Source organism: Stegodyphus dumicola, chromosome 10 (assembly GCF_044657685.1).
Source record: "Stegodyphus dumicola isolate Sdum_Otavi_A_Nest chromosome 10, ASM4465768v1".
Classification (NCBI taxonomy): domain Eukaryota; kingdom Metazoa; phylum Arthropoda; class Arachnida; order Araneae; family Eresidae; genus Stegodyphus; species Stegodyphus dumicola.
Window position 1 is genome coordinate 32,744,652 of NC_140777.1, and position 60,948 is coordinate 32,805,599.

A 60,948-nucleotide genomic window follows, 5' to 3' on the forward strand; every position below is an offset into this window, starting at 1 on the left:
CTTTGGCTATAGAAAGTCTTACTGAGAGATATGGCCGTAAAGAACTTTTAATTGATTTTTATGTTCGAGAGTTAATAAAACTTGTTTTGGATAACGCAGTGAAAAAGATTCTTTGAGTAGTTTGTATAACAAACTTTCAACACAACTTAGAGCCCTGAGCAGTCCTGGTGTAACGACTGATCAGTGGGGAACAATTTTATATCCTCTTGTGGAAAGTGCTACTCCTATTCACGTATTGCGATCGTTTGAAAGACAACGAAAAATTACTGAATCTGAACGAAACATTTCGAGTCTTGATGCAATTGTAGTGTCGCTTCAGTTCCGTCAAGTTTCTAATTAAATTTAGTTAAAGCGGAATGGCAACACCTTCTAGTCTCCGCGAAGAACGAAGTAAACAAACTTCGGGTTTCTGTCACGCGATTCTACGTGCATGTAAAATGTAAATAAATTTTATGAATAAGAATCTATAACTTTGTAAGGAATAAAATATTGGTTCCATTGGAGTCAGAGAAGTGTTATTTTCTTATATTTGCATACCAGACACTTCACTACTAATAGATATAATGCTACGCATATTAACGGGTAAACGTTGTAGCCACAATGTTTTTAGGAAAGTATCTGTTACTTTATCGCCAGCCAAATTACGCATCTCACACAGCAATTGAGATGGCCTTTTTGTCCCCCAGTTCTAATTCACTCAGTAATTTTTGGGTTTTTGAGTCTCTGAATCAGCATATAATGAAATCAGTCTATTTTTAATTGCCTCATATTTATTATCTTGTGGTGGACTTAGCAAAATATCAGATACCTGTGACAAAATATCGGGTTCAATGGAACTTATAACATAATCATATTTTGTTTGATCTGCACTAATTTTTGCATTTCTAAATTGTGTCTAGTTGAATAAACCATATTTTAGGATCTGGCTTCCAAAAAGGAGGAATTTTAAAGCTTAAGCCATGTTTCTTAGTGCAAGATTCTGATATTCTTTTCAAAACTCCCATTCCAAGAAAGCGGAACTTGGGGAAACACCTGCACTCAAGAACACTGAAGAAAATTCAGAAACTCATCATAAAACCAAGACTACTAGAACCGGCAGACATGTGAAGTTCCCCAGTCACTTTAAAGACTATCTTCCGTAATCGCTGTCACTAGGAAGGGGGTGTGTAGTGTCGCTTCAGTTCCGTCAAGTTTCTAATTAAATTTAGTTAAAGCGGAATGGCAACACCTTCTAGTCTCCGCGAAGAAGTAAACAAACTTCGGGTTTCTGTCACGCGATTCTACGTGCATGTAAAATGTAAATAAATCTTATGAATAAGAATCTATAACTTTGTAAGGAATAAAATATTGGTTCCATTGGAGTCAGAGAAGTGTTATTTTCTTATATTTGCATACCAGACACTTCACAATAATTGAATTTCTGAAAAGCGAAGTTCAGTCAGAAGAAAAAATAAAATTAAGCAGAGCGGATATTTTTTCTGTTTCTGATTGTAAGCACTTGGCAACTAGCCAAAATATTCTTTCCGCGTCGGATTTGATGAATCATGAAGCAATACCTTCTTGTTCGTTTTGTTTAAAAGATCAAGAAACGCGTAACTGTAAAAAGGCGTTTTATATTCCGTTAGATGAAAAAATGTCTGCGGTAAAAAAGAAAGGTTTATGCAGAATATGCTTGGTTAAAGGTCACCTCAGTAACCAGTGTCGATCAAATGTTAAGTGCCAGATCTGTTCAAAAAGACATTCGAATTTTTTTTGTCCTAGTCTTGAATGTAATAAGTCTAGTGAAATGCATAAACAGGAAAATGATGAGAAAAAAGAGAAAACAATCGATTCTTTGCATTCGCGTGCTACTAATGAAGTTTTCCTTCAGACCCTAGTTGTAAACTTTGAGGGTAAGAATAAAAGGCGTAAAGGCGTAAAGTTAAATTAATGATTGATACGGGAAGCTCAAAAAGTTATGTTTTAAAGTCTACCGCAGAAGAAATGGGTTTTGACTTGCAATGGGAGGAAGAATTTAGTCACTCTTTATTTGGTGGAACGAAAACTGAAATTTATAAGCATAAATGTTACAAGATTTATTTGAGTAGCCTTGATGGTAAATATTCGTGTAAATTAGATGCTGTAGACCATGATGTTATTTGTAATGATATTTCAAGCATAAGATACGGTTCTTGGATTCGTGAATTAGGAAATAAAGGAATACGCTTAACTGATATTCAAGGGAATCCAGGCCCTATTGAAGTATTGTTAGGGGCAGACGTTGCAAGGAAGTTATTTACTGGCAAACGAGAAGAACTAAGAACAGGTTTAGTGGCTATAGAAACAAAATTGGGTTGGACTTTGATGGGTAAAGTACCTCAATCCGAATATCAGCACAATGTAAATATGACTATAGTTTCTATGTTATCTCAAGAAGACCTGCCTATTTCATCGTTGTGGGACTTAGAATTATTGGGTATCCGAGATCCTGTTGAACAAAAAACTAAAGAAGAGTCGAGAAGAGCTGTTAAGGTTCATTTTCAAGAAACAGTTCGTCAATTAGAAAATGGTAGATACGAGGTTGATATGCTTTGGAAGATTGACATGCAGTCTTACCTGACAATTATGACCTATCTTTGAAAAGACTCGAATATACTACGAAGAAGTTGGAAAAAATCGGATATCGTGAAAAGTATCATGAAGTGTTTAATGAATGGCTGCAGGAAGGAGTTATTGAAGAAGTTCCCCGAAAGGAGTTGTCTTTACCCGTTGTTCATTACCTCCCACATCGTCCAGTCATTAAGGAAACGTCCTCACTATCTTCCATGAAAATTAGACCCGTTTTTGATGCTTCGCCAAAGCTTCCTAATCAGCCATCTCTAAATGATTGCTTAGAGACTGGAATTAATTTGATTGAAACTATTCCCTCTATTCTAGCAAGATTTCGCTTACATGAAATTGGTGTGATTTCAGACATCAGAAGAGCTTTTTTACAGATATTTCTAAACGAAAGAGATCGAGATTTTTTACGATTTCTTTGGTATGGTGATGATGGTAGAGTGAAGACATTTCGTCATATACGTGTGGTATTTGGCATTACTTGTAGTCAATTTTTGCTGATGGCGGTTATTCACCATCATTTATCCAAAGAATCGTGGAAAGAAAAATATTCTGAACTTCTTAAAAAATTACAAGATAGTTTTTATGTCGATAATTGCGTAACTAGTGTACAAAATAATGCCGAACTAGAAATATTCTAGTTCGGCATATATACTAATGTAATGAAAGAAGAAATGTTTGATCTCAGAAGATGGGAAAGTTCTGGCATTCCTGCATTTTCAGAAAGTAAAACATCATTGGTATTAGGACTGGTTTGGGACAAAGATTTAGATACCTTAGAAATAGACACCGAATTTTTGAAATTTGATGAAAGAGAAAAGGTAACTAAAAGGAAAATACTTTCACTAGTTAGTCGAGTATTTGATCCCATAGGTTTCCTTGCACCTGTTATGATTCAGCCTAAGATTTTGCTGTAGGCCGCTTGGAAGAGCAAAGAATCATGGGATGATGAAGTGAATGATGAAATAAAGAAGAATTTTTTAAATGGGGAAAACAACTGAAATACCTCAAAAATATAAAAATTCCAAGATGGTTAGGTGTGATGAAGGAATCCAATTTAAGTATCCATACTTTTGTCGATGCCAGTAAGACAGCTTATGCGGCGTGCATTTTCTTAAGAAATGAATCCAGTATGGGTTCAGTGGCTGTTCAATTACTTCAAGCCAAATCACGAATAACTCCAACGAAGACTATTACTATACCACGTCTTGAATTAATGGCCGCTACCATAGGTGCTAGGCTGTTTAGTTCTGTGAAGCAAGCTCTGAAACTTCCCAACATCAAGACTTACTTTTGGACAGATTCTTCCACAGTTCTTGTGTGGATAACTCGTCGAGAACAGTGGTCGGTATTCGTTACAAACAGAATAAGTGAAATTAGAAAGTTGACAACTTCGGAAGATTGGTTTCATATTTCAACTGACCAGAATCCAGCAGACATTTTATTGAGAGGTTGTGGACCTAGGCAACTTCAGAAACTCAAGTGGTGGCAAGGGCCAGCCTGGTTGAAGAATTCGAAGGAGCAGTGGCCAAAGTCAGCTGTAAATATTAACGAGAAAAAATAGAGATGGAGAAACGAAAGTCAGTAATCTCTGCTAGTAACACAGAGCTCGAGTCAATTCCATTACAGTTAGCCAGAAGATTCTCTAGCTTTTCAAAGATGATTAGGGTTATGGCTTGGATACTGCGTTTTCAACCAAAGGCCAAAGATTTAAGAAAATGTACGGAACTTAAAAATGAAGAATTGTTAAATGCACAAAAGATTATTTTCCGTGTAATACAAAAGGAATGTTACTCTAATGAAGAAACACGAAAAAATTTGAAAGGTCTTCTAATATTTGAAGATGAAGAAGGAATTTTACGATTGAAGCCCAGATTGATAAATGAGGAAGAATAGAAAGATTTTATTTCTCCAATAATTCTACCATCGAAACACCTGGCAGTGAGAAGATTTATAGCCTAAGAACATATTGATAACAAGCATGCTGGGACATTAACTCTACTTACTATTTTACGAGAAAGATTTTGGATAGTGAAAGGGAAAAGAACTGTCCGGATTGTTATCAAAGAATGCTTAATATGTAAAAGGCAAAAGGTAAAACATCTTGAGGTACCTTTTCCGCCTCTTCCAAAAGACCGAACAGAAGTAGCAGCAGTTTTTCAAGTATCAGGTGTAGATATAGCTGGACCTCTGTTGACTAAATCTAAACAAAAGGTGTGGATAGTACTTTTTACTTGCGCCGTATTTAGAGCCGTCCATCTTGAGCTAATACCTTCACTGAGTACCAATGACTTCATCCAAGCTATGCGTAGGTTTATAGCCAGAAGAGGACGAATTTCTGTGATGTATTCAGACAATGGTACTAATTTTACAGGACTAAACAACGCTCTGAAACAATTAGATCGGACTACAATTGAAAGTGAATTTAGAGTCAACGAAATTCGTTGGAAGTTTAACCCACCCTCCTCTCCATGGTGGGGAGGCTTCTGGGAACGCTTGATTGGGATTTTGAAAGATCTTTTAAGAAAAATTCTTGGACGCTCCTGTTTGTCTTACGAGGAATTGCAGACTCTCGTCTGTGAATGCGAATCTATCATGAACAGCAGACCATTAACTTACATATTCGAGGAACAAGATCTGAAGACCTTGACCCCCTCAATGTTTCTTCAGGACATTCCATTAAATGATGTTCCTGACTGGATCAAATTGAAAAGACTAATATTGTTTTGAGATGGAGACATATTCAAAATGTTCGTGAAAATCTAAAACGAAGGTTTAAAAGGGAGTATCTGGGTTTCCTTCGTTCTTCAGTTAACAAAAGAGAAGATAAAATACATGTAGGTGACATAGTGTTAATTGGTACAGATGATAAAAAAAGGCTCCATTGGCTGCTAGGGAGAGTACTGGAACTCTTTCCAGGAAAAGATGGAATCATCAGACTTGTGAAACTGCGAACTGAAAAGGGAAACATATTAAGACCAATCCAACGACTGTACCCTTTGGAATTGACACCAAATTACGAGCAAGTCGTATCGGAATCTCAGAAGGTTCCGTGGTAGCTGGTTCCGTGGTACCGAAGTGGTAGCTGAAAAACCTGAGCTTAATACTGACTCTAATGAAACTGTTCGTATGTCTCGCTCAGGACGAAAAATAAAACCAGTTAAAAGACTGGATTTATAAACTTCTAAACAAACTTTTGAACTTTCTGTGTTTGAACTCTAAAATATTGATTTCAATTTGCATTCTAATATTTTGAAATATTTCTATTATTATTTGTACGTTACTGTTATCTGAAATTGTATGTATGTATTATCATGATGTTATTGTTTTGAGTTTGTATCCCTAAACTCAAGGTGGGGAGAATGTCGCGCCACGATCAAACTGCATGAGAGGTAAGTTTCTCTGTTACGGGATGGCAACGAGAGAGATTGTTATTTAAAAACATGGATGATCGAACTGCGTTGTAACGATCATTTTTGTGGATGTTGCGTAATGTAAAATGAACCTATTACACTGTGCTAAATAGTATTAAAATGCTATATATTAAAAGATCTTTCATCTGATCTAAATTTTAACAAACCGCTCATTATTTTCTCTTAAACTCACAATGTTCACGACAGAAACTGTAATAATGATTTCTGATCTTTCTTTCCAGAGAGAATATAATTCTTATTGTGTACGCAGATCCAGACTGGCTGGCGCTGCGATCACGAAAGCTGGAGTCAGTGTCTAAACATAGCTCCGAAATTTTTAATTTAAGTGTTTCAGTAAATGTTTTCAACTCTCTAAAAAGTTTAATGCACCTTTCCTATGCAATGTCTCATTCATCAAATTGAAAAAGGAAACTTCGCTTCTTCGAAACTCCAAAACATCTTGTTCGCTGTTTACTATCAAAACGAGAAATCCAAAAGAAACCCTGACACGGAATATTTAGATAAGTAACATTCTGTTCTCTATACAATATCTTATTCTCTATCACTAAAGTGCCATTAAATTTCTTTATTTATTATTTTCATAAGATTCTAACATTATACAATAGTTAGTAATAGCAGCAAGTCATGTGGTTCTTTTCTTCGTAACTATTCCCTAGAGACGCCACATTCCTTATCAGTAGTCCGTTCTTATCAGCAATTCACACCCTTCGAAGGCCCCCTCTTCGTGCTTAGGAATTTCTTGAGAGAAAAAATGGGGAATCTCTTGACCATCGATGAGTATAGATTGTGATTTTGTAACTAAGTTCCCCGACTTTTTTTTTAGGTATCAAACTTAGAATTATGAGCAAATATAAATACAGTGTGACGGAATTTGTTAAACTTGTACTGTAATAAATACAACGGTTAAATTAATAAATTAATTTTATATTTAACTAATATTTAAGAAAAATAAACTGTATAATTTTTTTTTTGCTGATATGCTCTCACACTGTGTATGGATTTATGATTTTGTCAATTACTGTTTTTCTGAAATATACATGAATTTTTTTGGGAACGGTAATAGTTAATGTTACTTTAGTTAAAATATTATGTACATCTCTGTGATGATATATGTCTTTTCTAATTAGATAAGGGCATACACATTACCATGTAGGAATTCATTTTTTTTTTTTTTTTAACATAGCGAAAGTTTGCTTCTTAAAGACACTAATTTTTGCAAATGAACTCCTTTTAACTACACTCATGGACACAATTGTATTTTAGGATATTTTCTATTTCTTTTCCTTTTCTTTCTATAGGCCCTTTTTTTCCCCCCTCTATTATTTTTTGGGCCATTCATTTTAAATTTTATTTTGTCCCATCTTTTCTTTTGAACTCGTACAAAATGTACGAAGTTCCTTTTACTCTCCTCAAATACGAAATTGCCCCTCTTTCTATATACCTTTCCTTCGCTCCTATGCTTGATTTTTCGCCCATCGGTGCAGAAAGACTTAGCGGGTGCAAAACAAGACATCTGTCTGTCTGTCTACATAATTCTTCAATGATTTCACTTTCACTGAAAACCTGTCGATATAATGACTGAACCATTGAATTCTCATTTCGATTAAAAAAATAATAATAAAATAAAAAATAAATAAAACCCAACATCAAAAGATAAACTTGTTCAGCAATTTATCCTTTATCGCTTTTTCCTGGCTATTTCGTCATTTTACATCCGCCTAACTGATATCACGTTATCTCACAATACATGCTACTTTCATTTAAGCAGTGCAAGCGGAGTTTTGAGAGCTATGGTCTGAACACACATTACTAAGATGGATACGGAAAATGATGTGCTTCTAGAGGAAAATGTTAAGAAAGTCGTGACAATAAAGCAATTTAGAAGCTATCGTAATGGACACTTCGAACGTTGTCATATTTGGCATAAAAGAGTAACACTTGAAATCTTTGAATTACGCTTCTATCCAAATGGAGATGACCCAGAAAATGAGGGGTATGTATCGATTTTTCTTAAAAACCATTGGATAAAAGACTATCCCTTAAAAGTTAGATGTACGGTATCTATTATTGATGTTGCTAATAAGCATAGGATGACGCAATCTTTTGGGCATGAAAATGTTGACAAAAGATGGTCTTTCGGACTGGAGAGATTTGTCAGCCATCGTGTTTTGAAGGATGAGGAAGATGAACTTTTACAAAACAACTCTTTTAAGCTTTTCTGCGAAATAAGCTACACAATTTCCAAATCTGCCATATCTACAGCCAACATGGCTTGGAATGTATTGAGCCAAATCTGCGAAATGTTTCCATCGACTGAAAGTGCAACTAAAATCGTTTCTGAAAATCTAGAATGGACTCTAGAGATCTGCACTTCAGAGGGAAATAAATATCCATTGCACTTCAAAAAGGGTGAAAGGACTCTAGGTTCCGAGATAATTGCCATTTCGCCTGTGTTTGCTGCCATGTTGAAAAGCCCCATGAAAGAGAGAAGGGATAAAATAGTCTATATTACTGACATCGACTATAAAACACTCATGCATTTTTTTACTTACGTAGAATCCAAGCAGCTGGCCATCGAATCCTTTGAAGACATTTACCTTTTATATGAAATGGCTGATAAATATCAAGTCTCAAATTTGATGGAAAAGTGTGTTCAGTACATGTCAGCTCAGATAGGTGTCGACACAGTTGTTCAACTGTTAGCTCTAGCATATATGCATAGTGATGAAAAGCTTATGACAGTTGCCGCTCGTTTCATTCGAACACATAGGAAAAAAGTCTGCGACTCTCTTGAAAATGATTCAGCAGATAGTGAATTAAGAAAGTTCTTCCACACTTGGGCCAAAGACAATCTAAAAGTAGAGGAAAGCGATCATTGCATAATTCCACCTGAAGAAGAATTTCCAGAACATTTTTATGTTCCATCCAAAACACTAGAAAGGGAAAGTTTTGAATTTTATGAATAAGGAATTTTTTTTAAATACCAGAAAATCTTAAATTTAGAAATGCTTAATTGATTGATACACTGCTGAAATTTTAATCTTTTGAATTCCTGTTCAAGCTATTCACTAAAGATTTACAGCATTATTTTCAACAAATAGTGCACAGCAGGTATAATTTTCCCCTTTTATTAAAGTGAATTTAGTGCAAGATTTATCTATCTGCACTATTAATCACACAAAATTATGCTAAAAAAATAAGGTTATTTTATAATACAGCTTATTACTACTTAGCTAATAATTAATACGGTAACTAATGTACTATATATAAGTAGATTTCGGGGCACTGCAGGCATTGGCCCACTAGGACTGTTACGCCACTGAGTTTAGTTTTTAATGTACTATATATACTCCAACTTTAAAAGATCATTTGCAAAACCCGCCGAGGATTTTTCCATCTAAAATTTGCTTGAGCTTAAGGCTTGAATTTAAGTTATTAAATTCTAACCAAGCTTCCATCATTTGCTATAAATAAGCTAAAATTCAGACCACAGTCAAACAGAAAAGCAAATCTGCTCTGTGACACCAATATACATTGCTTCAAGAATATTTTGGAGGAGGAGAAACAAAACCACTTTAGATAACTTCCTAAACCCAGACCTCCCCAAAACTTAAATTCAAATATGCAGGAAAATCCAAGTCTTTCAATTTGAATGGAAGATTCAGATTAAATTGAACTGAAAAAAAAAAAAAAAAAAAAAAAAAAAAAAGCTGTGAATCTATATCATATCTATAATATATATAAATATTTTTAAGACTAATAATTTAAAAATTTACTAGCACTTCCAACATCGGTAGTATTCTCAATATTCCTTGAAATTTCTTTACAAAATTCCAAGATTCTGAACCGTGCTTAAAACTGAATTAAAATTAATCAGATATCAAAATATGGGAAAGAGCTCCCACATAATGAAAACCATCCTGAAATGCACAGTGTTCTTCATGCTAGGCTGTGAGTCTCACAGTATATATTTTATTATTAAGAAATGAGTGAGAAAGAGTGTATTTATTTTAATTTTCCATCTTTAACCAATATGGTATGGTTATCATTTACTATTTTCACGATTCACATTCTACGCAATGACTTTTTTTTTTTATATGCTTCGGAGGAATATTAAGTGTTTTTCAGATACCTATACATTATATTTAGTGAGAGTACTGGGCATATTTTATGATAAAATGAAATGACTAATCCTGTGTATGCATAATTGATAACAAATTATCCACACTACTTTCAAAATACCGATTCTGGATATTTAACATCATAGAGATTATTTCTTCATCTCTTACACAGCACTGGAAGAAGGAAATACATTTTCCACGAAATGAATGCATAAGAATTTTTTATAAAAGTCGCAATTCAGTTTCCGTTAAACCTATATCCTATCCAAACTTTCAAATGCCTTTTTCTCCTTCTGTTTCAAAAAACTTTACAGATTAGTTGTTTTGTCGTGGTCCTGGCATTCGAAAATTATGTTAAAAAAAGTATAATTTTAGTTAGAAGACCTAACTGCACTACATTTTTCATCATAAAAGCTAAAGCATTTCAGCAATTTTTTGCAGGATTCTGGTACAAAGATTGCACAGCTTAATTGTACATTTCTTTGTGTGTGTATTTATTCACAGCACATTTTAATAATGGTGAATTAAGAATGAATTTCTGATTTTCTCAAAATTAATACTAAGACACATAAATAGATAATTAATTTCTATTGTGATAAGCTTATCTCCACACAATTTTAAGAATTGTTTCTTGGCTCGAAGTTTGCTGGTGCTAAGTTACCTGAATTCATTCAGTTGCATCATTTCTTAAACGTTCTAGCTCAGTAATCTGCGTTAACATAGCTAAAATTTCTTCCTCTTAAAGCTTCAGTTTTTAAACTTGTCAAACTTAGATGTTTGACATATTCTGATTACAGCACCATTAATTTGAATACTGCAGTAACTCAGTAACCCTTATTTAACAACATATTCAAATTTTATATGGACTGGCTTATTTTTTAACGAGTTATCGCATAGTTGAAAAATACAAAAGGACTATAAAGTTATTGCTATCATGAAATTTTTTTTGAAGAAATTCAGACCACAGTCAAACAGAAAAGCAAATCTGCTCTGTGACACCAATATACATTGCTTCAAGAATATTTTGGAGGAGGAGAAACAAAACCACTTTAGAAAACTTCCTAAACCCAGACCTCCCCAAAACTTAAATTCAAATATGCAGGAAAATCCAAGTCTTTCAATTTGAATGGAAGATTCAGATTAAATTGAACTGAAAAAAAAAAAAAAAAAAAAAAAAAAAAAAAGCTGTCAATCTATATCATATCTATAATATATATAAATATTTTTAAGACTAATAATTTAAAAATTTACTAGCACTTCCAACATCGGTAGTATTCTCAATATTCCTTGAAATTTCTTTACAAAATTCCAAGATTCTGAACCGTGCTTAAAACTGAATTAAAATTAATCAGATATCAAAATATGGGAAAGAGCTCCCACATAATGAAAACCATCCTGAAATGCACAGTGTTCTTCATGCTAGGCTGTGAGTCTCACAGTATATATTTTATTATTAAGAAATGAGTGAGAAAGAGTGTATTTATTTTAATTTTCCACTTAATATATTTATAAACAAAATGACAGGAAAACAATTAAATTAGGTAAATCAAACTTTATGTTTTGAATTAAACGACTGTGCATTTTAAAATATGGCCTAGCATCACTTTTTATCAGGGAACTATATTGTGTACATGTTTTCAAAGTTAAATACTTTTGTTCTTTGATGAAAAAAAGGTCCATGCTAGTTCATCTTGAAATGCATAAAGCCTTTTACTTAAAATCAGTGTTGATCCAAGTTTATATTTTTTTCTAACTTTAAAATTTCCAACTTTTCACTCATATTATACAATACATATTTTTTATTCATGAGATAAGCATTATTCCATAAGTCAGCATTTTCCACACTTTTCATAAAGAAACCTTTATATTTCTTCACATCGCATGAAGTGGAGTAAATAGAATAACATTTTTTAAAAAAAACATAATGATTAGTCATTTGTATCTTCCAAACAGAAAGGACTGGAATTTATCAAATTACAGCAAAGCTCACTATGATTATCTGTGAAAAGGATGACATGTCTTCATGGAGGATTAAAGTTCTCCACAAATGGCTTAGAAATTGCGAAATGGCTATTCTCACATTATAAAAGGGATACTATCTCTTGTTCGTGTTATGAATGTGAAAAATGCAACATTACATAACTTACATCACATGCACGATAAACCACAGAAGTATTCAGGTAGCCATCCCATTCTTTGGGATTATACCCCAAATAGAAGTATCAGCAAGTAGTTATTCTATCCACTTGGTCAGTGGGGAGGTGAAGACTGATTCAGAAGATTTTGAATTATCATACAATTTTTTTTTTTTTTTTTTTTTTTATACTAGATAGTGTTCAAAGAAATCACAACAAGGCTTCAACAGCTTCATGTTCTATCTATGCTAATATCTGGATATATGAAATAATTTATAATTGATTTTGCACTGCTCAAATTGAGCTGTTTTTGTACCAGTTTCCAAAACTAACATATTATGTATCTTTCATTTGAACAATTAGGTACTTAGGGAGGAAGTTCTTGATAGATAGCTCAGGTATCCATTGATGTAGAAGAACAAGGACAATTGTTTTTATATTTAGTAAAACAAGCTTTTGCCCATTTCGATGATCAAAGTTAGATCACTTTTCCCCCCCATCTATAAACAATAGGAAATATCAATCCATATTAGATTTTTATTCAATACAATATCCTTTTAATTTGTAATTTTATTGAAAATAATATCCCCCTTAGGAAAATGTAAGTGTATGAATACTTATATTTGATATATATATATATAAACCCACATTTCACTGTGAACACAAAAACAATTAAAAAAGAATGACCTTTATTATGTCACAAGGCTCAAAAGCCATAGCAAGCATACAAAAATACAGTACAGATATTACACTGAATCAGAAATAAAATTACTTGCAACAGAGTTTTACAAATATGTCATTGGCTGCCCTGCTCTTTAGTACATTCTACATGTGTTTTCTTCGGTATATACATTTTTTTTCTTTTTTTCATTTTCAAGAATTCTTCTCCAATCATTCAAGGCACAATTCTGTTACTAAGATTTTAAGCTATTAAATTATGTCTATGAAATATAAGCAATAACAGAATCTTATTCTTGAGTACTTTCTGATTTTGCTTCCACAAGCAATCTAATCTTTTTTTTTCCTTTTTTCTTTTTCTTTTTCTTTTCTTTTTTTTTTTTCTTTTTTTTTTTTTTTTTGTGTGTGTGTAATTAAAAGCTCCATGTGAATCTAACAGTGCATTTTGAAGTTGACTTTAATTTATATGAAACCAGATTTTATTCCTACATTTTCAGTTCTATTACTTACTTTATCGTGATTAGTAAATACTGAAAATTTTATTTTTGAAATCTTATCATATCCCAAGAAAAATTATAAGTAATGTTTTACAAAATTTTAAATAAAATTCATTCAATATTATTATTAGGAGATATAAAAAAATATTAACACACTAAAATGATAAGCATTTTCTTCCCGAATTTTCGGCCGAATTCGCATAAACACAGAACTCTTACTATTTTGCCTTCAAAACAGTGACCTGTATACAATTCTCTTAAAACCAAAAATTACAATTAAATTTATTTAAATAGAAAGGATATAAATATAAAAAAGAACAGCTGAGCATATTATAATATTACTGAGGATAGAGTTAGAGATAATTTAACATATAATTTTGTTATATAAAAATATCATGTCTTTTCAGTTTCATTAGAAAACAAAAGATACATATAATATGTATACATAAAACTACAATCAACATCATAGCATTCTCGTAAAAAATACAATTACAGGTTTTACAATAGAATTTTTTTTTAAAATTATAGCATTAAAAGCTTTATTTTTCTGTCATTTAAATGTTAGTGATATGATTTTCAGTAATGTAATAGTTAAACAAAATCCTATTTAATAAACTGCAAATATGTATAAAGGAATATTTTATTAAAAAAGATTCACACATCTATCATTTTGTATTTTATAAGATAGGATTAATCTAGCACAAAAACTATTAATCCCTTTAGTTTTAAAATTAACTAAAAACAAAAATTATACCTTTTCAACAGAAGATGTTTTGAATTTGTTATTTCATGTACAACTGACTATCGAAATATTCCAAAGTTAAAGACAGTAATATATACAGTTTTCCAGATGCATAATTTTTAACTATCCTAAATAATTAGCAGAAGAAGGCTTTACTTAACCTCAAAAACTACAGTCCTGCAAATCTATATATGTTATCTTGATTCTTGTTGTTAATTATTAGCATGTTTAACATTTGTCACAATTAATAACCTGTTGGTTGACCAGAAGCCTTCTGGTAATTCAAACAGTAAATTAAGACATAATATTTTATATGTATCAAAATGTCATATCAGGACAAAAAAATTTAAGAAGACGTACATCAGATTCAGAAAGAACTGATATATTCACAAAAACTTATTATTAGTAGCCAATATAATTATTATCAAGTGTTATTTTCATTAACTTACAATAGGCCAAAAGATACCATTGATGGATAGTGAATCAATTTTCCCCTAAAAGTTAATATTCAAATTTAAGTAAGCAAATTTTATATAAATAATATTTTAACAATATTTTTCGAATTTCTTCTTATAGTATCAAGCAAAACTTTTAGAGCAACAAATGTACTCCACATAGAAAATTAATGATGGTACTGATAATGAAAGCTAAAGGAAATAGTTCCACTATTAAAACTATCCTTTTCTGCAATTCGTACAGAGTGCAACAGTTTAATTTCACTTTATGCGCTCAATGATTCTAATACACTGTTTTTTGGTAGACTAGTATGTATTTTTCAAAATTTGTATATCAAACATTTATACATGTTTGTTTACTAATCAATTATATTCTTTCTATAGAAACTTGTAATAGTTACCTGATAAAAATAGCACTTTTACATAACTCTACACAATCTTATAATAGAAATATTTACTTGCAATGTTTTTTAAAGTAATGATAAAAATGTTTTCCAAAGATCAGCTTTTTCATTCTTTCCCCCCCCCCCCCCGATACACTTAGATCTGATTATCTCACCACGATTGTTTGTTTATATGTTTTACCTCTTCACTTACAGTAATGCCTCTAACAAGTAACTGCACCCTGAGATGAACTAAAGATTGAAAGAATTAAAGCATTTATCCTGGAATGAAAACTTATGCTTCAAAATCTGTTTATTCTATGCAAGAACTTAGTCTAAGGAAAGAAACACTGAGTTTCATGAGAGGAAATTTCTATGTGCTAAGAGAAAAAAAAAGCAAATATTATTTAATTCAAAATATATTTAAAAATCTCTTTTAAATTTTACTTCAAGACCTCCTTTAAGTTGGAACATCAAATTATTTACACCATTATTTAACTATTACAATATCTGAGGCACACACATACACACACACACACACACACACACACACACACACAAAAAAAAAAAAAAAAAAAAAAGAATTTAATTTACCTTCCCCCCCTGCATACTTACTATCATTCCATTGGCAGAAATTACATTGATACATTTAAAAAAAGCTACTGATTATAAATTTTCTCATTTATGATAATTACAAACTTCAATTCCTGTGTGTGAAAAAGGATAATTAACATTTTCGAAACTGAGACACTAGTTCCCTACATTTCTCAGATATAAAGCAATTAAATAATTTTACGTCAAGCAGTTTTTTCCTAATAAATAATGAATGTTTAGACTACATATATAATTATAAAGAGTACGTGATTTTCAGAAAAACGTAGACAATAATTTTAAAGGTTTAAATTTCTGCCTCAGCATCTTCTTGTACATTTTAGAAAAAAAACATCCAAATTTCAAAGTTAATTCTTATGGAGAAAGAGAGAGTTAAAATCCTTTTAATCTATTTGTCCTTTTCACTTTTTAAACCCCAACATTTTTTAAGTTTATATTTTTTAAATTTTAAGATCAGTAAAAAATATCTGAATGACAAAAAACAACAAAGGGGAAATAAAATGAAGAAGAAAGGAAAAGAGGACATTTAACAATCTGAGCAAAGCTGTTTACCATCAGAAATTAAAGAATAAAAATGCCTGAAACTGATTTTATGCTTTGATAAAATTTAGTTATGTTTATAATAAAATTCTATAGTTTTTCTTTTTCCAGTACATTGATACAAATTAGATGACAGAAAAAATTATATTTTAAAAGAAATTGTTTATTGAACAATAAACAAACATTTTGGTCATATATAAGCAAAAGCTATAATTCTATTGTTTTGGTTCCATGGTACATTAAAATACAAAGAAATGTTGATATGAAATAAAATTGAAATATTCATAATTGATATTTAATAATTGAGTAAAGTTTATGCTTACATAAAATCTACCTAAAGCATTATTTCATAATAATAAAAAGTAATTAGACATTAATTTAAACTACATATTTAAAGAATTCAGTGTACATAAATTTTTAGCAAATGATTTAAACCGAGTCATGGAAAACACAAAATTTATTAAATTTCATTTTTTGCATATGAATATATTTCCAAAGAATGAAGTTAATATAGATTAAAAATGTATCAATGTTATTCAAATACCCAATGCTGAATGAATAGTAAAATACCCAAAGTAGTAAGTTATCATATAACTGGTTTTATATAAAGATTATTATAAGAATATTTTAATGTAAATCTATACATCTTCTTTAAATTCAAGAAACAATTATCCTCAGACAGTAACACAAAAATTTACTTATTTGACAGAATGAGAGCGAAAGAAATCTTTATTTAAGAAGTAAAATATAACATAATACACAAATAATAATTATAAAAAGGAAAACCAATGTTAAATAAATCTAGAATTCATTGAAATTCATTGAAATAAAATTCATTCAAATTCATTGAAAGTAAAAATCAAGCAAAAATAAGAACAAAAATATTTTTGATAATTCAGATAAGATTTCAATAAATTAAATTTTTCACCATTGCTTTGATGTCAGTTTTCCTATATATTATGCTAAATTATAGTTTTAGCTTATCTTTCACATTCAAATTAAAAAAAATTACCAGTACCTAAATCTTAAGATTACATATCCAGAAACAATAATAGTTTACAGATGTTGTGCACACTTCAAACTAATATAAAATAAATGTATGCTTATCTTGCAGAAATGAAAATACATTAAAATAATTTTAAAATGAGAGAACTTATATACAAAATATGCTTAAAGCATGAAAGAAACATACATAAAGTAAATAATATGAAAAAATCACAACACCATATTAACTGACAAATCACAATACGAGATCATGAGCACTGGGGCAAAATTTAAGGTTGATCCCTACAAAAATTTAAATCTGAAATAGTTTTCAAACATCAAAACAACATCATGCCATAAATAATTAGCAAATGATGTAGGAACAATATCACATAAGCAAATGAAGTACAAAAAGTCACAGATTAGGATCACTTCACATTACTATTCTGTCTCCTGTAAATCTTCAGCATTATCAGTCAATATTTGTTGAAGAAGATCATACAAAATTTCAAATGATTTACTATATGCAGATCGTGTAAGATGTAAATAATCATACATGTCATGGTGAGATATAGATCCATCAGGAAGGATAAAACCTGGATCAATATCTATAACTTGAGTATTAGGAAACTCCTGGCATGCACTCTTTAATTTCTTGTTAACTTCCTGTATTTTAGTTCGCAGAGGATTTGGATGCTGACCACATGGAAGAAGTTTCTGAACAAAAACAAAGTTTCAAATTCAATTTATAATTTCTAAAAAACATAGTTTAATACTTTTATTACATATCTACAATATAAATACAAACAAACATTTCAAAAACAAATCAACTATATTGGAAAAATAACTTTAAAGAGAGCTATACTTTAGAAGATGCATACATAAGAATGGCCACTTTCATGAGCAGATAGGGTTATCTGACCAGCACTGTCAATTTGAAAAACATAAGCCAACACCTTTCTGTACATAGGTCATTGTTTGCTGAGATCACAAAATACACAACACCCTTATGAAGTTCACCTTATATCATGAAGAATGCAACATCCTTCATCAGGATGTTCATGTGAAGGGCTTTATATTGGAAAGACTTGAATAGGAGTGCAGTCATCTTTATGATGGATTCAACATCCTTTTTCTTCCCAGCATGAACAAAAAGGCTGTATAGCATTTTAGGCTTAAAGGTCACATTTTAATTTTATGAGGTTGTTACTTGAACACAATCTTTCTTTGTGAAGAACAATGTTTCTTGAAGGAATAGGATAATCACATCTTCATCTCTTGATAAATCCCTGGTGAAGGAATCTATTGCAGTAAAGATGAATCCATCCAGAAAAGAAGCCAAACCAAACTCGCAACATCTTGCAGTGACCAAATGCATCCCTTTCCAAAATGCTTCAGGTAGTATTGTTTTAATCAACAAGTACCTGCACCAAAATAGCTGCTAATCATAATTCCAATAATAACTATTATTTTCCTTTTGGTCTGATAAATGTTCCATGCTACATAATTTCCAAATATAGAGATGCCAAACTTTCAGAAATGCTCTCAGTAATATTTTACTGAATTATGATAGCAATGCTCAAGTGATTGTGAGAATGGATTTAACAGCATAAAATGGATATTCCACTACACAAAAAGTAAATAATTCATAAACTTGTCCACACAAAAAAAAAAGTACTCATTAAAAAATATCGATGAGTTTGTTAAACAAAAATTTGTTAAAGTTTTACAAAGTATGGAAAAGATCATAAAACTAACTTGAAATTCAAAATGCGGACTTCCAGGTTCCCCTATTCGGGTAAAGGACTACGTTATTCAAAACCGATGGCTCTAAGTATCGTTTTTTCACAATGTGAGAAACATACATTCAACAGTTTCTTCATTATTTAATTTCTTTAAATATAATATAGGGCAACAATATTTGATAGCAATGGATTTTTAGAGATTCGACGTGAAATGCCATTTCAAGACTAATAGTTTTTCTGCCCCCCCCCTTTTTAAGGGAAAGGGAACTTTTCTTATGTTACTCTTCTTGACCTGATAAGATCAACTTTGCAGCACATTTTGCTGCAGCCAGCTTTCCATGCCACAGTTTATTCTTGCTAATAAACAAAATGATGAAAAAATGATTTCAGTTTCAGACCATTCAGTGCATAAGTGGAGATGAGTGTGTCAGTAGATAATTTGGGTGTAAAGCAAGTTTACTTCTTCAACAGAATGCTAAACATTTTTTCAGTTGTTGCACTAATATTGTAATCTGAACTACCATGACTAACAAATACAAACGATGCATTTTGTAACACTTGAGAAAATTTCTTTCCTAAAGAAACTGCAGTGCACTTAACCAGAGCAGGTGCTGCAATCCTTTCCACATGCAATTTTTTTTTTTTTTTTTTTTGGCTACAGCTGAATCAGGAAATCCTGACTGAAACAAAGAATATGCATAGTAACACAAAAAACTGTTCCATCAGAAATGATAAGAATAAGAGCTCTATTTTTGCAAGAGAAAAATCATAGTTTTTTACAAAAAATTATACATTTTTTTTAAGAAAATTTTATTTTCACACAGTACAGTTTATCAGATTGCAAGTGTTGCTTGCAGTCATTATGACCACCATGAGTTAGTGGAAGGCCACAATTGCACACACAGTTTCTAAAAATATAAATATAAATTATAAATGTGTACTAGCAAACTAATCAATTAGACTAACTGCAATCACTTGTTGATAAGTATGCATATATGAATGAGTACATATACATAACCCAAATCCAATGTTTGTGCATTACATGCTATATTAATTAAAAATGTGTGCCTATGTGTATTAATTACACTTGGGGCTTTCAATTCCTCTTCTCTCTCTCACTTTTTTAGGGGGGATAGCTAATAGTAATTTGCATGTATCTTTTTTAAAGATCATCTAGTGACAGCATTTTGCAGATCAACTGCCTTCTACAAGGCAATTTTGATACATTTTGCTGCTATCAAACAAAATATTTACTGCTGTAAATTATTTTTGGAAAAAATGCAGAAGTTCATAAATTTCTGTTAATTATTATCAGTTTTAAGAGACACCCTACACATGAAATAGAATAGAAAGGAAATTCTCAAAATTTGTTTATTTCTTTAGAATTCATGAAATTTTGAACACATTCATTTGTATGCAAAAAGTAAACATTTTATGAAAGGAAGACAAGTTTTGCTTGTAAAAAATCTTTATCACAATTATGCCGATAAATGAAATAAAGATTTTACTAATTCATACATAATATATTTGCAAGGCAAATAAGTAGTAACAGGCAAAATACATAAAGCAATAACTCACTAGAATGATAAGAACAGCATTTGGTTTTTTATCAAGAATTGCCTGCGCACAAGACTGGATTCCAGCTACTATTTGATCAACCGAATGAGATACATTATTAGCCCCTACTGATAAAACTATTACCTACAAAAATAAAAGAAAATATTAATTTAACCGAGAAATACTTCAAAATGTATTAATACATATAAAAATAATTCAGTATGTTAAGAGTTAAAAAAGGGCACATTTTAAATAGGTTTTACAGTAAAATTTCAAACTAGTATTTATATTTCAACGTTTTACTATAAAAGGTTAACTTTTGCTCAAATTTACAAATAAATTTCAATGAAATTAAATGCACAATAGAAGTATATAATTGTAGATAGTAGTTTGGTTTATGTGATTAAAGCCTCGAGGGCTATCTACCTAAGAGGAGGAATGCCTCTGTGGAAGACTTTCAAAGGAAAACTGGCTTGTATACATGTTAACACATCAGAAAAACCACAAAACACTGACGTAACCAGCTCATTTTCAGGATTCAAACCTCGGACTGAACTACCAGTGTTCAGTGACTTTACAGCTCGACCAATGGTGGGCCCAGTAGATAGTAGACAGAACTCCATTTATTCTGCTTTTATTTTTTTCCATCACTTTAAGGTGAAAAAGATAATGAAGTATAGTGGAGCATGTCTCAAACTTTTGACTAACACGTACCATCTAAACAAAAACTGAAAAACTTCCCAGTACCACCACTGGATTTTACAATGATTATTTTTCAATTTCTCAATAGAAATATTAAAAAAATATATTTTGTCAGTTGCACAACCTATTGGCTATTTGTATTAAATATGAAGACATTAAAATAGATTAGATTAAAAATTGATTACCATTTTATTAGTCAAAATTTAAGTTATAATTACTTTAATTCTAAAATTCAGAGTGAAACTGGGACCTGTTTAAGAGAGATCAGTTTCTTTATGTCTGGTCTTATTATACTTAGTTTTAACGGTAAATTAGGATTTACTTTTAATTTTGCTTTATATTTATTTTTCAAATATAACATGGAAGAAAATCCTTGCCTGCCAAAAGAGATTCTGGAAAAAGTCAATAAAAATTTAATAGCTTTATTTGAAGTGCATTTAATTTTTTTTTTTTTTTTTAAAGTCAGTCAAAAGTTTACAAGTGTGTTATTTTTAAAATATTAAGTTGCATCACAGGAAATTTCTGTCAATTGCACTTTATCTTCATGAGATAAATATTTCAGGTACATTTGAACAAAATGGATTTCTAATCCAGTTTTCTTTTTCATAATCCTCGGAAAAATACATGTTAACCCTCACAGCGTTACACGACTAGGAAAATTCCGTACAGAAGGTTGCCTTCCACATTCATTATACATGAAAATTTCTGCTAGCTTTTAATGTATCGGATTTCAGTTTGGATGTATGTTGGAAGAAAAGGAATCAAGGTACAAAATGAAAGAGTAATTTTTTAATTAAAATCAAGAAAATATCACTTATTCGTGACATTTTGAGGAACTTTGAAATTTCAGGGATAACTCATAACGCTCAGAGGGTTAAAGTAATTTATCAATGAAAAATAATTTTTAATGCCAGATGCTAATTCTTTTATTTTTAATTTATTTTTGGTTAGAAGACTTTTTAAAAGTGGTAAAAACTTAAAATATTACTATCGAATTCTTTGATTATTACATGTCCAATACTATGTACAGTAAATATTCAATGCAAGATAAACTGCGAAAAGTCATTACATAGATTTTTCTCACAGTATAGTAGATTTAGCCATAGCAGATTTTTTCATTGCATAGTAGAGATACGTAGATTTTTCTCAAAACCTTAATGTATAAGTAAAAGCGTGATTATCCAGAATGCTACAGAAATGAGAAATTCTGGATTGTGAAATTTACAGAAATGCAGTTATTGGTAGAAAATACCTTACGAATGGAGAAAGTAATTTCTGGTCTTAAATGACAAAATCGGTCATAATCTTTATCAGTTTTAATATCAAGCACATACATTTAAAATTATGTAAGTTTTCTGAAAAAAAAAATTTGCAAATAAAATCGGATTTATTTTGAAATTCTTCACATGAAATTTAAAACATCTTATCCAATTATAAAATGCCATCGACTATATATGTTGGTTAAGATGCCGCCAAATTTGCGACAATCAATCCAATCAAAACTTACAGAAAAAATACTGTCCTTTAATCAGACTCTTAAGATTCAAATTATGGACATAGCATATAAAAAATTTAAATTGCATATTATCATTTTTCACACTGCATCACTATTTTTAATATATTTTAAAATAAAAATGCATATTATGTTCATTAAAAATTTTTTTTTTCCAAGAAAGAATCCTGTAACTTTGAAAATACTCCATGTTTTTACACCAGAAGTGTTACTAAATTTTAACTATTTCTTAAAATTGTGAAAGGGAAGTGACAAATGGCAATTAACCTATATTTTCTTTACAAACACTCAGCCGGCTTATTGACAACTAATTCGGTTTACATAAAAATAAGGTGAACATTTCAGGCTCTAAATCAGATTATTTGGCAGTAGCTTTTGTTTCTTGAAAATGGTTAACAGGAAAGCACGTTAAATGCAAATTTTTAAAATAATTTTAAGACTTTTGCCCAAAATGCATTTAATAGAAAATAAAATGCTTGTCACTCTAGTGACTGATGGATAAACTGCACATCTATTGTAATTTTTGGAAGTTCTCCTATGTTCCACTGTTGTAATAAGGGGAACTCCCATTAGAAGGTCTTCAATAGAAACTTCTCACTTTCCTTTTTATCAGGTGTATTGCTTACCTTTATAAGATTTCAATTTACCTCTAACAAAAATCAACACAACTTTAGGAAATATTACAGATGCTACTACATTCTAAAGCTAAAATATTAGAGTGGATTAGAAAGATTATAAACAGAGTTAGTTTGTTACTTTTTGATTATTTACGTACCCACTGAGAAGTCGTAAAATTTATGATTCAAAATTGTATGTCACAAAAGTAAGTATACGGACAACTCATAATGTCTGTTGTGAGCTCCATGATTTATATTTGCTAACGATATTCAACAGCTGTTGTGTTCTTTTTTAGACAGATTTTGTTTTTTCGTATTTTGGCGACAGTAAGAAAGATTAGAATAATGTTTTGATTTCCTTAAGTGCAAAAGCAAATAAAGTTTGGCTTTCTTAAGCAAGAAAATGTAATTGTTTATTTAAAATATTTCTTTTCAAGTGTTATAAAATGGAATCAGATTTAAATTAAAGGCAAGAACAACTGAATGAAATAATATTCAGGTAGATTCAACGCAACATTAGTGGTGACAACCGGGATGTGATCTCACTGGATTTTGAAGGTAAATACCATTAAATATTTAAGCATGGAATTATTAGTAAAGAAATGCTTGTCTGTTGAGCCAATTTTACTAAAACTTTTAATGCCTTGAGTGATTAATTAAATCAGGAAAATCCTGATGAGGTAGAAATTCGATCAAATTTTGTTAGTTTAAAAAGAATACATGCTCAGCTTTCTAGTTTCAATTCTGAAATAAGTGATTTATTAGTTGCAGATTCTGATGCAGAAAAATATGAGCGTGAGTATTTGATCATTGAAGAATACAATGAGAAGATGGATAGTATTACAAGTAAAAGTAGACATTTGTATAAATACAATTCTAATCAGTGTATAATCAGAAAAATATGAGCGTGAGTATTTGATTATTGAAGAATACAATGAGAAGATGGATAGTATTACAAGTAAAAGTGACATTTGTATAAATAGATCAGTGTAATTAGTTTGTTCTCCCGTTCAGGTTAAATCGAAACTGAATTTACCGAAGATTGAACCATTAAATTTACTGTTGAAATTAAGGATTGGCTTGCCTTTTGGAGTCAGTTCCAAAGAATTCATGAATATGAAAATACAGAAAAGGAGCATAAATTTTAGTATTTAATACAATGTATGTCGGAAGATACAAAAGCTTGTGATATTATTAACAGTTGAGTTCTAAATGCGAGAACTGTTAGAGTGAGTCGTAAAAAATGCTACAGGCAATGACTAAAAATTAGATACTGTGCGATAAACTGGAATCCTATCTGAGAGCTCTGAAATCCATTCGTTTGACTTTGGATAAATATTCTGCCATGCTTTTCCCTCTCATTGAATCTTGCATACTGGAAGACATTTTTAGGGTGTGGTTGCGAAATCTGATAGTTAGTACACTGGATGTGTGAGCGGAGAATCCATATAGTGAAAAGGCTTGTTATTGTTTATGAAAATAAAAGTAGAAGGACAGGAGAAAATTCTTGGTTTTCAAATAAATATGAAAAAGAGGAGAAATAAAAGATGAATAAAGCTCTCTTAACCAACCGACAGCTGCAGATTTATTTTCAGGAGTTTTCAAAGAGAAAACAAAACATAGCTTGTGTATTTTGTGAAAATTCACATGAGAGCAGAGATTGTTTTAAGGCTCAAACTCTGAATTTCCAGCAGAAACAAGATATTTTAAAGGACAAGAAAGTCTGCTTTATATGTTTAAGAGGCAGACATTGGTCAAAATTTTGCAAGAAAAATATTAAATGTATTCTTTGTGGAAAAAGACTTTTGGTTTTAATGTGTCCAGAGCTGAAAACTAACAAATTAATGAATAATTCTCTTAAATCTGAAGAATCAAAACCAAGAGATAACAGCCTGTCAAATCACTGTTATTCCTGTGAAGTTCTACTTCAAATGTTACGTTAGATTGAAATCAGGAAATAAAGAAAAACAAGTACGGGTACTCATCGATAGTGGTTCCCAACATTAATATATATTGAAGATAACTATAGAAGAGATGGATATGGAACCAAATGGTAACAGGTTTTTGATTCACACACATTTTGGTGGATTAGCGACAGAGATAAAGGAGCATCCTCAGTATGAACTTGACATTGAATCCTTAAACAGTGCATTTTCCTGTAAGATAGAAGCTCTAGATCAGTCTAAAGAAAGGAGGATTTTGAGAAAAAGAGTTAAAGGAAAAGAAGATATGGCTTAATGATTATACAGAGAATTTTTCCAATATCAAGTGGAGCTGATTTTTGTAGTCATTTGTTTACGGGGAAAATTCATTATCTTAAGTGTGGCTTAGTCGCATATGAAACGCTTTTGGGCTGGCTGATTATGGGAAAAATGTTTGATGAGAATCCTGTTAAAACTTCTGCGAAATTAATCACCTCTCTACTGATAAAAAATACATCAATTGCTGATCTGTGGAATTTACTCTAGTCATCAGAGATCCTGTTGAAATAAAATCTAAAGAAGGGACATATCAATTAGTTATGCATCAGTTCCAGCGAATGGTGAGAATCGATAAAGAAGGTCGTTACATCGTACAGCTGCCTTGGCTAGAAGAACAGGAGATTTTAAATAAGGAAAATAAATTGGGTGCAGAGCGCAGGTGTGCATCAACTGCAGAGAAACTTATTAAGGAAGGCAGATATGCAGATTATGATACTGTTTTCCAGGAATGGTTAGAGGAAAATATTATTGAAAAAGTACCATCTGAGGAAGAAAATAAAATCCCATGCCATTATTTACCCCATCGAGACATTTAAAAAAAAAACTCTACCACAAGCGTTCGACCTGTTTTTGATGCTTCATGTACCATTCTCCATCACTTAATGATGTTTTAGAGAAAGGACCAAACCTCTTAGAGAAATCCTTCCACTGCTACTGAGGTTTCAAGAAAGATCGATTGGCATCATTTCAGACATAAAAAAGGCCTTCTTACAAATTTCTGTTGCGGAAGAAGATAAAGATTATCTGAGATTTTTATGGTGGGAGAATTTCGAGAAAAGAAAATCAAAAATTTATCGTCCTAAAAGGGTAGTCTTTGGACTCACATGCAGTCCATTCCTCTTAGCTGCAGTCATTAATTTTCATTTGGAGGAACGCCGTGATGATTTTCCTGAAACTGTGTGTAAGTTAAAAAATGCCTTACCAGAAACTCTGCATAAGTTAAAAAAATGTGGATACCTGTATAATATTAGTATCTGATGAAAAGGAATTACTGCAATTTGTACATGAGGCTAAACAAGTTCTAGCTTCAGCATGTTTTGACTTGTTTGGATGGGAATGTACTTCTTTAACAGGAGATAAAAGAAATCTCTCGTTCTTGGATTATTGAGGGACAGAAATGAAGATGTCCTTTTTTGTAACTTAGAAAATGTTTCCTTTGAGAAAGAATCTGTAACCAGAAGAAATATTCTTTCAGCTGTCAACAGTATTTTTGATCCCAATGGAATGTTGTGTCCAGTAACTATATGCATGAAGATGCTAATACAAGTAAGTTGGACTCTTAAATTAAGCTGGGATGAGGTATGTCCTGAAAGTGTTTGTAAAAGGTTTTCATGGTAGGCAGAAGATACTCACAGCATACTCTAAAACTGCACGTAATGGGATTCCACTCAACTGCAGCAGAATTTAAAAATTTTGAACTCTCTTTTAGCACTCCAGGGTCACCACTCCCATGTGCACAGAGACCACAAAGGGCAAGGAAGCCTACTGACGAACCTGTCATCTGGCTGTTGTGCTGTCCACTCGGATGTTCTAAGCCGCGACTGTAAGGGACACCATAGGTTTTCTTTACTGTGCTCCCAGGGCCACAAATTATAAAATTTTACAAATTACAAAATCTGCTTTTTTTGATTTCCACCCACCTGCCTTTACCTTTCTGCCATATATGTTTTTTAAACACTCTGTACCATTACATCAAATTGGCTTTTAAATTTTTTCATACCTTAATATAAAAATAGATTTAAAAAGACAAATTAAGAAAATATACATAAAATACACTATGTAGTTTTTATTATAATTTTATAATTATAAGTTTTTACTATAACAGATTTAAAATACCTTTGGATTAGTTGCATCAATTTCACCATTTTGAATCCTCCACAAAACATTCTGCGTCTCATCTTCAGCAATTCCTAAATTTAAGCAATGAAGAGGAACAAAAAGTTTCTCCCACATCTAAAATTTATAATTAAATAAAAAATCATTTCAGATATATTTACACATACATACCATTATGCATCAGAACAGTTAATTTTAACAGCAAAAACATATTCAAACTTGCAAAAAAAGTCCAAGTATAAGCTTAATAACTGGCCATTATATCAAGCAAAACATAACTTAAAAAAAAAAAAAAAAAAAAAAAAAAAAACTGAAGAGAAAAGTAAAAGAATAAATATAATTTGCAAAAATAAATAAAATGATTTTCAAGCAGGATTCAGAGAATTTCAAATTATTTTTATACATTTTAATTTCTAAAATATAAATTACTATTTTCCACACTTTTGAAGTTTAAAACAAATTCTGTTGAAATTTCTTAAATCAATAATGAAATTATGACAGAAAAACAACATGTTTAGGCACACTGAAAGGGATTAAGATAATATAGTTTAATTAGTGCAATTAAACATTTCACTGTTTTTCAAAACCTAAATGATAATAATATAGAATTAAGCACTAAATATATTAAATAATAAAAAGATAATATCAGGAATGAATACAGAAGTTTACAGGAATATTATAAGGGCACAAAACAGAATAAAAAACACAATTTACATTTGATGCTTTCTTGTTAAAACAGACACTGCGTATACTTTGGAGAAACAAGGCAAAATTTAAAATTAATTTTGCAGAAATTAGCTATAGAAACCTTCAAAACCATAATGTGTGGAGGGAATAACATTTACTTGTATTTATTTACCTTTGCAGAAACCAAAATTTGACACCAGCTGCTGTTAAAAGATCAGACCACCTAGATGGCATAACAGTCAGTCTCACTGACTGCCATATTAAAGAACCCGACTTCGAATCCTGAAGAAGGAATGGACGTTTGTAAGCATATCGCATCACTGTGGCAAGAGAGCACCCAAAAGCACCAAAAATACAGGATAAGATAAAATCCTCCCATGAAGTTGGTGGTATTGGTAAAAAGGTGGAAGACCCTCAGATCGCTCTCCTTTGAAATTCTGTCCGAGGTGAAACCTTAACAGTTAGCAAGCCCGATGATACCCAATAAGCCAAAATGCACTTTAGGTGCGGCCTTTCTTCCTTTACCTGATAAAGAAATACAGTTGCTCAGACGTTATAATAATAGAGACGTTGACTGCTGTACTGATGGGTTCAGTTTGAATCCTGGAGAAGGCATGGATGTTTGCAAGTGTATAATGTGTGGGCAGCAAGGGGGTACTTAAAATAAATGGCGAACCAAAAGTCTCTCCAGAAGTTGGTGGCAAGGAATGATGGGCCCCTTGGACTACATCCAAGTGGTCTCCTTTGGAATTCCATCAGGAATTGAAACTTAGTCCAGTGGTTCTAATATGCCTACTTGGATACATAGGTGCCAGCCTTGCTTGTACCTGTTAAAGGATCGGAAGCCTTTTGGTGTAAATAGAAGCATCCACTAGCAATCTGAAGGTCTAGGTAAAAAACACTGGCAAAAGTATCTGTACCTGTTCAAGGATTGGAAGATTTTATAGTGTAAATAGAAGGATCCACTAGCAATCTGAAGGTCTAGGTACCCTGGCAAAAATAACATTACTTTAGCTGCCCAATTGGTATTGAGGTTGATGATACTGCCATACCGATGACTTAAAAGTTCAAACCTAGAGAGAACTCAAAATACTCAGCAGGCTGAAAGGATAATCGTGTAATATGATCTAATGCTTTCAGTAAGTTATTTTTTAGATGGCAGCACTACAATTGGTTGTTGCTTAAATATTTCTCTTTTCCTGCCAGTTTATTGCATGCTCAAACATAAAAAGAACTTTTTAGTGACATTATTTAAGAAATTGGATTTAAGAAAAAGGATGGTGGCAAGAAAAGAGGGTTGGGAGATCCTCAGGCCATCCTCTGGGATGGTTTTCTTCCTCAAAATAGGGACAGAAGCTTAACAGTTAGAAAAGGCTTGGTGATACCTACCTATGAGGATGCACAGGTACTGGCCTTGCTTTAATCTATAACTGTTATAGGATCAAAATATTTCTTCTTAACCTACATATTATAGCCATATAAACTTTCCTAAATACAAGTGTTGCCGAGTCGTTCTTATTTTTTTTTGTTTGTTTTATCATTTTGCTGCACCATAGAAACATTTGACTTTCAATATATTTGTCCCAGATGCTGGATCTACAAAAGTGCATTTGCAATTCAGTATAAAATGTTGAAAAACAGCCTTTCCTAAGTCCTTGCTCTAATAAGCATGCCAGCAATTTATATATATTGTATTTCCTTCATTGACTTATTATCTCCATTACAGATTTGACATCTCTGTTCAGTATTTGTATAAGGAAACATTTGTTTCTTTCTCAGCAGATTTTCTCTCAAACCCACAGTTTCAGCCAAATTCTGCCCACAAAGACTTTCCACTTGATGATGGTAATTTGACAATTTTTTAATAAATACCAATTTTACTTTTTGAGCATTTGATCAGAAACAAGTAACAAATTTCTCTTCTATAAATGTTCCCAATCAATCGCTGTTTTCGTCCACATGTAACTGTTTATTTACCATCTGATAGTTGTTAGTTCTTCAATCAAATAGTGTATAGAATGGAAAGTGGTGCAAAAAAAAAAAAAAAAAAAAAAAAGATACTGGAACCATGAAACCAATTATGAGCGCTAAGACTTTTTTTTATCTTACTGTATCTTTTCATGTAACCACTCGAAATACTTTGCACATTCCAATAATTTCATTTGGTAACAATTTTTCACTTTCGCTCATTATGTAAAATCCTGTGCATTTCAGAAAAGAAAAAACTACTGCTTCTTTAACCACTTGCACTACGACTAAACTTCACGGTTGCGGTGCCGTGCGTTACAATATAACAAGCGGTAAAGTGTCTCATTTATGCTGCTCCATGTCTGCGAGTGCAATCCAGAGCTGTAACTCGAGAAATAAACAATCTCGTTGTTAGGCGATGTGTGCACCACGTTATTTTCATTTTTGTGCGTGGTTTGAGACAAAAGCATCTTGAAGTGCGTGGCATGTCTTTTTAATGCAAGTGATTAATTATGATACAATTACATGCCGAACAAATACTAATTTAGAAGTCAAACAACAAAAATCAGCGTTACATTTTCAAATTTTCGCAGGACTAGTTTTGATGGTTTTACCGAACCAGCATCCTCATCTGCAAAAGCGCAATCTCATTCATTTGTGCTTTTGCAGCCGAGTATGATGGTTCTATAAAACCATCGAAACTAGTCCTGTAAAAATTTGAAAATATAATGCTGATCTTTGTTGCTTGACTTCTAAATTAGTACTGCTTCTTTAGTTCATGGCAAATTAATGTGATTAAAATTTAAGAAAGCAAATATAATGAAGGATACCAAAAAATAACGACATCTGTTAAAAATAAAATGATCACATGATCAGACAGCATGATTAACGGTCGTCTGAATTCTTTCCCAGCAGGCCTTGCGGCAAACATTTATGAAAACAAATCTTTAGAATTCTATGTAAGGTATTTCTTGTCTTACTAGGATAGCTTTTTTATTTCCTGTTCTCAAATGAATTACGCTTGGATTTTTCAATCTAATATTTTCTTGTGTGTGATGTGAATAAAAATAAGAAAAAAACCTGGACAACTTGTTCTTCATTCAAGAATCTCGTTTAATATTCTAGTGATTATTATATTTTTTTCATGGTGCCGTAAACCCATGAAGGCTGTTTGGATTATTTCTTTTGGATTGCACTAGGCTAATTTTTGAACACATGGATTGCAGGTACTGTAATTTTGTAATTTACCAGTTTATTTATCACTTGAATTGTTATCACTTTCAATTTTGTTTTGTGGATAAAATGGAAACTCTTGACAAGTTGAAATCCAAAAGGACAGTTATTAGAAGTGCTTGCACAAAATTAATTAATAGAACTGACTCTTATTTTTATAGTCTAGATATTAATAAAGATGAAAGCATTCAGGAGAATTTGTCAGAATTTTTGTTAAGTCTACAAGAAAAACAGAATGAACTTCTAACTTTACGGTAACTTCTAACGTGAAAATGGAAAACCTGATTCATGATAGTAAAATGTTCGAAACAGAAATTCAAAGTTCACTCGAGTATAACGAATCTATAAGTAATGTTAAATTCAAAATAAAAACAAACTTAAAAAGGTATGAAATTGAACACTTTAAATCTTCTCAAAATGTTAACGTTTGTAATTCGAATATTCGCAATACATCATCTTCTATCAATTTGCCTAAATTAACTATTCTCACTTTTAATGGGGATTCTAGTTTATTTCAAGAATTCTTTAATAGTTTCTTAAGTGCAATTGACTCTAATGAGTCATTAAGTAATGTTGACAATTTTATATATATATCTAAAATCTTTTCTTTCGGGTGATGCTTACAAAATTGTTTTGGGATTCACGCTCATGGACAAAAATTATAAATCCTGTTTGGATTTGTTAAAGCAGCGATGCGGTAAACAAGAACACTTGGTTAGTTGTTTCATGAATATTAGAAATTGAGCCAGTTAAGTTTTCTTCAAATCTCCTCGCACTTTGAAAATTGTATGAAGAAAGTGAAATTAGTATAAGAAATTTAAATTCTATGGGAGTTGCATTCGGAAATTAAGCTCATCCGCTAATACCAATTTTATTAAAACAATTACCCCAGGATTTAGTAATAGAATTTTATCGCAAGAAAGATCCTAAAAATTCCAGTGATGTAAATCACTTAACGAATTTTATCAAACTTGAAACTGAATGTAGGGAAGCTGCAAGAACTGTTTCTGAGCTTTCTTAAAGACACAGGAACCTTTAAAAGAAAAGGATCAGTCTTAAACTCAGGCTAGATTTAAAACCAATATTCCAACATCAGCTGCATTAAATACAGTAGTGAAGATGTTCAACTTTTGTAATTCTAATTCTCATTCCCGATTAAAATGTAAAACATTCACCAATGAAAAGCGAAACAAACTAAAAAAAGAGGGACACTGTTATAGATGTTTGGTTAACAAACATTTAATTTTGCAATGTAAAGTAAAAATAGAACCTTGTGAAATTTGTCAGAGTTTACAGCATAATTCATTACTCTGCCCCACAACAAAGAATAAACATACATTGGAAATTAAACCGTTAGTAAAGGCAGAACTTATTCAAAGTTCTGATAAACAAGCTGTGATGTCTTCTGTATTTAAGTCACAAAACTATGTACAAAATTACACTACTTTATTTCAGACTAAATTCTAAACGGTTAAATGCATTGATGTTATTTGATTCGAGCTCGCAGAAATCATTTATTCAAAAAGATTTAGTAAGGGCTTTAAATGTGCAAACCTTAAAGAAAGAAAGGCTTTTAGTTGATACTTTCGCAAAAGGTAACCCTTATGAGAAGGATTTTGAAGTCTTAGAAGCAAATATCCTCCTTATTCTAGCATAGATACTCAAGCTTTAGTAACTAATGAAATCAGCAGAGTTCATATATATTTGAATATCAAACCTGAATTATTAAAAGATTTAACTCCACACAGTTATGAAATTTCTGAAGTATTAAGAGATAACAGACCAGTCAAGGACTCGTAGGCACCAATACCAATTTTATGTATTTGACGCTAATCGGAGAAGTTAAAAGAATAAATAAAAAACTTATATATTCAACAGACACTATTCGGTGATACTATCACAGAGCAGATTCCAGAAAATCATCTGCATAATCTAACTTCCTGTTTGAAGATTGCATGTATTTCAGTAGAAAATTATTCGAAATGTTGTGGATTTTTTAATCTTATTTTCTTGAATATGGGAAAAAAAAAAAAAAAAAAAAAAAAACTCTGATAATATTACAGAATTTGAAACGCAGTTGCTGTTTATAAATGGAAGGTATGAGTTGCCACTTTTATGGAAGTCTGAGACTTTACGAGAAAATGTGTCTAATAATTTAGAAATCGTGACAAAAAGATTTGATGCATTAGAAAAGAAGTTTAAGGATTATGAGTTATTATTTGAGAGATATAAGGCAGTTATGATTGAACAATTAAATGATGGGATTATTGAAATGTGCAACAATAGTTATTTCACTGGATATGTGTAATGCCTCATAGAGAAGTTTTCAAGGAAGATTCTTCTAGTACTAAAACTAGGGTAGTTTATTATGCCAGTAGTAAACAAGGAAGATGATTCTTGATGAATGTCTCCTTCCTGAAAAGAATTTAAATGCTAATCTTTTAGATATTATTTTGAAATTTAAAGAAAATAAATTGGATTGTGTGAAGATATTGTACGGGCATTTCTTCAAATTCAAGTTGCGAGAGATGACCGAAATTATTTATGTTTCCTGTATTATAAAAACTGCAACAAAACCCAACCCATAGCCATGTATCATTTTAATAGACATTGTTTTGGTGTCACTTATTCTCCTTACATTTTGGCTGCAACAATTAAAACCCATATTAATGCTTACAAGAATAAACACAGTCTAACATATGAAATGCTAGATAGTTTTATTTATGTAATTGATCTTTTTTATGGAAGTTCCACTGTTTAGGAAGCTTATAAGTTATCTTGTCATGCTGTTTTTATTTTAAAGGACACAAACATGAATATGAGAAAATTTGACACTAACTCTAAAGAACTGAAAAATTTATGGAAGAATTCTAATTCATCATTCAAAATAAATGAATATTCTGATTCACGTTTAAAAGATAGAGGACTCAGTTGGAATAATATTGTAGACACATTAAGTCTAGACTTAAGGTCATTGTTATCCATGTTGGATGTTAATGAATGTACTAAATGAAACGTATTACACACAGCCACAAAAATATTTGATCCATCTGGACTTAGATCTCCTTTTCTAATTCGAGTGAAGTGTATTTTTACAAGAGCTATGGCAGTTAGGTGTAGAATGGGATGAGGTGTTTTCTGGGGAAATTAAAGAAAAATAGCAAGCATGGTGTAATGAAATTAAAGAACTTCAAAATTTGAAAATTCCTCGACATTATTTTCCTGGCACAAATCTGAAGGCGAAAGAAGTTTTACAGATTCATATATTCTCTGATGCTTCATTAAAAGCTTTTGGAGAGGTTGCATACTTTAGGTACAAGACATCACATGGCACTTTTAAAACTAGCTTCATAGTTTCCAAATCCCGAGTTGCTCCAATTAAAAAAGTGACGTTGCCCCTGACTAGAATTAATAGGTGCAGTAATGCAGCAAGATTAGTCAAATATTGTAAAATTCTTTTTAAAAATTTAGGAAAGATTATTTTATAGAGTGATTCAACAATTGTGTTATACTGGATAAAAGGCACAGTATCGAAGTGGAAGCAATTTGTTTTAAACAAAGTATTTTATTCCGGCGTATCTCATATGTTGGTACAGGTAAGAGAAAAATACTGAATATTAAAGGGCAGACAAGGCATAAAATCTCTTCTAGGTAAATGTGTTATTTGCAAAATTTTCAGCATTTCTCCAGGAGACCAGATGGTTGCTCCATTATCAGCTCTCCGAATGGAACAATCAGCCCCATTTACAGTTAATGGGATCGACTATGGTCCGTTATTTGTAAAAGATACTAAAAACAAACAATATATTCTATTGATAACCTGTGCTGTTACAAGAAGTGTTCATCTGAAGCTAGTAAATAATATGATGGCAGATGCATTTTTTTGCTTGCCTTCCGACGTTTTGTATCTCGAAGAGGGCTTGCAAGGTAAAAACCGAGTCATTGGTTATCAGACGTCAAGTACAACTTTTGTACAATTTAGAAATTCAGAACTAAAGTTTCATCTTCAATGTTAATTAACAAATATGTATTGTGAGTATATTGTTTTATGGCTGTTTACTATTTTTTGAATTATTCTGTTGAAATTTGTAATTCTATTCACTTCCATGCACAAATTTAATAATTTAAAATATGCTTAAGTTCACAGAGTCATGGTATGCTCTCTTAGGAGGCCATTGAATAATCTTCTAAAAAAGGTGGAATTTTTTTTTTTTTTTTTAATTTGGATAATGTTATATTTAAATTTCCTGATGTTTCATTTAAATTCTCAGATATTTAGATGATATATATGTTTTTCTTGTGTCAGGAACTTGAGTGTTTTTGCAATATGAATGTATACTGTTTACATATAAGTTTGATGAACCCCTGTGGTTCATGGGGGGGGCATGTTGTTAAAAATTAAATGATCATGTGATCAGATGGCATGATTAACGGTTGTCTGAATTCTTTCCCCGCAGGTCTTACGGCAAATGTTTATGACAACATATCTCTAGAATTCTATGTAACGTATTTCTTGACTTACTAGGATAGCTTTTTTATTTCCTGTTCTCGGATTAATTACGCTTGGATTTTTCAGTCTAATACTTTTTGTGTGTGATGTGAATTAAAATAAGAAAAAACCTAGACAACTTGTTCTTCATTCAAGAATCTTGTTTAATTTTCTAGTATTATTTTTATTTTTTTGTTGAATCACTCCATAAAATAATCTTTTCTAAATTTTTAAAAAGACTTTTACAATATTTGACTAATCTTGCTGCAATTACTGCACCTATTAATTCTAGTCGGGGCAACATCACTTTTTCAATTTATGAATTTCAGAAAAGGAAATAAAACTACTGCTTCTTTAATTCATGGCAAGTTAATATCATTAAAATTTAAGAAAGCAAATATAATGAAGGATACAAAAATATAACGACATCATAAAAAAATTACTGCTTATTTTCCAGTTGATCGAAAATAAAAACTAGTTAACATTTTACAATAATAATAATAATAATAATTAGCAAAAGAATAATATAATGTTCCCTGTACTGAATGTGAAAATAAAATATGTTGTGTGCTAGAAAAATCATAAAAGATAGCCTTTTCTTTTCTAATTTTTTTATAAGTGACAAACATTTTAGAGAAAAAAGAAATATTGTATTAATGAGATTTTGTGAATAACATCCTAATCAAAACAGCATAAAAATCAAATAATTTGCATGTTAAAAATCCATGATTAAATTTGCCAATTTTGATGTTTGACTGAGACAGTGACTTTAAAAGAATTACCTTCTATTTTATTAACTTAAAGGAAAAAAAGAATTTACTAACTTCAGTATGAGCTGCCATACTAACAACATAATCTCCTATAAAAAGTACATCTGGTTCTTGTTCTCTAGCAGCAATCAAGAAATGTTTATGCTAGAAAGAAAATAATATTCTTAATTAACGTGATTAAAAAATACATAATATATAGGTAAACATAGCAAACACTTTTTACAAAACACCTGAAGATTTAAAAAGAAAACTTTTTTGTGCTTCACATCTCTTCATACATATTACATAAATGCATATTTATTTACAACATATAGGGCATTTTTATTAATTCTAGTATACATTTCATATCATGCATTAAAATTAAAAGACGAGAATATAGCTTTAAATTAGAAAGCATAAAACAATTACAAAGGTAAATACCAGATATCTCATTACAATGCGGATAGATGGCACTAGGTCTAAACTTAATTTACAAGTTTATATCTTGCTGATATTGCTATAAAACATCCTTTTTAACATTTTATTTTGTTTTCAGTATGAAGTAAAATAATCAGTTTGTAGTTCCAATTTATCAAAATTTTTCACAAGATATGTATTAATGGTTCATTAAATGCATAAAAATGAACATATGATGCTAGATAATTAAAATTATTCAATTTAGAAATTTAAAGTGCACATGCTATTAATTACACTGACAGAAATTTATCAATACAGAAAAGTAGATTAAAGTACTTTTCAAACAAACAAAAACATGGATGCATTTTCACTTTTGTTAAATATTAATAACAGTCAAAAACACTTTTATCAGCAAAAGATAGATGTGGTCAAATGCAATTTTTTTTCATACCAAAATTCTTTTCAGAATGAATTTCTATTAGCTCTGATATAACTATATGTACTCTGATATAACTATACCTGTATGTTGGTGTTAATGTAAAGTACTTTTTTTCTCTTTCTGATACAGAACATTTGGTACTTTTTCATTATGTGGTGCCATAAAAAAACTTGTGATATTGGTACTTTTCTATTACGCACCTGCCATATTTTTGCACCTCTACCAGGGAGAAGCCAAACACATGCCAAGACACAACAATAGCCCCATCAGAAGACTGTGCTTATAGGTGTGTGTGTAAACAAGAACAATTAAACATATACACACATATTATTATAACAGTAGCACCAAAATGTGTAGCAGGTGCATAGCCGAAAATTACAAAACTATATTATATTATAATAGTATTAATAAATTCCAAATGCATAAAAAATTAATTTGAACAGCCATGATATCTTAAAAATATTTGGGAAAAAAAGTTTTTTTTTTTTTTTTTTTTAGTCCAAAGGGATTTGAATCCCGAAGGACTATTAGTTTCGTTTTGGCATTTTGCGTCGGATTCATAAATGTCGGTTCACTTTTCAAACTGTTGCCACAAAATGTTAGAGTCCTGCATTATATTTGAAGAAATTAAATAATGAAAAATCTGCATACATGTATGTATATTTCTCGTATTGTGATAAAACAACGGTACATAGAGTCATCGAATTTTGAATAACGTAATCCTCCAACGAATATGAGCATGTGGAAGACCAAATTTGAAATTTGAAATTTGCTTTATGATCGATTTCCTATTTTTTAAAACTTTGACGAATTTTTGATTAACAAACTCAAGGATTTCAAAGCGAGCAATGGCAACGTTGTGCAGAAAAAACATTTTTATCTCCAGCGCGTGAGTTTCTGTATCGGAAATTCTAAAGATATGCTCGTTTTAAAACTATTTTGCGATATTGCTGTTGCACTGGATCTTATGGTTTAAGTGCGAGGAACATGATATTTAATAAAGAAAGGTAACACACAAAATGTTTAAAAACGCCCCTTTGGACGTAATTTAAAATCTGAAACATTTCAGATTTTTTTTTAAAGGTAATCGTCACTATTTGAACTCTAATAAGTACAATTTAAGATGGTGGCATGAAGTGCCATATTGGCATTTATTGCACCATTTTGCACTGCCCCACATTCTTTCAACTGTTTGTGTATGTGCCAGCCAATGTTTGGGTTTACAAAATTGTATCTGTTGTTAACTGTGACATGATCACATCCCACACCTTTAAAAATCCTCCATTTTATACCCTTTCCAGCAATCAGAAAAAAATTGTCTGTGATATTTTTTCAACTAAGCCAAGTAAAGTTTCAGTTTGGTTCAAAATGGCTATAAGAAAACATTTTTTTGTTTCTCTACATGGGCCTCCAAACACCCACTGTGAAAGAAAAACATGTCCAACTTCTTTCTTCTCATAAGAAAACTTTTGCCAATCTTTACTATTCTGTCATTTCTACCAATTTTATCTCCATAGGCATGGATGCAAGACATGGATGCAAATTTTCAAAACATAATTGTTCCAAGAGATGACTGTATTGAGGTTCATTTTTAGTTGCATAGTCACAAAACTTAATTGAAGTTTGTTCATGGCACCTAAGTTTTCTCAGCAAGATCTAAGGTTGCAATGCCATCTTGGTTTATTGCAATTGGTAAAATAGATCATTTCATGATTTTTTTATAAAATCTTCATGTATGAAGAATTCTTTTATCCTGTAAGAATTTCACTGCATATTAACTCCCTGATAATGAAATCCATTTCTTTTACCCTTAAAAAAAGCTTTTAGTCAAATAATGTATATGGAGAAAGTCGTATATCAAATTGTGTTTTGTGCAATTCTAAAAGTAAAGGTTGCAAACCAAAGCACATGAATACTTGACTCAACTTCACGCATAAAACTGAGATGGTGCAGTTGATCACATTGTTGCTATCTTTGGCATGTTAACACACATTTTGGCAATGCTGTTTCAGGGCTTCCATATAGCGGAAAATAGTTCTTTGTAATGCAGTACAGCTTGCATGTACGCAAGGGATTAAAACCACTAAATATTTGTGGCTTCCTTCAAGATCTGATTATTGTAATTAATTGTCCTGAGTTCATACATAAGCATGATATTGACAAAGTTGTGGTGTTTAACATGATTGCTCCCATCTTGAGGAATGTGACATGTATTAACTAGCAAATTATGTGTGAAACAAAGTTATATCAGTCTACAATAATTCAATCAATTATTTACTAAAGAAAGATTAATGAGTGAAAAACGACAGAGGTGTTCAAAGAATGTAGGAAAACTTAAAGCATAATATGAATTAAAAGAAAAAAAGATTACTTCAAATGATGGTTTAAAATTTATGATATGCACTCTTCCCAAATAAAGGGAGAAATGAAATAAAGAACCTGCACTGCAAATGAAAATATACAAACAAATTCTAAACAATAAATTTTGCAAGACACATATTTCAAAAGTTTAAATTAGAAAGAAAAAAAAAAAAAAAAAAGCCACATTTCAGCAAATGACTAAAACTCTATCAATTTCGAAGGTGATCACACATTGGTCCCTCTTCTTGAAGAAAATCTTTTTGGGTACTTTTCTGTTTCGCAGGCACAAATCTCACCAAGCAGACTTGGACAGCATACAGTATACACATAAAATTCTTAACAAATGTTAGTTCTCAGAATTTTTTATTTTGAAGGCATAAACATTTTAATATGGTTTAAAATTTTGTAAAAAGCCAATAAACAAAGACAATAAATTTGTAAAAAGACATTGATTTAAGAATTTACTATGTTACCATGGTTCAACCTCCTGATTCGCCAGTTTGTATCACGTGACCCCAAGTGATCTCACGTAAACTACGCTACAAAAATGTAATTCTCTCAGTAATTATCTACATTAATTTCAAGTTAAATCTTAATTTTGAATACGTTATTATTTCAATTCGTATGAATAATCTACTCAGAAATTATGTAAAATTGCAGTGCTTTACTTCACTAGTGTATTCTCATTAGAATTGATGAATTTAACCCTTGATTTTGCCTTTTGTATCTTTGTAAATATTATATGTAATTGTATGCCAGTAAGGAACAATCAATCTGGTAAGAAATGGATGAGACTTGTTTTGAAAATGAGGCATAAAAAGTTACCAGCGAAGATATTCCGTTTGGCATCACTTATATCATTATTGGCGACTTTATTGTTTGCACCGTCAAAACGGAAAGTACCCCTTTTTGTTCTTGAAGAAGAGATTCCCTTGGGATAAATCTTGAGTAAAACCCTGTCAGTGGCAAACAAAAGTAGCTTTTTTTACCTAATTTTGAATTTTACACAGCCATGTTTCGCATCTAATGTAATATTTCAAAAGACTGCCACTGACGGGAGTGGAACACAAAAAACACAAACAAACTGACATTTGCTGTGTTTGGTAATTTTTAAAGCTTTTATTTACTACTGTATTGTCTTGAATAAACTTTCTCACTTAAGAAGTTCCTAACCTTGGAAAACATACAGTATCCTGGTGTAGGAGAAAGTGGAAAAAGTCAAAGGAAAGGACATCTGAATTTACAGATTTTGTCCACAAATTATGTATGTTAAAGTAAAGAATACATGCTTAAGGAAAAAAAAATCACAACAAAGTTGATTGTAAGCAGAATGTATTCTCACATGATTCTACCTGACAATATAGTAATCATAAAAAAATCTTACTGATAGGAATCTATTATGATGGGCGAAAGTTAAAACACATTGCCATCTGAAAGCACACCATCAATTTTCTATTATTAATTACCTATTAAAAATGTCTTGTAACCATTATGGCAGCATATCGTTAGGAAAAGAATCCATTTTGAAACTATAATCAAGATAATCTGCTTTTATCATGGGCATTTGGGAAATTTTGTATGAAAGATTATTACTTAAATAATTAACTAGTTATTGCGATTTAAATCTACTACAGTACAAAGTCCGAAATCCGGACGTCCATTATCCGGAATGATCTAGAATCCGGACCTCAAAGCAACAATTTTTTTTTTTTTTTTTTTTTTTTATTAATGCTTTACGCATGCGCATTTGATTTTTTTCTTCCATAATAAAACATGGTGATTTTCACTTAAAAATTTCAATTCTTAATTTCACTTAGGCACTAAATAAAATACCTCGTTATGAAAAAACAATCACGTAAGCATAAATTTGAGATTAATAATTTGGCTCGGTAGCTGAGTATCTACTTGGCATACATCCCAAACTGAAAAATTCATCTATTTTATGTCCCTGATGAGTCATTATTTATTATATTTTGCTTTCATCCCCGCATGTTTATCAATACATGACAGCTTCAGTAATAACTCATGCAGTGATGTCTAAACTTTTCTTTTATATTAGTAATTGAATAACAAGAGTATGGCAACCTTTTATATGCTAACTTTACACTTGGCGATGTTTATAGATTTTTAAATGCTCTAATATATATTGACGAGGAAAAATTTCTTTTCATATGCTAAAAATAGATTTTGTTAATGAAACGCATAGGCCAAAAGATTATATTTAGTGCTATTTTAATTAAGAATAACTTATATGTTATTCACCATAAACTCAGAAGCGGGGGCAGAATATGTCAGCAACGGACGGCAGAATTTAGGAAAGAAGAAATTTTTGGAATTTGGGGAAACATCAAGTGGCAAAATTAAGGGATGAGAAGTTTTTATGATTTAGGGAAAGCACTGGTAAGATGGTATGCAGAAATTATAAAATTAAAAATATGAAACTGTAATTTATGAAATAAAGAGCAATTATGATCTAAGGGTATCAAAATTTACAAAAAAAAAAAGGCTTAATATTTATTTGTTTACTTTATTAAACATTTCTTTAAACGTGTGCATGTGTAAAGTATACATTACGCATAGTTAAAATTAGAAAATTGCAACCAGAAAACTATTTGATGTGCATTCGTGATATTTATAATGACGAGGAATTTGATATAAATAATATCAAAGACAGAGTACATCGAGATGAAATACTACATTTAGTAAGGAATTATAAGCCGAATAAAATAAAAAAAAAACTGCTCTGAAGATGAGGATAGTGCCGACAGATCAACTTCCAGTTCATTGCGCGCCTCGATGTCTCCCCCCCACAGAGCAATGTGAAATTGATAAACAGATTTCGGAATGGTTAGAGAAACAAAGGATATGCTTTTATCCATTTTTTGCAGCAATTCCACCTTTTTGTTTGATGGACATTGAAATATGCTTTCGCTTTGTAGATCCTTTGGAAGCTCCAGAATAGGAAACTCTTTTTGACATAATCAAAAGTTCAAGCTTACTTTTATAAAATTGCTCTAACAGTCTGCGAAAAATAATAAGCTGGATCCAATTAGAAGATTAAGGAACAACACAATCTGCAACATTAACTGAAATAAATAATTAGATAATTTTAGCCTAGCTTATACCGTTCATTATACATTAAACGCATTAATGCATTTATGCATGCACAGAAAGTTTGTAGCTTTGAGGTCTGGATTATAGATCATTCCGGATTATGGACGTCCGGATTAAAAACTTTGTACTGTACAATTCAAGCTTAATTCAGAACGCAATAGGAGCAAGACAAAATTTGGAGAAACAACTTGGTGTTCGTCGCCAATCTTGTGATACACAGCCAATAATGTATAACAGACGCTATTAAGCTAGGCTAAAATTATCTTTACTGATTCTAAGGCTTTTGAATTAATGTAGCATACTGCGCAGCTCCCTGATCTTTTAATTTGATCCATCTTATTATTTTTTTGCAGACTGTTATTATTACGGCAATTTTATAAAAAGTAAGCTTGAACTTTCGATTATGTCGAAAAGAGTTTCCAATTCTGAAGTTGTCAAGGGATCTCAAAGTGAAACCATGTTTCGATGTCCATTAAACAAAAAGTGGAATTGCTGCAAAAAATAGATAAAGGCATATCCGTTTCAAAATTATGCGAGGAGTATGCCATTGGAAAGTCTACTGTACATGACACAAGAAAAAAGAAAAAGGAACTTTTTTAATTGTTTGTGGGAGCATCTTAAACAACTTACATGAGGATTTTTGGAGTTTACGACAAAGTGTGTCTATGCATATGCAAGCAGCGTTTAGTTCTGGCCAACTCTGATAGTTGTAATAATTCAGCTTTGCTTTACATTGCTGACAGTTAAATTTGATGCTCAAGGTAGAATTACCGAGCCAGCTTCGAATATATTTAAATTGCGTAGTCTTTCACTACTAGTCCACATTTCAACTAGTATTTGGCTGTTCTGTTTAGTTTCACCACCACAAACTTGGGTGATAATGTTTTGACAAGGAAATGCATTTATATTCCAATTTCTATTTGAATTAAAAGGTTATTAAAACCTTTCCATGACTACCATGCGGTTACTTTCAGACACAGAAATGATTCGCTTCACATCTGTTGGGGTTTTTGGACTCATTACCAATTCTAGATCAAGTGAAACTCCATAAATGTTTGGGAGACAATTTTTCAAACATGAAGGATTAAAAATGACAATTTTTTTAACTTTATGACAATTTTTTTAACCTTAATGACAATTTTTTTAACTATATAGTAGTACATTTTTCATATCCAAACATCACTAAAAATAAGTAAAATAAAATTTCTGTAGTGAGATTAAAGTTCTTTTGAAATAATTTTAATTTTATTTGCATCAATACTTAAATGTACTTTAGTTTGAAATTTAGTCATTAATTGCTACAGTAACTTCATAAAAATGCAATGCATATGTACAAAATTAAAATACTTACAATACAATTCCACCTGTCATCACCTCGTTTATCTTCAAGTGGAGCAGCCTGAATGGCAGGATTCATCTTCAATAAACCTATATATATATATATACAGATCCATAACTAATACTAGATTATGTAATAAGTTTCACATTTGTGCAGCAATAGAGATAATTAGCGAACTAGTTGGTAAATGAATTCTGTACAAAAACAAATTAATGAAGCTAATTTGGAACTAAAACTCTGACTGCATCAGTTTAAGTTAACCTATAATATAAGATACAAAAACATGAAGGAAAATTATTATCAAATTGCATTTCAATGGAACAAATTTCTACTTTAAATTTAAATACATAACCTTTTCAGGGATACGTACTGCACAATTTTGCCTCATTATTTCTCTGCAATGCGAAGTGCTACCCCAATCATATGTGAAGGATAAAAACAAAGGATCTGAGCCTTTAAATAACTCTAGCTGTTCAATACGCATCATTTTCTCACCTGAAGGAAGATGGTTCCTATGTCCCATCCACCTACCTAACCTTTGCTCACTCTTTTGCAGTTTTTCATCAGCTGTCCTAAAAATGTAATTGTGTTTTATGTAAAATCATGCAATGCTAAATTAATAACATTTGTTAAGACTAATCTTATTTATCTGACAGTAAAATCACAATAAGCCCACGAAATTCAATGTGGCATAGAGTGCAAGACTGCGCTTGTCGTTGGCAAGAACCTCGAACATCATATAGGTGACAACTTTGCTCAGTTCCACCCCCCAATTTAGATGGAGAGCACCTCAGGGGGGGATGAAGGTCTCCCACCCCTCTTCCCCTACCAACACCCTCTCGAGACGACTTTCGGCACATTAAAAGTGCCCCATGCCGCATGGACACATTTACAAACATCCAATTCTTCTCCAGGATTTGAATCCAGGCCCTTCAGTATAGCAATCAGCATCACTAACCACTATCCCAGTCAGGTGGTTAATAAAATATGTAAAATTATGCAGTGCCATTGTGCTATGCGATGTCTGCAAAATGTGCTTCCAAAGAATTGTTTACATCCTGAAAATAAAATGAAGTTTTAACCATTAAGCTACTTAAGATTTTCCCAAGTTATTTACTATGCAACAATTTCTAACTATCATCTATTATGTGACAGCTTTCCCACTCTGGCCAAGACTGAAAAATAATTGGTATCTTCTCCACTAAATTCTCTTATCTTACCATTCCGAAAACATTATGCATTAAGTAATGTAATTTACTCCATCCCAATTCAAAGTAAAATTTGGCATTAATATTTTATAACTGAAACATTCCAGAGACAAGCAAATCTACTTCATTTAGCAGAGATTTTTACAATTTTCTTTTACTTACTTATATTTATTTGAACATTTAAAAACTTTCCAAGATTTAAACTTTATATTCCAAATTACCAGGCATTTAGATGTGATAAGCTCGCTCAGCATGTCGGTCTTATCTTATATGTTAAATGAAATCACGATTCTTGCCTGGTCAGTACTAACAGAGAATTTGGCTGTCAAGCCGTTCCGGTCGTGTGTCAATATATGGAAAACTCTTTGTGAGTGCTTTCTATAATTCACCACAGAAAAGACTTAACTCTCTCTTAACCTCTTTATTATAATTGGAGTGGGACTTGGTAGTGACAGACTTCAAGGCAAATAATAAAGACTGGAACTTATGCAAAGGCAAGACAAATTCATTTTAGATAAGTCAGTAGTTATTCATGTCCCTTGTGAATACACTTAAATGGTTTAGTACGGGCGTGTCATATGTGCATCAGCAGCGAACATTACCCCATGGCCGGGTGTGTCATATCTGAATCGACATTTAATTCACTCTACAGGGCCGGCGTACCACATTTGACTTTTCAGATGGAACATTTAATTAATATTTTTTGTTGCCGCTAGATGTAGCTGTATGTCTGTTATGGGGAAATATATTGAAAGTTAAGTATGTTTACCTTCATTCCTATGCAATGATTTTTATTTTTGGTATTTTGTTTCGGAATGAGACTGAGATTCGTGGGTGGGTGTTGAGCAATATAATGTCTCTTTAACTGCCTCATTTGATATAAACAAATGCACATGCTTTTGCTGCATTGAAGTACTTTTTATTTTTGAGATATAGTGGGATAGACGTTCTATCACTAGAGATATTTTTTTATTACTCTTAGATTTTTCGGTACTATTCCATTTTGAGGACCATAGAAAATTGCAGCGAAAATGTATGCGCAAAAGCACCAAATCTAGCAAACGTGCCCATTTAAACAGCGCACCAAATCTAGCATATGAGCCAATTTCAAATTGCGTTAGTTCTATATTTCTTACGACACCATTGAAATACTAGTTTAATTTTTAAATCTTTTTTTGATATTTTTTATATTTGATTTAACAATTTGGGGATTGTCTAAGACGAAAAGTCTGCAATCCATGTACACATCAACCTGTTTTCACTTAAAAAAAAAAATCCCAAAATTGCACAAAAATGGCACTGCACCTATTTCACTTGAAAAGTAAAAGAAAATTGACAAAAAAAAAAAAAAAAAAAAACAATTGTTTTCACCCTTGTAAAAAGCGCCAAACAAATAAGTGGACGATTCTGCACTTTACCGAGAATTTTTTCAAAGAAAAGGCATCATTCATTATGGAAAATTATATTTGAACAACCAACGAGATGAAATTATACTTTAGCGATAACTCGGTAGTGATGTCGGAATCTATTCACTTATGTTTAGCTTTTTTTTATATAAATTATAATAATGATCTTAAAAGAGTTATTTACTCTTATGCTTCCATTCAGTTATGTTTAGCCTTTTTTATATAAATTATAATACTAAAAAGTATTATATATAATTAACCTTTCATCTAAATTAAAAGAATAATCAGTAGATAGTTATTTACTATTACACTTCCTTTCTTGCGTTAGGGTTGCCGCAATTATTTTTGGCAGCACTGGCACCAACAATAGTTTGGCGATTTTTTTCGCGTCCGCTTCGCATGCACGTAAAGCCAGTAAAGTGTTTACCCATGCGCGCTTCCGATAGTGAAGAAAGTAACAGAGAACGTTATTGAAAACGAAAAAATTTCGATTGACAAGTTAGTCGGTATTCTCGACACAGCAATTACAGGACTTGAAAAGTGGAACTGAACAAGAAATTATGTCTGTTTATAGAAGTAAAGAGAAAGTATTAGCACAAAAAGCGAAGCAACTTAAACAACTTACATTGAAAGAAATTTTTACTAAAGTAAACAAATAAATATTAAGCTTTTTTTTTTTTTTTTTTTTTTTTTTTTTTTTTTTTTTTTTGTAAATTTTGATACTCTTTAGATCATAATTGCTTTTTATTTCATAAATTACAGTTTAATATTTTTAATTGTATAATTTCTGCAAAACCCCTAATCCGGAATCGCCGAAGTCCCGACAAGTCCGGATTACGGCTTTTGTACTGTATATATTTTTATCTTATACAGGGCTTAATTTCTAAAATTAGAAGTGGCGGAGCTCTATGGAAGCTCGTCAGCAAAGAGGAACAAGAATAAATAAATAAATAAAATGACTACTAAACTCATTAATAATTTTAAAATTAAATGGTTAATTATTATCAAATTAATTAATAGCTATTTAATTATTTTATTAATATTTAATCACTAATTATTATATAATTAATTTAATTGATAATTATTAGATAATTATTTATTGAAATAATTTGATAATTAAAGATTACAGTAATTAAATAATTAAAATTAAATGTAAAGAGATAAATTTAATAAGCATTTTTTAATATAGTTTTATTGCTAAAAGTAAAATTTTCAAGATAAAATTTCTACTGAAATTGTTATTCAGTTATATAAAAGAAGTGCATTTAGGCTTTAGGAAGTGCTTCTTACTTAGGGCTCCGGCTAGAATTATGATTTATTACAAGAAATAAGAAGCATCGGAGCCGGTCCAATTTTAGCTCTGATCGTAGGGGAAAAGTTCTTTTATCATCACAAAAATTAAATATACTTAAAGTATAGCTGATGAAAATTAAGATAATGCTAAAAACAGAGCGAAACAGAATGAGGTATGAGTGGGTGGAAACATAAAATGAGAGGAATATTGGTGAGAGAGAACGTTCTGTTTCACTGCAGCTCTCTACTGAAATAATTATAGCCATCAAGCAGATGTGTGTCAGGGGTAAAATGAGTCCTGAATCTGACTCCTAAGGATGAATGTAAAGTTGCTGGTTACAGTTCTCACCTTCCTTCCCCGTATTTGGTGACATTAGTGGATACTGTGGAAAGACGATGTATAGGACTGCTTGAGCAGTTTATCACAGTATTTCACTCTTATTCTACTTGCTGTCACTTAATGCCACATTTAAGAACACAAATTTTCCTTCCTGCGAAGATAACTAACTGTAAGCATTGATAACAATACACTAGATACAATGGCATGGCAAAACATTTATGCGTTCTGCCCCAAATTTATTTCCCTTCATAAAGGGAAATTTTTCCGCATGTGAGCGAGGGAACTTTATATGAACGTCTCATGTTCTCATGAGCTCATATTTCTAGGAAATAGAGTATTGCAAAGTCTGCTTATTGTTAAAATAAAATGTTAGGAATTCTAATTTTTTTTTCCCCTTGAAATTGAGGCTCAGTGTTATAAAAAGTTTCTAGCTTGTTGTCCTCCCTTACTAGAGTTTAAAGTGTACTGAAGCCTGGCTCTGAGACTTCCCCATTTAAAAAATAAATTGTAATTCTAGTCGGTGCAGCAAGTCCTAAATAAAAGGACAATGGCCTTTCTTTAATGTAAGTGAATCATAATTTCAACAGAAAAATTTTATTTTAATAATTAGCATGCCTTAAAAAACTCTCGAATGCATGTCCATCTTTCTCTAGGAAATAAATACTTTGATGGAGATTGTGGCTTCAAAAGTACAGAAAAGCCCTCACCCGCATTCTAAAGGCTTATTCTCCAGGAAATTCAATGAAATTAAGTCAGCAAGTAAATTTTTCATTCCCCAAAATACTAAAAGTGATCACCCTGGTTGTGTACGTCCATGCCTGTAGATTGTTTTAATGATGTAACCAAATATGCAAGACGAAAATTGTCATTTATATAAAACCTAATGTTTGTTCTCAACATCATTATTGGATTGAAATCCCGGGAAAATTTTTTCTTCTCATATATTCTGCTTGACAGCTAGAATTACATCAACAGGCCATCAGGGTCAGAAAGTTTTAGACTCTTCTTTCTTTGGCTTCCCAATCTATACTTCTTCATTAAAATTTCCTTCCATACTCTCACATACTGTTTCTAACAATCACTCTCTTATCATCAATAGGTATTCTGGAAAAAGAATGATTTTTGTTTCTGTCATTCCTTGAAACAGTAAATTCTATCATATATTCAGGATTTAAATTTGGCCTAAGGCTGGCTATGCTGCTTCTTAGTTGATTTAAATAGTAATTGCAGCTACAGCCCAAAAGTAATTAAAAAAAATCATTACTGCAATAATTTATTTATTTTTCTCTCTTTAAATTAAATTTATTTTTGATAAATTTATTTTATTATTAGTCCTAAGAGGCTTTGTTCCTGAAGGACTAATGTTTTCATTTTGCGATTCTGCATCGGAACCCTATAAATGGCATATCACTTTTGAAACCGTTGCCACCAAATATCACCCTGTATTATATTTGAAGAAATTAAATAATGAGGAATCTGCATAAATGTATCAGGGGTGTTAAATCCCCTGAAACTTTTATGGACTTACTACCGACATTTTGGAGTTTCGAGAAGGGGGGGAGAGAAATGAAAAATTACAATTATGAAGTATTGAATGGCCTAATTATAAAAGTTCAATGAATTACTTTTTTTTGCAAAATTAATAACCATAAATTTTCAAACATATAAACTACTACACTTTATGTAAATATTTTAAATTACCTGAATTAATTCTTAAAAAAAAAAATATCTAATTTCTGCTGCTTTTTTTTTATTTTCTGATGTTTGTGGGCTTGTCTTTCTTTTGTGGTGAACTTCATAACTGCAGGAAGGTTGACTTTTATTTCCCTCATTTACAGTTGAAGAAATTTCCTCGAGAACTGCACATGCAGAGGTAGAAGCAGTTTGCTTTTCTGCTAATGTAGAAGGTTTTTCAGAGACTTTTATAAGTGACTCATCTGAAATACATGTTTTTAAGTCCTCTTGATATGTTTTTCAACTTCTGTTCATATTCAGTAAGAGATCTTTGTGAATTGGATCAGTCATTGGATTTTTTGAGCCATATTTTTCACATGAGGTTTCTTTAGAAGCCATTAAATCATATTTAATAGTCTGCACTGCATCTAGGGAATCAATCTTAAGAGAGGTTCTATAGTCAGTGACAAGTGTATCCATTAAGTTGAATGCACTTTCCACCAATGGGCCATGGAAGCAGCTAAGGCAGGCTTTGACCAATTTAGCCAATGTAGGATACTTATAATCATTTGTGAAATCATCTTTTAAATTAAAAACTTTAGACCAATATTTATCAATTGTGCACTTGACTTGATTTCCACTTTCACCAGATGTGTAGAGCATTTCTTTGGTGATATCAATATCACTCTGGTATAACCTTATTTCAGCTTCTACTTTTGACTTTTCATTATCACTAAAAATATGGGACATAAAAGATGATAATTTTTCAAAAGCTAATATTGTACTGGTTTTACCTCTTAGCTCTGGATCTAATGCTGTAAAACTAATTAGATATGAATTTTTAAGGGGTAATTTCTGTTTCATATGCTGTGCTGTATTAGTATAAGCTTTCATCAGAGAAATTTGAAATTCTTTTGCTATTGGATGATTTTTTGATAATTTCTTCAGGAGAGTGGAAGCTTCTGCACCAGTAAATATTACTTTGCTAGGTAGATGGAATTCTGGATTTGTGACATCAACCTTTAATAAATCTTTATAAGATGTGCACTCTATATTTTCTGGCTTCAAAAAAAAAAAAAAAAAAAAAAAAGAGAGAGAGAGAGAAAAATTTTGCCATCAATTTATAAATACTGGAATGTATTAAATGAAGCATTGGTTTTTTTTTTTTTTTTTTTTTTTTTTTTTTTTGTTTCAAATAATTTAATATATGTGTTGAACTCTGGTAATACTGCTGAATATAATGCCATATGCAATAAAGTTTTGTTTTGCATAACAAATAACCCATTTAGTATTCTTTTTTCCCGAGCTAAAGCATCCTTTGCAAGTTGTTGGGAATGCAAGCAAGAATACACCCCTTCAACAATTTTTTTCTGAGCTGCAGAAATATTTCTTTTATTGTATACAGTTTCAACATAAGAAAAATAATTCCCTTTATCAGTTTTATCCAAGTAGTGAAAATAAAATGCAATAAGGGCATCCCACAGATTTTTGATTCTTTCTAAAACACATAAAATGTACACCCACCTATGGTCTGGTCTCTTCAAGGGCTTAAGTTTTCTCATGGCAAGGGATTCACAGATTTTGAAAAAATTTTCTCTTTTACTGCAGCTTTTCATATCAAAATAGATGTCATCAAACAAATCTTCTAAGCATCTATCAAAACATGAAGCAAATATTTTTGCACAGTTATTAGCTGTGTGACATGTGTCACCATCAATATCTAATAAGTGGGGTGCTTTGTTTGATCATAGTCTGGTTTCAACATCCTTTTTTTTTTCCCACGCATGGTGTTACACGAGTCCATTAATACACTAATTAAGTTTGCCCATGGAATATTATTATCTTCAATAGTATTAACAACTGCTTTAAAAACAGCTTCTGAATTGCAAGATTCCATCTTTAGAGATGCAAAATGATGAACTACAACTTCATTTTGATTGTTGTCATAAAACTGCACCAATATTGCCAGTATACTTTCATCCAAATTTAGAGAAAATGGAGTCTCCTTTAAAGTTTTAATGATATTTTCCTTAATAGTATTTACGAGCCCATATTTCATCTTATAACATGCAGTAGTCCTGGACATTTCCAACGAGATTAGTGCCGTCTGATCGCGGCTCAACTGTTTGCAGAGTTCAATTAAATTGGGAGCTACATTGAAAGAAAGAGAATTCTTGGCAATAAACAAAGTTATTAATACCTCTTGGTGTGCTTTTCTTGTGACTATATCCAATGGCCGAGCATCAGTCTTCAGTAAGTCATCTGTATTTTTTTAATTAGCATAATTACTTAAAGTCATTGAATGTCTAATGCACTTTGAATATTTGATGTGAGTCACAGTTTTAGAATGATTTGTGAAAGCCTTGAATCCTTCCCCATCATACTTCAGCAGTGAGTTACAAAAAACACAATATGCTTGTGCAGCAACATTTATTTTCTTGAACCATGTGCCGATGGTATCCCCATTACCATTTCTACGTTCAATCCAATTCCACCTAAATGCATTCCGGACACCTTCTTCTAATTGCATAATATCAAAATTTATATCGAGAAATTTCATAGTAAAATTCTCTTGCGTACATAAATAAAAAAATATTTCAATAAACGAAACGAAAAATTTACACGTGCATCAATAAATGAAACGAAAATTTTACACAGCAGAGAAAAAAAAGTTGAGAAGAGATCAATGACAAATAGCTAATACGGCGAAAAATTCCCCTTCTCTACTTATTGGCGCCACGCCAGGAGAGATAAGACCTTTGAACCCAGAGTAACGTAATCGCACATCTGGTCGAACGAAGTCTCTCCCTTTTTTTCCTGCCGCACCTACTTGCCGAAAAGAATCCAGAAGAGAATGTCTGAGAACCGGGAGAATGAGTTGTAACTCGCAATAAGGAAAGAACAAAAAAGAAGTTTTTTTCCCCTTTTCACGTAATATCACTACCTTTGGAGAAAGAAAGGAAAAGTTTTCATCACACACACTAACCTTGCGTTTTCTGCTTTCAAAGCAAACAAAATTACCCAGATCAAAATAAATAATTCATTATTATTCCTACTTCCTTTTGAACGATGATCCCATTCCGGGGATCGAAGTTCAAAATCCCCGGAATTCCGGGGTTTCCCCGGAGCACAAACACCCCTGATGTATGTATGTTCCTCGCATTGTGATAAAATAACGGTACCTAGAGCCATCCAATTTTGAATGATATAATCCTATTGTAAATATGGGCATCAAAAAGCACAAATTTGAAATTTGTTTTATTAACAATTTCACATTTTGTAAAACTTTAACGAATTTTTGATTAACAAACTCAACGATTTAAAAGCGAGCAATGGCAACACTCTATGGGGGGTGGGGAACCTTTTTATCTCAAGTGGGCGGAACTGTGTATATGCTTTTACTTTAATGAAATAAAACTAATAAACTGCACTGAATACATTACTTTTCAATACATATTGGATAATGCATTCACATTGGAATTGATTAATTTGATTTTTTGGTACTGTTCTGTTATCGGGACCGGATTTAGAAATGTGTGCATATATGTATGGATATATGTGTTCATGAATACATATATATGTATGCATGTGATATACATATACACACATCCACACATTTCTGAATGCAGTCCTAATAACAGAAATACACAGATTTTTTTGGTTGATCTTTACATCATGGTAACTTGGCGTATTTTTGGCAAAAATTTGGCGACCAACTCTCCTACAGCAACCCTCTATTTTTTTTTCCCGCCGCCATTTTGTCTTCACAAAGTAAAGACATGTTTCTTTTTGGTTGATCTTTACATTATGGTAACTTGGTGATTTTTTGGCGAAAATTTGACAACCAACTCTCCTACAGCAACCCTCTATTTTTTTTCCCCCGCCGCCATTTTGTCTTCACGAAGTAAAGACATGTTTCTTTTCTTTTTATCTACTGAACACTTCTTCCAACAATCTACTAGCCGAATTACACTTATGCTAGAAATTTTATCAAACAAAACTGCTTAATCATGACAAATATTCACTGCAAAATTGGGAAAAAGTGCACAATACCATACTCCTTACGCGTTTTTCAAAATAACACATACACATAAATCATGTACACGCCGACTTATTTTTACTTAAAAAAACTGTCCAGAATTGCACTAAAATGGCATTGTGCACACTCTTCACTATACCCATGTACACTGCTTTTTTCTCATAAATTAGAAATATTTCACGAAAATACATGACAATTTTCTCAATCTTTAAACCTGGTAAAAGGAACATATATGAAATTACCTGATCGCGAAAAAGTATTTACCCTTTCCAAATATGAACATTTCCACATATAAAATAAATAAAATATCCAAAAACTTTTACCTCTAAATCATCTATTACATTATACACGTCACCAACGAATTCATACCACAAGCATTACAAATACTTAGTATCAAATATTTAAATTATTTCCATGTACGTTTACTTCAACTTAAACGTATACCAAATTCCTACAAACATAAAATTCACAAAATAACTATCATTTAATTAAAATATCACTAAATCATGTACACGTCGACTTATTTTTACTTAAAAAAACATCCCAGAATTGCACAAAAATGGCATTGCGCACACTCTTCACTATATCCATGTACACTGCTTTTTTCTCACAAATTAGAAAAATTTCATGAAAATACATGACAATTTTCTCAATCTTTAAACCCGGTAAAAAGAACATATATGAAATTATCTGATCGTGAAAAAGTAATGAACATTTCCACATATAAAATAAATGGTGAAAGAAAATTTAAGAAGAGTGTTAGGTCGAACGTCCTTAAATTATGAAGAATTATATACTATATTATGTGACTGTGAACAAGTGATTAATTCGCGACCTATCACATACGTATCAGAGGATAATCAAGATCCATCACCACTGAGCCCTATGATGTTTCTGCAAGAATTGCCGTCATCTGGAGTTCCTGATATGGACTATGTAGATTCCAAAGAACTAAACCGTCGAGCCAAATACCGACAGAGAATAAGACATGATCTACGAAATAGATTTCGTAATGAATATCTTGGTCAGTTGAGACAACAGGCAACAAAGAAAGGAAAATTTCAACAATTGCAAGTAGGCGATGTCGTTCTGTTGGAAGACAGCCAGAGACGACGCATACATTGGCCTTTAGCCAAGATAGTCGAGCTTTTCCCCAGTAAAGACGGAATAGTTAGACTAGCGAGGGTCAAGACAAGAAATGGAATTCTGCTTCGTCCAGTGCCCCGGCTTTTCCCGTTGGAGATTTCTACTTCCGAATCCGTTGGCCCTCCGTTCCCCGACAGAGCACCTAAAGATAGAAACGACCATGCAACTGGTCAGGCTGATCAGGCTGCTAGTATTCCAGAACCTGCCTCAAGTCCTCAAGTGATGACCAGAGCTGGACGAGTTGTTCGGCCTCCTCATCGACTGGACCTGTGTGTATTGAGTTCCTCCGTATCGTCGGATCTCAATGGTGGGAGGTGATGTTACATCTAAACTCCGAACTATCAGCACCATTACATCTAAACTCGAGAATAATCCTACGTAAGAACGTAGTTAGAACTCTGAACCCGAACTCGATTGACTGTTAGCTGGAGAGCGCGTAATTTCATGTAATCTAATAATTGTATATAACTGTATCTAAATATAATATCTTTATTTAAACAGAAGTGTCAGTCTTTATGCAAAAGCTTGGAATTATTTAGATACTTCATCGAATAAGAAATTGGAATGGAACAAGCTCGGCTCCCGGGTGAAGGAAAAGGTAAGAGAATTCTTTTTACCTTTTAGAATTCTATTGAGAGATAAACAACACTTCTTTTCTTTTTATCTACTGAACACTTCTTCCAACAATCTACTAGCCGAATTACACTTATGCTAGAAATTTTATCTAACAAAACTGCTTAATCATGACAAATATTCACTGCAAAATTGGGAAAAAGTGCACAATACCATACTCCTTACGCGTTTTTCAAAATAACACATACACATAAACCATGTACACGCCGACTTATTTTTACTTAAAAAAACATCCCAGAATTGCACAAAAATGGCATTGCGCACACTCTTCACTATATCCATGTACACTGCTTTTTTCTCATAAATTAGAAATATTTCACGAAAATACATGACAATTTTCTCAATCTTTAAACCTGGTAAAAGGAACATATATGAAATTACCTGATCGCGAAAAAGTATTTACCCTTTCCAAATATGAACATTTCCACATATAAAATAAATAAAATATCCACAAACTTTTACCTCTAAATCATCTATTACATTATACACGTCACCAACGAATTCATACCGCAAGCATTACAAATACTTAGTATCAAATATTTAAATTATATCCATGCACGTTTACTTCAACTTAAAAGTATACCAAATTCCTACAAACATAAAATTCACAAAATAACTATCATTTAATTAAAATATCACTAAACCATGTACACGTCGACTTATTTTTACTTAAAAAAACATCCCAGAATTGCACAAAAATGGCATTGCGCACACTTTTCACTATATCCATGTACACTGCTTTTTTCTCATAAATTAGAAAAATTTCACGAAAATACATGAGAATTTTCTCAATCTTTAAACCCGGTAAAAAGAACATATATAAATTACCTGATCGTGAAAAAGTAATGAACATTTCCACATATAAAATAAATAAAATATCCAAAAACTTTTACCTCTAAATCATCTATTACATTATACACGTCACCAACGAATTCATGTCGCAAGCATTACAAATACTTAGTATCAAATATTTAAATTATTTCCATGCATGTTTACTTCAACTAAAACGTATACCAAATTCCTACAAACATAAAATTCACAAAATAACTATCATTTAATTAAAATATAATTAAATTCAAAAACACTACTTAAAATATAAATGAGCACATACATTAAATTAATACATACATAAATACCCATTTCGAATTCACTTTAGTTACGGCCATGGGATCCAAAAATTCACGAACACTGTTTCACACAACACAGAATAAAGCCAAATACAAAATTTCCAGATTTTTTCCCGATTTCCCCCCTATTCGGATTAAAGAACCGTAATTCGTCCATTAATATCACATGACATATCCCATGATCTCTCATTTCCATAATTCCCAAATAAATATACATACAAAAAATAAAGAGCAATTACTAAGTTACTAACGTTTGTGCTATTAACTTTTTGCAATACACTGAGCCTTTCATTTGGAATTAATTTCACCGCAAGGCTAAATTTTATTCATTTCGCAGAGAAGTAACTTTCAAGTGAAATTCAGTCAGAGTAAAAGTAAAGAAATTTTCTTATATATAAGATATATTTCTAGCAAATGTGGCCTTTTTACGTACGGTTCCGCAAGCAGCTGCAAGAAGGAATGACCAGTGGGTATATTAAAAAGCATTATTTAATATATTTTCGATTATATACTACAAACATTCATGTTGATTCTCAAGCATTATATACTTCTAAACGAAGGACAAAAAATTACGCATTTTTAAACTTTAAGTTTTTAAAACATAATCGCTTGTTTTTAAAATAAATTATGGTTATTTTTTTTAATTTTAGTGAAACTATGTGTTAATTCGTATCTATGTGTAAACAAGAAACTGCACAAATTTATTCTGTCACCCTATCATATAGTAATGATAATAATAATAAAACATGAATTCAAAAATTTTATAGCTTACCTCAACTAATAAAAATTACAATGTTGACATATGAAAGAAATTATACAGCTTAAACACTATTTCTATATGGCCAAAATGCAAACACGTTTGTTTTATACAGCAACATATAAAACAATCTGCGTTAATTCTCTTTAATAAATATAAATGACGGACAGACAGACAAAGTAGACAGATGTCTTGTTTTGCACCCGCTAAGTCTTTCTGCACGGATGGGTGAAAAATCAAGCTAGTAGCTGCGAAGGAAAGGTATATAGAAAAGCGGGGGGGGGCAATTTCGTATTTCAGAGGAGAGTAAAAAGGAACTTCGTACATTTTGAGTTCGAAAGGCCAGGAAGAAAAGATGGGCCAAAATAAAATTTAATATAAATGGCCCAAAAGTAATGGAGAGGAGAAAAAAAGGGCCTATAGAAGGAAAAGAAGTAGAAAAAAATCTAAAATACGATTGTGTCCATGAGTGTAGTTAAAAGGAGAAGAAGCTGTCTTCACTTATAATAAATAGTGTCTCACAGGTGTGCGTATTTCCAAACCCTAGCCCACTTTTCGAATTTTTGACGTCATGGACAAATCGACTAGTTTCGCCTGGATGGTAATTCATGAGCATGCGCTGAAGGGCGAGAAACAGAACTTTGGCTTGCACTTGTAAACAGTGTTAAGTATATTGCCTGAAAGTGCATTCGTTTATGTAATTGCATAATTTTACTGTTTCTGTAATAAAAAAAACTTCATTCAGATAAAATTTATTTTAATATTATTATTATCTGGTTATAGGATTATACGAAATGCTGAATGCTCTGGGTACTATCATAATCTTCGCATAACCTTTCACATTGTATTTTGCGTTATCATTGTAAAATATATTGTATTATAAAGATTAAATTACTTTGTTAGAAATGTTAATGTTCTAATTTAATTTTCTTTTTATCACTTATTATTTATTTCCGCTTTGAAAACGCATTCATATTTGACAAATAATTATCTCCGCTGAAAATTTTTGATTGTTTAAAAACTATATTTATCAATAATGTAATAAAAACTCATCTATTGCTTCATAGATCAATATGACAACGAATTCGAAATGTTTTAAAAACAGTTCTTTAATCTTTAGTTTGTAGTAGATGCAACTAATGTCACAGAGAAAAAATATTTCAATGAAAAAGTTCCTCATGTTAATTCAATAGCAAAATTATTTCTATTTCAATGAGAAATCTACTTTCAATGCTTGTATAACAGAAAAATGTAACATAAGCATTTTAGAAGTTTTAAATATAAGCTAAAGGTTTGTTGTACAATTTTATGTAAGAAACGTAATAATTTACTTTCATTCCTTTTAAATCGGCATATTCGTTTCCAATAGATAACTAAATTTTTTGGCAAGTTACAGACTTAACATGAACACACACTATTCCATCACTTAAAATATCAATTAATTGTTCTTTTTCATTTAGAGATACATTGGAATTGAAAATACCAAAGGCAAAATGGGTCACAGATCCAACCTAATTCCTTATTTGGAAATTTTTCAAAAAATTTTCTGTCAGTTTTATCATATGTTGTTTTAAACAAAACATCTGTATTATTTTCTTTAGTAAATTCTGAAAACCATGTTTCTGTTGTTTTTGCTCAATGCTCCTTGCCAAAGTATTAGCTTAGTTTTAAAAGCTTCAATATTGGTGCTCAGTATTAAAATGCTTAGGTTTTTAGAAAATGTCTACTATGTAACTGAGTTTTCCTAATTAATCATTATTAATGAATAAACGTGCTGATGTATGTTTCTTTTCTTCCGAAAATATGTAAACTGTATTTCTCAAATCGAAAATATGTCTCGGTATTTTTCTGTGTGAAAGCCAACTGACTTTGGTAATAATGCCTCATATACAGAACTTACATTACATCGTATTGAAAAGAGACAACTGTTTCGGATCTTGCCTTTTAATGTCATTAACCCTGCAATATCTTGTGCAATTATTCATTGGTTTGCAACAAGAGCTTTTTTATGTGTCATACAGTGATGGAATATTATATGGGGAGCAATTTTCATTAGTAACCGTCTTAGTCCTTTATAATTACTTGTTAATGCTGCAGCATCATTAGTACAAACTGCGACACAGTGTGTCTAGGTAAGATTATTTGTTTCAAAATGTCTGTTAATAATTTCAAATATTTTCTATCCAGTTGCTTTTCCTTTCCAAATATTACAACATAAAAAATATTCTACTGCGTCGTCTTCAAAAACGTATCTCAGATAAACGATGAATTGAGACATTTTTATAATGTCAGTAGTTTCATCAAGTTTTATAGTAAAGACTGGATTTTGTATTCTATAGTATCTGATATTACAGAAATTTGGTGAGAAACGGTATCTTTTTTTAATGCTATTGTTTTTAAATCATTAGTATATTTTTCTGCATGCATAAATGATGCCATTTTAATTGCTGAAAGAAGAATGAGTGATTCTCCAATTGTATGAGGTTTTAAATTTTTTGCAATTAAATATGAAACTTTTAAGATGCCTGTAAATCCTTCTCAAGAACTGTTGTATATTTTTTCAAAAATACATTTTAAATTTTTCATGCTCTTAGCTCATTCCTTAAAAAATTCGGCTAATCTTTGGAATATGGTAACAGATAGTTTGGCGACATTTTGGTAAGGCGATAAAGGTTACTAGCTAGGACTTTAGCAGCGTACATGGATAAAGTGAAGAGTGTGCGCAATGCCATTTTTGTGCAATCTGGGATGTTTTTTTAAATGAAAATAGGTCGACGTGTACATGGATGATAACGTGTATGTGCAATTCTTAAAAACGCGGCAAGCAGTCGGCGATTCTGCACTTTGCCCCAATTTCGCACCTAATCTTCGTCATGATTAAGCAGTTTTGTTCCATAAAAGTTCTAGCATAAGCGTAACTCGGCTAGCAGATTGTTGAGAAAAAATGTTGAGTTAAAAAAAAAATGCCTTTACTTCATGAAAACAAAATGGCGTCCAAAACAAAACTAGCAGGTTGCTGTAGCAGGGTTGGTCGCCAAATTTTAGCCGAAAAATCACCAAGTTACCATAATCCAAAGATTAACCAAGAATTCTTCAGATTTATTTACTTAATCTTTATG

General features: G+C 31.4%; 2 protein-coding genes across 3 annotated transcripts; one reads left to right on the top strand and one right to left on the bottom strand.

Moving 5' to 3' along the window:
• The first annotated feature begins 7,846 nt into the window (after nucleotides 1-7,846).
• On the top strand, nucleotides 7,847-8,998 carry LOC118185345 (speckle-type POZ protein-like). The gene has a single exon (XM_035355184.1). It carries the CDS (start codon nucleotides 7,847-7,849, stop codon nucleotides 8,996-8,998), a length of 1,152 nt encoding a protein of 383 aa, XP_035211075.1.
• Nucleotides 8,999-12,960: 3,962 nt separating this feature from the next.
• On the bottom strand, nucleotides 12,961-57,999 carry LOC118185344 (platelet-activating factor acetylhydrolase IB subunit alpha1-like). Of its 2 annotated transcripts, XM_085824850.1 has the most exons (7): nucleotides 57,845-57,999; nucleotides 44,577-44,778; nucleotides 44,219-44,295; nucleotides 36,612-36,701; nucleotides 27,411-27,527; nucleotides 20,503-20,625; nucleotides 12,961-17,896 (listed from the first exon to the last, which is right to left on the bottom strand). In XM_085824850.1, exons 3-7 carry the CDS (start codon nucleotides 44,282-44,284, stop codon nucleotides 17,621-17,623), a joined length of 672 nt encoding a protein of 223 aa, XP_085680976.1. In that variant the 5' UTR covers nucleotides 44,285-44,295; nucleotides 44,577-44,778; nucleotides 57,845-57,999; the 3' UTR covers nucleotides 12,961-17,620. The 2 variants fall into 2 exon arrangements, with proteins under 2 accessions (XP_085680976.1, XP_085680975.1); XM_085824849.1 differs by lacking the exon at nucleotides 44,577-44,778.
• Between the last annotated feature and the right edge of the window lie 2,949 nt (nucleotides 58,000-60,948).

Excerpts from the sequence above, each read along its gene's own strand:
- LOC118185344 (XM_085824849.1), bottom strand. The coding sequence starts at position 44,284 with ATGAATCCTGCCATTCAGGCTGCTCCACTTGAAGATAAACGAGGTGAT. Across the intron at positions 27,528-36,611 it reads GTATGGCAGCTCATACTGAA|ATGTGGGAGAAACTTTTTGT; the intron begins GTTAGTAAATTC and ends TATAAATTTTAG. Across the intron at positions 17,897-20,502 it reads ATGCTGTTCTTATCATTCTA|AAACTTCTTCCATGTGGTCA; the intron begins GTGAGTTATTGC and ends GTTTTTGTTCAG.
- LOC118185345 (XM_035355184.1), top strand. The coding sequence starts at position 7,847 with ATGGATACGGAAAATGATGTGCTTCTAGAGGAAAATGTTAAGAAAGTC.